The 72,089-nt window shown below is 44.9% G+C and overlaps 2 long non-coding RNA genes and 1 pseudogene across 2 annotated transcripts in view; 1 reads left to right on the forward strand and 2 right to left on the reverse strand.

Annotated features, from left to right (window-relative positions):
• The window catches only part of LOC102157275, a 5,552-nt gene extending 2,468 nt beyond the window's left edge, over window positions 1-3,084 (reverse strand). The window contains exons 1-3 of the long non-coding RNA XR_005364692.1: window positions 2,972-3,084; window positions 1,745-1,883; window positions 1-375 (exon numbers count right to left, since the gene is read on the reverse strand). The exon at window positions 1-375 is cut by the window's left edge and continues 2,468 nt beyond it. This is a non-coding gene — a long non-coding RNA (uncharacterized LOC102157275). The remainder of the gene's footprint in view (window positions 376-1,744; window positions 1,884-2,971) is intronic.
• Window positions 3,085-13,886: 10,802 nt separating this feature from the next.
• LOC119873456 lies at window positions 13,887-13,985 on the forward strand (annotated as a pseudogene).
• Window positions 13,986-25,496: 11,511 nt separating this feature from the next.
• Window positions 25,497-31,774, reverse strand: LOC111097436. Its single transcript, XR_005364693.1, has 3 exons — window positions 31,372-31,774; window positions 29,532-29,734; window positions 25,497-26,459 (listed from the first exon to the last, which is right to left on the reverse strand). It is a non-coding gene; the product is annotated as an uncharacterized LOC111097436 (long non-coding RNA).
• Between the last annotated feature and the right edge of the window lie 40,315 nt (window positions 31,775-72,089).

Below are 72,089 nucleotides of genomic sequence, written 5' to 3' on the forward strand. Positions count from 1 at the left end.
CACGTCTCTGGAAGCTCAGTGCTGGCAAAGGTGATTTCTAGTTGTTATCATTCGCACATTGATGTTTCCCACAAATTAATCCATCCCTGCCATTCTGAGAAGACATACCAAGTCCCTTAGTCCTGTGCTCTGGATCTTATTTTGTTGGTGGCTGTGGTCCTTCTCTCTCATTCAGTTCTCCAGGATTCAGGACCTCAGTATCTCAGCCTGAGAACTCCAAGTCTGATTATCCCAACAGGGTTCTTGGTGGTGGCTGAGATTGTGGGGGAGAGGAAGAGGAGATGGAGAGGAAAATGGAAATGCCTGTGTGCTTCCAAGTCACCTCATCTGTGGATACACGCCATTGTTGATTTCTCTTCTCTCTCTTTCTTCCCCCTGGTTAAATTCAAATTCTTGGTAAGAGGCCAGTGGCTTTAGCTAAAAATGTCTTGCTTGATTTATTCTCTTTAAGACCTAATAATAACAAACCTTGCCCTAACTTGAGCCCTCCTTGGCTATCTGGGAGCTGCATTCATTTACTCCAGATAGGCTGGAGGTGGGGGCTGTGGAGAGAGCCCTGAGCTGAGAGCCAAGGGCCCCTGTGTGACCTTGGGCAACTCACTTACCCTCTCTGAACTTAGTTTTAACATCCGAAACTTGAGAGGTTGATCTTTAAATGTCCTATCTGGCTGTGACATGAGGTTCTAAAATTCAGCAAGGCACTAAGAAGGGAACAGCACTTGAACCCTTGCCTGTGCATTAGTGGCGTTCTCTGCTCAGCCCTGATGATGCAAACATGGGGGTGTAGGAGGCTTGACATCATTACAGGGAATTTAGAATCAAGGCCCCTATGCCCTAGTACGTAGGTGACATCTTGTGGAGACCTTGAACAAAACTGAGGTTCTGTGGTAAGGAATAACTGGAGGTGTGCATTTATAGCAATGCCCCAAATAAGAGAAATAGCAAATATTTTACAGACTATTATGTGATCATTACAAATGACATTTTCGTATACTTTCTAATAACGCAGCGAATTGCTGATGCCACGATGGTAAGTGAAACCGCAGAAAACACATTTGCAGATCTACAGTAAAGGAAGCTAGGTAAAAAGTAAGCATAGCAGAGAAGGCTGGAGTGGAACCATGAGTGATTTTTCTTTCTGGGAAAGTGTTTTTCTCTGCTCACTGCATTTTTTATATTTTCTATAGTGAGCATGTATCACTCTTATAATGGCAAATGAACTATTTTAAAGAATATTCACTCTTGTGCTGTGGGAAGAAGGGGAGGAGCCATGTCCACATTGGGGGACCCCCAGGGGGGTGAATGGGCTGACAGGTGTCTGGGGGAGAGTGTGGGGGTGGTATGGGAGCTGCACAGCTGATGGTGTGGGGAGCAGCTGTCACAGAAGCTGCACAACTTAGACAAATAAGGGTGGGTTCATGATCATGCCCTGAATCGGTCCCAGGGAAAAGGAATTTGACACCTGAGTGGATTCAGAGGACAGAAGCAGCGCTGCTGGGGGAAGCCACAATTTGCAGGGACCAACTTTTGGCTGAATAGAAGAAAGGATAGCCAGCCTGGTAAACTGTCCAAGCTGAGGATAAGCAGCCTGGGGAGGCAGTGAGCCCTCCATCATGGGGATGGTTTGACAGGGACACCGCAGTGAGCTTCCTTGTGGGGCTGCAAGGCTGGAGGAAAGGAGCTCAAAATTTCCCTTCTGATTGTTAAAGGAGAAGGAAAAAGTGGGGAGTAGAGAAGTCATTACCATGGTCAGGAGAGGAGCCTCTCAGCTGGGTTCAAATGCTGAATTCACTATCAGCTGTCCATCCTGGGTAAGTTATGAAACGTCTTGTACCTGAGTTTGCTCATCTGCAAAATGGGCATAACAGCAGGGTGGCTGTGACCTATGATAAATAAAGGGGATAGTATGAAAGGGGCTTATTTGCAGAGCTCAATCAAGGAGATTGGTGGCTATAGGTTATCTTCCAAGGCACCAGAGAGTCTTACTTCCTCGCATATCAGCTGTATCACAAGTGGAATCAGTATCTGTTGGTCAAAAGTCATATTCTGTATTCGGTTGAACTAATCATATTCCTGGTTATTCCCGACAGTCAACTTTCCTCCCTCCCCCTCTGAATCCCCTTGCAGGTATGCATTCTCGGGGCGGCTGCTCCCCTAGCTTGGTCTCCGGGCCTCCCCCCCACACCGGGGCCCAGAACGCAGTCCCCAGCCAGGAGCTGGGTGCCCAGGAATTCCGGCCCCGCCGGCCAGCTCCGTTCGCCAGGGCATCTGTTTCTAATCAGCGCCGTGTGGCGCATTCTTTCTGCTGAGCGTGCAGGCCCGGAGCCTGGGGACGGTGCTAATTGATTGCTAAATGGATCTTGTCATTTCCAAAAGAGGCCTCCAGACCTGCCCTTTGCTCTGTCTTTGCTCCCCAAGGGCTTACGAACTTGAGAATTAACTCGTCTGCTACCTTCGGAGCCAGGAGAACCACAGCCTTGAACCTCAACTGTGGGGATCCATCAGGAGCCCTAAAAAAGCCCCTGCTCTTTGTAAAGACATTTACAGCCTAAAAAGCACTTCTGTGGACCACGGATCCGTCTCATTCTCCTGGCAGCTTTGTGGGGCGCATGGACAGATGAGGAAACCAAGGTTCAGGGGTGTGATCAAGTGGCTCTGGGTCACACAGAGTTCGTCGCAGGGATGGGACTGTCTTGAATGGGACTCATGCTGGGGCCAGGTTGTTCCCCGAAGCAGCGAATGGCCAGGTGCTGCCATTGAGGTTGTTGGGGAGCAAGGAGACCGCGTAGGGGCTGCTGACCTGGGCCATCTGGGGTGTTAGGTGTCTGGTTGCCCTGCATGCGGAGAGCACCAGGATGGGTTGAGGGGTGGCTCCCTGAGTCCCGGACAGCCGCAGCCTTCCCTCCCTGACAGTTAGCCCCTCTCGTCCCAGCATCTTTACTTTAAGGGTCCAGGTGTCCCTGGCTCTTACCGGTCACGAGTCACCAACCGTGCCCTCGTCTGTCTCCCCGGGTTAAAGGCAGAGATTGTTGTCTTTCTGTCTCTAAGGCTCTGCCTGGAAAGGATCTGCTCGTAGTAGGTGGTCAGTGCATGAATGTAGCACCAATGACTCATCCTGGACTTTCCCTCTGATCTCAGTCTTGGTCTCTTGGCAGAGTTGATCAGTGAGAACAAGATTAAAACCTCCTCTCAGCAGAGCTGTTTAGCACTCTGATACTTTGGCTTCTGACAAGAATCCTCAAGCTTCAGGTTTTATATCTGGCAAATGGGGATGATTCCATCCATGTGTATCTCCCCCAAGCTGGTTGGAGGACCAACTGAGATAATGAAAGCTTGAGCACTCTACTCCTGAAAGAGTATATGTATGTGGGGAGAGGAACAGATTCTGGACTCCATTTTCTTCCAGAAGCTTCTTTACTGGCCCACAAGGCCAAAAGGGCTAACAGAATTAGAGTCCAGATGTACCCCAGCCTGTAAAACTATGTGTGGGCACTCAAAGTAATTCTTGGTTCAAACTAAATGGCTCATGTGGGCAGAAACCAGAAGAAAGGGATGTATTCTACTCACTGTGGCCTGGATCTTGGGTCCCTATCACCTTGGCTGGCTCTCCTCTGCCCTACTCCCCTGCATCGATTAAGATTTTGGTTAAGAAATCAAAGAGAACTACATTCAACTCCTGAATCTCATCCTTCCTAGCTGTGAGACTTTGGAGAAATTGTTTAATTTAATTATTTAATTTGATCTTACCATGTCTAAAATGAGTAAATGAGTACAATAGCACATCTGATAAGGATTATTGAGAAGAATTACTGAAATAATGAACAAAAATATGCTCAACAGTGGGTGGCATGTGACAATTGCTCCATAAACATTAGCTACTCCTGTTGGGCAGGAAGGAGCATCCTCTTCAGCCACTCAGACCTCTGGCATCTGATCTCTTACAGACAGGCCCTGCTCTCAGGATGGCCTCCTGACTTCCCAACTGCAGAATCCAAAGGCCTCTCGATCCTAACCCTTTAGGGATGCTCTAGTGTGGGGCTGTCCATTCTAATATTTGTAGGTTCCAGCATTAGGCATCATGACCTATGCTTCCCTAATAGCTCTCCTCTCTTAATTTCTGGGCTTTCTGCTCTTTCACCCAGTGCTAAAACACTGTGTGTTCTTCTCAGTCTGGAATCACCAGAGTTTACAGGTACAGAAAACACAGTCTCTGCCCACAGGAGCTTCTAATCTGACAATGCTCTGCTAACAGACATTGAGAACCCATAGGGGCTTGTGCCGTGCTTAGTGCTTCTATGTATTATCCCACTTGGCATTTGTAGAAGGTGTCAGATGGACCAGGGCTCAAATCCCAGCCCTGCCACATCAGATGCTGGGGTGGTGGCAGCAGATAGTCCCTGGGTCCTCTCACCAGTGGGGAAGGAGCTGATAGGTGGGACCAGGCAGAGGCAGGTAGGCCAGGGCCTGGGGATGGTGTGGGGCTGGGCTGCTCATCAAGACGTAGAGCCCCAAGCTCTGGGGCGGGCACAGAGATAAAGGGCTGCGGATTCAGGGTTGCAAAACTAGCATCTGATCTGCTTCTCCACTTACTTGCTGTGTGACCCTGGGCAAATCACTTTACCTCTCTGAACCTCAGGTTTCAATGAGGCCCAGTATATAAGACTGCTTGGCAAATAGTATGCTTGGCAAATTACTGTCACAACTAAAGCACTTTTAGGGACACTATCCAGTTGGATCCTGACACAGAAGTGATTTGCTGAGGTTTCAGCTGAGCTAGAAATCCCACTGGATCTTCTGACGTCAATGGGAGCACCAGTCACTCAGTCCCCTAAGGTTGAAGCTGTACCTGTTCAAGCCAGACTCTATCTAACTCTTTGCTTTCTGTAGTGATCCTGGTGATGGCACCACCATGTCCATTTTATTAACTAGAAAATCAAGACCTGGAGAGGTGAAGTGATGTGGTCAGGGACCACACAGGCAGTAGCAGGAACCAGGTTCTGTCCCGGAGCTGTGCTCCTCCCACCAGGACACGCCACTTGGTCCTGGCATTCACCAGCTACCAGCTGATCCGTGCTTTGGCTTCCTGAACATACCTGCCTCCCAGGAGCTGTATTAACCGTCTCTGGCCAGGTATTCATCGCCCGTCTTCCACAGTAAATAGCTGTAAACAAATTAGTGTTTCGCGACAACCTGTTTCCCAGAACTTGGTTGTCCCTGGGTTGTCCCTGGGAGAACTGAGAGATACTTTAGAATGAGAGATACTGACCTGTGGGATATCCTTGGGACTTTCTAGAACCCCCAAAGCCCTGCCTGCGAAAATCACATCAGGCACGATTTATTAAGCACATTACCCGCTGTGCTAGGTGACTTCAAATGGATTGTCTCATTTAATGCTGACAATTGGCCTTGGGTGGCAGATGCTGTTTTTACCCTCAAGTTAAATATAAAGAAACTGAGTCTGAGGGTGCATGGCTAGTTAGTGGTGTAGCCAGGATTTGAACTCTGGTTCCACAGCCTGAGCGCTTAAGCCCATAGCACAGGGCAGGAGGATCAGAGGGTCTCAGAGACACCTTACACCTCTGTGATTGGCTGAGACTCCCTTCCCATTCTCTTATTCCAGCTGACCTCCTTCTCTTGTTCTGGAATCTTCCTTCCCTCTCTGCTTGGCGACACTGCTGGAGACGCTGGCAGAGCCCAGGTGGCCACATCTATGCCTGGTCTGTGCCTGAATCTCCCTCAATGCCCCGTGCTCCTCCTTGGCAGTCCAAGGCAGTGTTGGCTGGGAGTTTATGTTAACATTTCAGAGATTTATTCTGCTCTCTGAAACTTCTCTTCCTTTGCCTTGCACTGTTTATTGAAAAAGTTCATAGGATACTGTTAAAGACTAAAACAAAAGTCAATACAAAAATATTTATGAGCACTGTTGGGACTGCTGCCAGGTAATGATGTTTGAAAATGATTCTCTTAGATTCGCAGTGTGCTTCAGAATGCTGGGCGGGGGGAGCAGGGACTCACTCCTTGGCTACGTTCTGTGTTTTTACACCCTGCTTCCCAAGGATTCAATCTGATTATTCTTCCCCCTTCTGGAAAGCTGTTAATTTAGTGAGGCCAGGCCTCTCCTAGGCGAGGTGGCTTGGGGTGGTCCCAAAAGTCCTTCTGTAATTTATTCCTACATGCTCTGTATTTAGCATAAAGTCCTTGTCATTTTTTGCATGTGGATTATTCTTGTCAGCTTCCAACATAGATGTAACCTTTTCCTCTACTAGGCATTTCTGTCATAAGCTGTGAAAAGGGATCACAAGTCTGTCCCTAACAGCTATCTTCCCTCAAACTCTGAGCTTAGTGGCTCAAAGGAGTCGCTCTTCTTTTCTTCTAACATCTGTCCCTGAGAGGCCCCCGGGGGCCAGGAGGGCCTAGCTGGGTGCAGAGCACAAGCTGATAGGCCAGACCTAAAGGTTCCGAGCAGGTTGTGGCAAGGCTGGAGCTGAGGGTCCAAGGGTGGGTCCCAGGGCAAGCAGAAGCGACAGGCAGGAGTATTCAATATGATTATTTAAATAAAGCTGAGACTACTTGTACCTTTTTTTTTTAAGATAGATAGATAGATTCATTCATTCATTCATTCATTCATTCATTCATTCGAGACACACAGAGAGACAGGCAGGGACACAGGCAGAGGGAGAAGCAGGATCCATGCAGGGAGCCTGATGTGGGACTCCATCCCAGGACCCCAGGATCACACCCTGAGCCAAAGGCAGGCGCTAAACCATTGAGCCACCCAGGCGTTCCAACTACTTGTACCTTTTTAAGAATTAAAATTGTTAAATATTTGTATTATGAACTTTCTGCAAACCTGAAGTTTAGCATCTATCTAGCTGACAGTATAAAAAAATTGGCATCGTGGTTTATGCATACTATGTCTGGACCTAGAGATACTCGAATTTCAGATTAATACAAATCATTTATTGCAAAGTTTCTCAGTCACTCTCAGACAACTCTTGGAAATACCATAGTCATTCATGAATAGCTCTCGCACCGCTCACAGGGACACAGAAAGAAGCCAGAAAATACTCAGCGCCCCTCCTAAATGATACATGGAATGCCAGGATGCATTCCTGCCCTCCGTGAAGAAAGATTCCACAAGTTATTTGGTTTGTCTTTTACCCAGGCAGTTCTGCTCCTTCCAGCCTCTCTGCACTGTGTGCAACCTTGCTAGTGGTGGAATCCACAAATCTTTGTGGTACGTGAGGGTGGAACACAGGACAGTAGCAGTGTTCAAGCATTTCTTGGGGGCCTGAGAGGTGTCAGTTTGAGGGCAGATGTTTGGGGCTGAGGCTGTGCCGTGCCAGGGCCAAGGGCCGGATCTCAGGTGTGTGTCAGTGCATTTATTTATTTGTGTGTGTCATATGCAAACCTATGTACTCCCCCCCCCCCCATGTAAATTTGATTCTTGTAGGGGAGCATCTTTCTGGAAATGGCGTGCTGGACTGCAGGACTGGGAATATTTAGCCTCGGGGAAAAAATATCTTTTCCTCTACCTTGTGCTTACCATTTTCTCTCTCTTATCTTCTCTTTCCCCCCGCCCCCTTATTCTCCCCAAAGGAGGGTCATGGAGACACTTACCTCCCATGCTGTTGCAGATAGTTAGAACTTCACCATGAGATGGTCATTACCTGGCAAGGACTCTTGACTCAGTGCAAGTCAGGGATCTGCCTGGTGGTGGAGGTGGGCTCCCTGACCCTGGAGGTGTCTAGTCATGGGTTCATGGTACTAGAGGATTTCTGCATTGGCTAGGGAGTTGAGCTGGAGAAAGATTCTTTAATTCTGACCCTCCCAGGGAATCCTCATTCTGATCTCTGGAATATCATCCCTCCCAGTCTTAATCTGGAAATTTAAGTTATGAGTAGGAGTGGGGTTGATGGATGGATTGAGATTTAGACACTGTCAGGAACAGAACCAAAATAGCCAACTACGGGGTGGCTGGGTAGCTCAGTTGGTTAAGCAACTGCCTTTGGCTTGGGTCACAATCTCAAGGTCCTGTATTGGGCTCCTTGCTCAGTGGGGAGTCTTGCTTCTTCCTTTCCCTATGCCCATCCTTCCATCCCCATTCATGCTTTCTCTCGCTTTCTCTCAAATAAATAAATAAATAAATAAATAATATTTAAAAACAAAGAAACAAACAAAAAAACAAAATAGCCAGCTATAACTCCAGTGTGACCAGCCTTGGAAGGATTGAGATTTCTAGCAAGGTCCTGGGTAGAATTTGCCCTAGCCTCCCATTTCTGCATTATTTCTTGAGAAGCCATTTGCTTTTCCAATCAAACCTGCTTCGGTTATTCATGATCTGAAGCTCATTAATAGGAGACAGTCTGAGGCTGTGGGAAGAGATCCAGCCTCAGAGTCAGAGAGATGGATGCAAACCCCTCTTCTGCCACTTAGCTGTGTGAACTTGAGCAAGGCAATTAAATTCTTTGAGACTCAGTTTCCTCGTCTGCCAGTGGAACTAGTAATAGCCCTATCTGCCATATAAGGTTGCCAGAGGTCTAAAGGGAAGAATGGGTCAGAACATGGTTTGTCCATCAAAGGGTGTCTTTCCCCTTTGCCCCTGGCTACTCAGCATAAGAACAAGTGCCTCTCCTATTTTAGAGGAATCTCAGAATAGATGGGAAGTGGGCACCCTCTCACTAAGAGAACCAAAGGGAAAGATGGTGCCTAGGGAGTGCCAATGACCTAGACTCAACTCTGTGCTCTTTCCTGGGTCCTCGAGTCCCCAGTGAGTGATACAAAAACGCTTTGTCCTGCCAGTGAGATTTAGAGACTTCTAATACAGTGCCACCAGAAGAGGGTTCTGGAGTCCAGTGCTGGTGGGGTCAGGAATGGCATCTGTGAGTGCTAAATCACAGCGGCACCAATGATGGATGGACACACAACATGGCTAGGTACCTTTTCAGTATTCATATCTTCCTCCTTACTTCTTAAAAGAACCATGATTTTAGTTAGCTATCCCTGCCTTCCCCAAGTGGTCCAGGTGCCTTGGGGAAAGTTGATCCCACCCCAGCTTTAGGAGTGGACCTGATTTAAGAAATCTTTTCTCTCTTGCCAGGGATTGGTTCAGAACTCCGGACATAAGCCAGTCAGCTCCAGGCATTCATTGGTCAGGGCTAGGCACATGACTTAGGCTGGATCAATCAGCCTGAACAGAAGGATTTTCATTCCATGTTAGGGAAGAGGCCTATTGGACTTGAACACATGGAATACTGCCAGCACTCCAAGAAACCTGTGTGTATGCCTTCCCCATTGACCATGTCCTCCTTTTCCCAGAAATAACTATCTCCTGACCTTCAAGATGATATTTCTTGCTTTTTATTCGATTTTAACACCTATGTATTAATCCATAGGCAGTATCTATATTTTGCATATTTTTGACATATATATAAATTTTTTAATTAAAGATTTTGTTTATGAGAGACACACAGAGGGAGCCAAAGACATAGGTAGAGGGAGAAGCAGGCTTTCTGCAGGAGCCCCATGTGGGACTCAATCCCTGGGCTGAGATCATGCCCTGAGTCAAAGGTGGATGCTCAATCACTGAGCCACCCAGGTGTCCCAATGTATATATAAATTTTTAAAGAAACTGAGTTACATTAAATGTATCCTTTTGTAGTCATTGCACAACATAATATTTGTAAGCTTCGTCTGTGTTGTGGTTCATCCATTTCCATAGCTGTATAGTACTCCCTTTATTAATATGCTACCATTCCTTTATCCAATCCGCTCTATGGAAATTTGAGCTGTTTCTAATATTCTGGTTTAATAAGAAACCTGCTGTGGATAAAGAATTGTTCATGACTCTTGGTACAGATACACATGAGTTTCTCTAGGTATGTTTTTACTCAACTTCATCAGAAGATGCCAAATTGTTCGCCAAAGTGGTTGCACCAATTTATATGTCTTCTAAGCAGTGCATGAGAGCTCCTGTGACTCACAGCCTCACTAAACACTTGGTAGTCTTGGAATTTGATTGTGCTGATAATATGTATGCAATAATCTCTTTGTGGTTTCAGTGTTCATTTTCCTGATTTATTAATGAAATTGAGCATCTTTTCGTATTTTATTAGCTGCTTGGATTTCTTCTTTTGTGAAATGCCTAGAAAAATATTTGCCAATTTTTGCCAATAGGGCTATTTATATAGCTTTTTTGTTTATTTATATAGCTTTTTAATGGTCATCTTTTTTTTTTCTTGTGTTAAAATGCATGTTGCATAAAATTTACCCTCTTGACCATCTTGAGTTCAGTAATGTTAAGTACAGTTGCACTGATGTGCAGCCAGCACCACCACCCATTCCTGTAATTCTTTCCAGTCTTATAAATCTGAATCTCTATCCCTGTTAAACAATAACTCCCCAATCTCTGCTCTCCCTAGGCCCTGGCAACCAGTTATTTATATAGTTTTGATATCAATTTTTTGGTTTGGTTTTTATGTTGCAAATACCTTCTCTCACTGTGTAAACTTTTTCCTTTTGAAGACATAAATCCTGAATTTTAAAATAGTTGAGATTATTAATATTTTCCTCTAGAATTTGTGCTTTTCATGTGTTTAAATTTTTTTTTTTTTCTCTACACTGACATCTTGAAGATACTCACTTGTGTTATCTTCTACAATTATTGTGTCTGGCGTTTTGGTTTTTCCTCCATCTAGAATTGACCTTTTTGTATGGTGTGAGATAGGGGTCTGGTTTTCACCCTCCCACCTTCATAAAAAATGCCCAGCTGTTCGAGCCATTTATTGCAAAGTCTGCCCCTTTTTCTCCTCTACAGCCCATCTCAAGGGTCCGGATAAACACGAGCCTATTTCTGGGCTCTCTCTCCTGTTCCATTGGTCTGTTCCTGAGCCAATACCATACTATCTTAGTTACTATAGATTTATAATAATCTTTATATTTTATCAACCAAATTCTTTCACATTGTGGGAAAAATGTTAGGAGTGTCTTGATTATTCTTGGCCCTTTGCATTTCCATATAAAGCGTAGAATTAGCTCATCAAATTCCACAAAAGAAAAAAAAAAGCAGCTGGGATATATTTTAATTGGGATTTCATTGAATTTAAACTCAAATTGGGGAGACTGTTGAGTTTGCCAGCCCACCAACATGGTATATTTCTGCTTTTATAAGTCTTTTAAAACAGAGCTTTATTGAAGTATGATTGACAGTGCAATAAACTACACATATTTAAAATGTATAATTAGGTAAGTTTTGACACCTGTATATACCCATGAAACCAACACTACACACAAGATAATGAACAAATCCATGAGCCCCAAGGATTTCTTCCTTGCTATTGCTATCCTTCCTCCCCAGATATCCCACCCTTCCCTCTACGATGCTGAGCTGCTGTTCATGTGCTTATCTTCCATCTGTATATATTCTTTGGTGAGGTGTCTGTTCAAATCTTTTGTTCATTTTAACTGGGTTGTTTCTTATTGAGTTTTGAGAAATCTTTATATCCTGGATACGACTACTTCATCAGAGTTTTGCTTTGCAAATTTCTTTTCCCTCAGGTCATGGTTTGTCTTTTCATTCTCTTAAGAGTATCTTTTGAAGAGCAAAAGTCTTAATGTTGATGAAGTACCATTTATTGATTTGTTCTTTTATGGATTGTGCTTTTGTTGTCATAGCTAAGAGATCTTTGCCTAACCCAAGGTTGCAAAGGCTTTCTCCCCGTAGTTTTAAGATTTACGTTCAGGTCTATGATCCATTTTGAATTAACTTTTTTTTCATGATGCAAGTTATGGGTCAAACAAACATGATGTAATTCTAATTTTATTGAAGTTTTTAAAAAAATGTCTCTCAATGCAGGTTTATAATTATGCCATAAAGAGACTGCATTCCTTTTGTTATTTTCAATAATTTACTGTTTCTTTGATACTCTTGTAGATACTTTTTTTTTTTTAGAGACAGAGCACAAGCATGCAAGCGGGGTGAGGGAGGGGCAAAGGGAGAGGGAGAGAGAGAATCTTAAGCAGGCTCCATGCCCAGTGCAGAGACTGATGTGGGGTTTGATCTTATGACCCTGACATCACAACCTGAGCCAAAATCAAGAGTCAGATGCTTAACCAACTGAGCCACTCAGGTGCCCCATAAATAGTGTATTTTATTGATTGATTGATTGATTTTTAATTTTTTTTAAAATATTTATTTATTTGAGGGAGAGAGAGAGAACCCATGAGAGAGCACAAGTAGGGGGAGCAGCAGATGGAGAGGGAGAAGTAGGCTCCCTGCTGGACAGGGAGCATGAAGCAGGGAGTGATCTTGGGACCCTGGGATCATGACCTGAGGGGAAAGCAGACGCTTAACCATTAACTGACTGAGCCACAGAGGTGCCTCCCTGCATTCTTAACCTATCAAAGTCAAAAGTTAATTAAAAGCTTTCCCTTCCTCCCAAATAATACAAGATTCTTAAGTCACTTTAACTCCATTAACCCCTTCAGTGTAGATGCTATTGTTTCCACATATTTTAATTCTATATTATTTGTGTGTGTGTTTATCTGTTGTAACAGTAAAAGTCTAGCCAGAAAAACAAATTTTTCTAGGTATGTCAAGTAGAAAATTTAATTGAGAGACATCTGGCTGACTCAGTTGATAGAGATGCAACTCTTGATCACGAGGTTATGAGTTCAAGCCCCATGTTTGGTGTAGAGATTACTTAAAAACAAAATCTTAAAGGGGCATTGGGTGGGCTCAGTAGTTAAGTGTTTGACTTGATTTTTGACTCAGGTCACGATCTCGGAGAGATGGAGCCCCGAGTCAGCCCCATGCTGAGTGTAGAGCCTGCTTAAGGTTTCTCTCTCTCTCTCTCTCTTTCTCTCTCCCTCTGCCCTTCACCCCTCACTTGGGCACTCTCTCCCTCCCCCCCCCCCTCTAAGAAACAAACTTAAAAAAATTTTAACTGGGAGATTTGGTCACCAGATTGTGGGAAAGCCTGAAGGAGAGCAAGACTGGAGATAGAAGGAAACATTATCCAGGGTTGGAAATGACAGGAAATTGCTATGTTCACTACAGGGATCAGGATACTGGGTTGTGCCACCTGGTGTTCTAGTTTGCTCTGCCACTACCACCAGAGCCAGAAGGATGGCTTCTACATCTCTGCCATCTCTCCTTTCGTGTGGATGCTTCTCATTGTCGGAAGCCATACTAGAGTCCCTCCGGCATGGGAATCTGAAAGGTGTAGCTGCTAGGCTTCTATCTCTGCAATACGAGGCAAGAATAAAATTAATAACTGGTAATATCCAGCACATTCCCAGACATCTTACTTACTGTAAGATAAGCCAAAAATAAGCCATTACTTTTGGCTCATTGAAGGTATCATTCCACCATCTTCCAGCTTCCACTATGGCCATTGAGAAACCAGCTCTCAGACTATATGTTTTCTCTTTGGCTACTTTTATTTATTTTTATTTGTTTAAGATTTTATTTATTTATTCATGAGAGAGAGAGAGAGGCGCAGAGACACAGGCAGAGGGAGAAGCAGGCTCCATGCAGGGAGCCTGACATGGGACTCGATCCCGGGTCTCCAGGATCACGCCCTGGGCTGAAGGTGGCACTAAACTGCTGAGCCACCCAGGCTGCCCATCTTTGGCTACTTTTAAAATCTTCTTTTTGTCTTTGGTGTTCTCCAGTTTCACTAGTGTGTCTAGGCATGAATTCCCTCTTAACTTCTGTGCTTGGGATTAACTGGGATCACTGGATCTGAGTATTGATGATTTACAACAGTTTAGGAAATGTCTCAGTCATTATTCCTTAGGCTATAACCTCTGCCCCTACCTCAGTTTCCCAAGGCTGCCATCACCAATCACCACAAACTTGGGGGCTTAAAACAACAGAGATTTGTGTTTGATTCGGCAGTACATATGCTAATGTTGGAATGATACAGAGAAGATTAGCATGGCCCCTGCACAAGAATAACAAAAGAGATTTATTCTCTCAGATTTGGAGGCTAGATGTCTGAAATCAGTCAAGGTGTTAGCAGGGCCATGCTCCGAGGACTTTGTGTGTGTGTGTGTGTGTGTGTGTGTGTGTGGCCTCCAAGTTGCTCATTTTCCTGGGAATTTTATCTGTGGTAATACTCTGAGGCCTGAATTAAAATGGTTTGTTCTACACAGAAAGAGGAGATGCTACCAAATTGGGACACTTCAGACAAGTCTCTGCTTGAGGTTGCTTTTGTGTTTTCTTTAATTTCTCAGGTGCATGAGTTCAGACTGCAAGCCTCCATGTGGGCGCGCTCGTGGTTATGAATCTCCAGGGGAATTTCCCCCTGTTACCTCTACCCAGTGCCAAGGTGTCAGACAACAGAGTATTTTTCTTATTCATCCTTTCTGCTGGGCCCCAGATTTATGTGGGGTGATCTAGTAGATCTCCCACCTAGGTGGGCCTGAGTCTTTATCTCCTGTCTCTGATGTTCATGCAGTTGTCAGAGTGGAAGTCACGGTGACCACAGCTCAGCAGAGATGCTCAGCTAGCTTTGATGCTTTGCTTTTCTATTGGGATTCCTGGTGATTTTCTTGTTGGGGTCTACAGGTTCCTTACTGTCATGTTGTAAGTGATGGTCCAAAAACTTAGTTTGTCATTTCTAGACACCAGAAGTCTTAGAGATATTTCTTTTTAAAAAATATTTATTTATTCACCAGAGAGAGAGAGAGAGACAGAGACAGAGACATAAGGTAGAGGGAGAAGCAGGCTCCCTCCAGCGACCCCAGTGCAGGACTTGATCCAAGGACCCTAGGGATCATGACCTGAGCCAAAGGCAGATGCTCAACCACTAAGCCACCCAGGTGTCCCAGGGAGAGAATTTTCTGTCTCTGTCTTGAGCTCCCCCACTGCACCCAGTTTCCTCATCACACAGGGAGTCTGGTCTTGGGTCTCTGCCCCACCTGTTCGCCCATGGACATTGGAATCTAGCCTCTGCTGCTTGTCAGGCCAGCACTCGAGTACCTGTAGTTCTGCCCCTGCCCACTGCTGTGGGTTTCCACTCTTTAACTGGGGAAATGACTCCAAGTGATGGTCTCTCCTGAGAGCTTCTGTCTCTTGCTGAGCTCGAAATGCAAGGTTGCAAAGTAGGATAGCCACCTTGATCCTCTATTCTCTTCTCCCAAGGCCCCCTTCCTCCAAGCTGCTCCTGGGGTATAATACTAACAGGCCAAGCTGGCTTCAGCAGAGAATGGATAAGGCACCCTCTATGTCCTATAATGTAGGAATTCACGGCATAAAGGAACTCAAAGCAGCTCAGTTTGTCCTCCTAGACTCCATTCTTCCCAGGTATGGGAGAAAAGCTAACCAGCCCTCTGTGTACTAGAATCAGATGGGGCCAAGGTGAGTATATTAGTTGAAGGAAGCTTGTTCTCCTCTTATGCCCCCATGAACGATGCACTTGCCGCTTGACCAGTGAACAGGCAAAACCTCAGTGCTCAGGAAGTGCTTGGGAAGAGTGTCCAGCCCTAGTACCAAGGACAGAATGAAGTCAGCTCCTCACATCCATCCCAAGGCTCCTCCCCAACCTCACATGGAAAGTCAACCCCATCTCTTTTCTTTCTTTTTTTAAGTTTTTTTTACTTATTTTTAATATTTAAATTCAATTTGCCAATGTATAATATAACATTCAGTGCTCGTCCCATCAAGTATCTCATCTCTTTTCTGTTTTGGAATACACCTTAGCCAGCAGGACCACACTTGCTTTCTTTTCTAAATTGTTGCTTTGTTAAGTCATTAATTTTAATTACTTAAAACAGGAATACAAATCCTAATATTATAAATAAATTTCCCCTTGAGCACTCCTCTAATTTTACTTTCTTCTCCAGAGATAACAGGGGTTCTATGAGCAGTTTGATATATACCCAAATCCTTTTCTATGACTTTATATACATGAATATGCATATATAAATGCCTTGTCTAGTTTGTTAAATATAAATGATATACTGTACTATTTTTTTGCAGTCTGGTTTTTTTTTTTTTTTAAGATTTTGTTTATTTATTCATGAGAGACACAGAAAGAGGCAGAGACATAGGCAGAGGGAGAAGCAGGCTCCATGCAGGGACCCCAGTGCAAGACTTGATCCCAGGAGCCTGGGATCACGCCCTAAACTGAAGGCAGACACTCAACCACTGAGCCACCCAGGTGTCCCTATTTTTTTATTTTTTTAAGTAGACTCCATGCCCAGCATGGGCCCCAATGCAGGGCTTGAACTCACAACCCTGAGATCAAGACCTGAGCTGATATCAAGAGTCAGACACTTAACCAACTAAGCCACCCAGGCAGGCACCCTTTGCAGTTTGCTTTTTTTTTTTTTTTAAAGACTTTATTTATTTATTCATGAGAGACACAGAGAGTCAGAGACATAGGCAGAGGGAGAAGCAGGCTCCATGTAGGGAGCCTGATGTGGGACTTGATCCCGGGACTCCAGAATCCATGCCCTGAGCCAAAGGCAGATGCTCAATTGCTGAGACACCAGGCGTCCCATGCAGTTTGCTTTAAAAAAAATCAGTGTAGGGATGCCTGGGTAGCTCAGCGGTTTGAGCCCCTTCACCCATTTTCTCCACATACACTGCCCTCCTCTGGCAACCACCAATCTGTTCTCTGTATCTAAGAATGAATTTGTTTTTAGATTTTCCATACAAATAAGATCATATGGTATTTGTCTTTGTCTTTTTTTCACTTAGTGTAAAACCCTCAAGTTCCAACCATGTTGTCACAATTGACAAGATTTCCTTCTTTTTTAGGGCCAAATCATATTCCATTTTATATAGATACCACATTTCCTTTATCCACCGATCCATCAATCCATCCATCCATCCATTGCTGAGCAGTTAGGTTGTTTCAATGTCCTGGCTATTGTAAATAATGCTGCACTGAACATGGTGGCGCAGATAGCTCTTTGGGTTGGTGTTTTTGTTTCCTTCTGATAAATACCCAGAAGTGGAATTGCTGGATCATATGGTAGCTTTTTTTTTTTAAGTTTTTGAGGTTCATAGTGTTCTCATTCTTTTTTAATACTGCAAAAAATTCTATGATATAGGTGAGGGTATTATAGTCCACTTACTGATTCCTTTACTGGTGGGCACATAGGCTGTTTCCAGGGCCACCAGATCACAAGGATGCTGCAGCGAGCATTGCTGGATTCACCTCTTTGAGTTTGTAAGATTGCCTTCTACCTGCACCTTCCTCCCCTTCCTGCACGGGCTGTGAGGCTGGTCAAATTGGCAGCCATATCTGGTGACAAGTGCTTTGGTGCTTCCTTCATAGATAAACGTTCTGGTCGATTCTGGTCTTCAAAATCTCCCACTCTACAAAAGTCAGTAAGTAGTTTTGTAGCCCTCTGTAGGGGACAAGGTCCAGCGCTTTGTTCCTGACCCCTTCTCTGGCTGGATTCCTGAGGGTGTCAGGTCTTTCTTGAGGTCAGGTGGAGGCACCATGAGAGCAGAGCCGGGCTCTGTGATTTAGGCCAGCACAGCCCACCAGGGGACTGGGACTCCTTCCTGATTGTAGTTTACATGATTATCCTCCTACTGAGATTATTCTTTTCTGCTCAGCCTAGTAAATTTCCTTGTCTCACATACAAGTACATTGGAGTTGTCCCTTCCATATTCAGCAGCTGAGGGAAGTTGGCTCAGGGTGTCTGGGGTAAGGGGTATGGGAGGATGAGTCAGAGATAAGACCCAGGATGTTATCTCTCAGCAGTCAAGTGGGGACTGAGAAGGAGACTCATATCCTTTTGGAAAGAACTTTCTACCTGTCAAGTAGTTTGGACTGCCAGGAAGTTACCCAAAGGACAGGAGTGTCTTCCAGGTGCTGTCAGCTGGGGGGCATTCTCTGCAGGGGGACACCCTCCCCTGCCAACACGTCTGATGTCACAGGGTCTCATTCAGTGGGGAAAGCATTGAACTTAGTGTCTGGAGAGGTGGGTCTGACTTTCTTAGCCTCCCCAAGCCTCGGTTTCCACATTGGTAAATGGGTAGATTAACACCTATTTCCAAAAGGTTGCTGGGACGGTCAAATGAGATCACTTATGTTAAAAAATTTTTTTCTTTTTTAAATGTAGCAGAGTGTTTGTGTGTCATATAATGGAACCAGGATCTAAATCATCTGTAACACAGCCAATATGAGGTAATGCTGGAAGGATGGGAGTGCCAGGGACGGGTGAGAAATCCTGAAGAAGGAACAGCTGGGAGGGAGGGACCGGCCCTGGGTCCTGAGCTTGGGTGAAAGCCCTGGGTTTGTCCTGCTCCCTTTGTTCTAATTCACAGCTCACCAGGCAGCCTCTGGTTGCTAATTTGTTTTCCTACTGACCTTGGTCAGGATGGGAGCCACCTCCCCTCCTGCGTAGAAGGCAAATTCACATGTTGGTTGTTTACTGTTCATCTTAACTCTGTGTAGGGGGTCTCATTAATCTCTTCCTGGTGAGAAAACAGGCTCAGAGATGCCAGGGGCTCACTCAGGGCTCAGCTCAGGATTGCTCGGCCGGGAAGCAGGGTATCCAGGGTCTGTCTAACCCCAGCATGCAGCACCCCACACTTCCAGCAGCACATCCTGTGCCCCCACACGAGTATCCTTGACCTTGGACAGGCATGCCTCTATTGCAGGCTTCTGAGTAGGCAGTGGAGTAGTATTAAATTTGGGGACTTGGGATCCCTGGGTGGCGCAGCGGTTTGGCGCCTGCCTTTGGCCCAGGGCACGATCCTGGAGACCCGGGATCGAATCCCACATCGGGCTCCCGGTGCATGGAGCCTGCTTCTCCCTCTGCCTGTGTCTCTGCGCCTCTCTCTCTCTCTCTGTGACTATCATAAATAAATAAAAATTAAAAAAAAAATTTGGGGACCTGTTCCTCCCTTCCTCTTTCCAACCTGAGCCCACCCTCCATCTTCTTAGTGACAAGGAAAACCAAGCTCTTGAATCAGCCCTGCCTGGAACAGGTGTGACTCAGCAGCCACAATTGCAAGGGCCCCTTAGTTCCGTCTGGACCTGCAGACATTGCTTCGCACGGATAGTCTTTCTTAACAGCTCCGAAACCTGCCAGCTGATGGGGTTGGAGGGTGAACAGGAGCCAAGCCCACTGCTGGGGTCTGTGGGGCCAACTTACCACCATCTTCCTAGGAAAGCCCTCCGTTTCAGGAAAATCCGGATGGTTGGTCCTCCTACCTCTAAGTCCAAAGCACAGTCTTTGCACTCTTGGACATGGTGGACAGGCCAAAGCATGCCTCGGTTTGCTCTGTGGGCCCATTCTCTGACTACTTGGTGGGAACGGGCACCTGTCACTCCACTTGCTCCAAGGAGCCATTAATGGGCTCAGGACATGTGGCCATCAAGTGATTCATACTCAGTTCACACCAGTGTGGCAGGGTCTGTGGGGCCAAGGGAGTCACTGTTTTAGGGAAAAGCAGCGCTGGATTTGTTAGTTTTCTTTTCCTTTCCAATGACTATCCACTCTTCCTCCTTGGCCAGTGCTCTGACTGCTTTTGTCTGGCCCTCCTGCCAGTTTTCTTCTTTGCTGCCAAGAGGTTACCTCTTCCCTGGCTCTTATGAGCTGTGTGCCCTGGGCTTGGGGAAATAGCATGATCTTGGCCCTGGCCCTTCAGCCTCTGACACTCGAGAAGTCAATGCACAGGACAGGGAGGGTCAGACTAAGAAATGGCCAGTGGAAGAAGTCGCTCTTCTGGCCTAGAGCCCGGATCTTGAAGGGACCGTGACGAGGGGCTTGATCTCTGGAGATGAACAGCCTAGGAGCTGCTGTCAGGGTCTGACTTAGGAAGTTCTGATGATATACCCAGTCATTGTGGTAGGCAGGGTAACGCCCCCCAAAGGTGTCTACATCCTCTTCTCCAGAACATGTGACTTTGTTACTTGACATGGTAAAATGGATTTTGCAGGTGCTGATAAATGTAAAGGTTTTGACTTGGGACGATTATCCCAGATTATGTGGGTGGGCCCAGTGTATCCACAGGGGTCCTTATAAGGACACGGGAGGGTCAGAAAGAGGATAAGACAATGGGATGGTAGAAACAAAGCTTGGAGTGGCACAGCCACAAGCCCAGGTATGCCAGAAGCCTCTAGAATCTGGGAGAGTTAGGGAATAGATTCTCCCCTGGAGCCTCCGGAAGAAAGGGGCCCTTTCCAACACCTTGAGTTCTTTAAGACTCATTTCATATTCTGACCTCCAGAACCCTAAGAGAATACATTCCTGTTGTAAGCCACTGCGTTTGTGGCGATTGGTTACTGCAGCAGCAGGACTCCCTACAGGATGGTTTTAGTAGCTCGGTCACTGCTGGTCCAGCGCTGAGCAGGCAGGAGCCTCCCTTTGCTCCGTGTGGAGCACAGGGCCTGCACACACAGAGCACTCAGGTCAGGGGCACGCGTGGCCTGCTGCCCATTCTGTTGCAGAGGAACAGGGCGGTAGCCTGAGAGGGAGCCTAGCTGGTTTGTGTGTTCCGTAGCCCTGCGGCTCAGAGTTGGCCCACAGACCCTCAGCTCCAACACCATCTGGGAGATTGAACTGAAGACTCTCCGGCTCCAGACCATACATCAACAAGTCAGAAACCACATTTTCACGAGATCTCCAGGTGAGGTGCATGCACAGGAACGCTTAAAGAACACAGGACTCCAAGGCCCTTCTGGATTCTCCAAACGTTGTCATGAGGCAGGTAGGTTATGGCCACAACTGCCGGTAGGCAGAGAAACAGGGGTGGAGGCACACACAGCTAGTGAGTGGCGGAACCAGGCCTCAAACACTGTCACGTCTGACTCCAGAACTGGTGTCTTTACCAATATCCAGCAAGACATGAGGCAGAAATCATCCAGAAGTTTCGCCTGTGAGACCCCTTGCCTCCTGCCCCTTCCTGCCTGCCCATCCCTGATCATACCCATGTTCATCCTCCCACTGCTTCCTCTACTCACTTTTCCTCTTTCCCTCCCTCCTTCCATAGTCACTCAGCACTCTTCTGAGCTGGGCCCTGGTATATAGCAGAAAACTCTTCTTTCAAAGTTCACACCCCAGCAAGCCCCCTACTCCTGACTGAGCATTACAACCAACTTAAACTTCTGATACCTGGCCCCATCCTAGACTCCCTGAGTCAAATTCTCATAGGATGGGGGTGGGTTGGGCCTGAATATTTTGAGATCACTTCTGAGGTGATCCTGATGCAGCAGATCCACAAAAGAGGGCTGAGAGCCACATCTGTCTTGCAGGAAGTATTAGGCACACTGGTGTACAAAGAAAGAGGGGGGTAATCAACCTTGGTGAATGGGGCAAGGAGGGTCTGCTTCTAAGAAACAGGACTTCACAGAGGAAATGTCTGAAATGGGCTTTGAGGGATGTGTAGGAGTTTTCCAGGAGGACAGTGAAACAGTTTTTGCAAAGACATTGAGGTAAAACAGTGATATATTCAGGAGACTGTGAATAATTTAGCGTGGCTGAAGGGTCAAGCAGCGGTAGGACTAGAGAAGTGCCAGAGCAAGGTCACCATGTCAGAAGGACGGTCTCGTTTTGATCCTGTAGAGGTGAGTTCTCCAGACTGAGATATTCTCTCCAGGGGGCACATCCTTCTTCTCTGGGCCAGTACGGCTTACCTGCTGTATGAGCTCTGCTACTTTTCTAAGCCTGTTGTTATGCTTCCTTTCCTCTGGCTCCCACCCTCTGCTGGTAGCACTAGTTTCTCCACCTGGGATAAACCCCAGCTGTCCACCCCTCTTATGAACAGAGCGTCACATGGATGTTAAAGTCTGTCTTCATTGCCACTCTTGACTCTCACAATCATGGAGCTGGTGTACCCACTTGACAGAGGGAGAGACTGAGGCTCAGAAAGGGAAAGTGACTCAATAGGCTCCCACAGAAAACCTGGGGCGAAGCCCAGGCTGCTTATTGTTGGCTGATAATGACCTTGTATACTTGGCAGTTTGTTTTTTTTAGATGTTATTTGTTCATGAGAGACACAGAGAAGGGCAGAGATACAGGCAGAGGGAGAAGCAGGCTCCATGCAAGAAGCCTGATGTGGGACTTGATCCCAGGACTCCAGGATCACTCCTTGGGCTGAAGGCAGGCGCTCAACCACTGAGCCACCCAGGTGCCCCTATACTTGGTGTTTTAACACTGGCTTTCTATGTCTCTACCAAAGGAATAAATCGGGAAGCATCCTCAGGCATTTGAGAGGTGGCACAGGTGGGGGTTTTTACCTGAACTACTGAGCAGGGCCTAGCAGGAGGAGTCCTCTCTTATGTGAGCAAACCTGTGAAGGTGAGAGTCTGGAAGCTACTTGGGGCCACTTTCCTCTCCTACATGGTACGAATCAGGTCCACAAACAGAAGCAGAGAGAGATCCCCTGTATACTGGGAGTCCTGGTTCCCGTCAAACATGAGGCAAGCTCTCCCCTGCTTTCTCACCCTTTGCAATTGATAGCTCTTTTTCTGGAAACTTTCCAAAATTATCTCACCCTTTTGCCTGATTTAGTTCAAATTGTGGCTTTTGTCTCTAATCAGGTTTGTGTTATCGGCCCGATTTCAAGCGAAGAAACTGAGGTGTAGAGAAACTCGGAGAAACTGAGGCTTGCCCCCAGTCACTCAGGGAGTAAGTAGAGCTGGAGTTTGGACTTAGGCCCATCATGGCCCCAAGCCCATGTCCTTCCCTCTGTCCCACACTGTCTCCTGTGAACCATAGCAGGCTCCTGGGAGAAGCACCTCTGTTTCTTTCCATAGCAGCAGGAGCCTGCCAGGAAAACAGAAATCATGCAGAAGTTCAGCAGAGGAAATTTATTTATTCATTTTTTTTAAGGATTTATTTATTTTGAGAGAGAGTAAGTGAGTGGGGGGGGGGGTAGAGGGAGAGAATCTCAAGCAGATGCCCCACTGAGTGCAGAGCCTGATGCAGGGCCCAATCTCATGATCTGAGCCAAAATTAAGTCAGATGCTTAACCAACTGAGCCACCCAGGCGCCCCAACAGAGGAAATTGAAGGAATTGGTTACACACAACAAAAGAAGCAAGGGGACACTGAGGAAAATCCAGAGAAAATAACTGTAGAAGGCAGCTCTCACCTCTAGGGTGGTGGGGACAACAGGGGAAGAAGATGGCATGGCAGGATCTAGATGCTCAGAGGGGCACCCAGAGCTCAGACACTGAGGAGCAGGGTGCCTCCCAGCCCTGTAAGCGCTGGTGAGCAGCAGACACGTGGGGCTGGTTCTGGGGTGTTGGGTCCGGAGTCCAGGTTTTATGGCTTTATCTAGGTACCCCGCATGAATGGAAGGAGGGGACAGGTTTCCCAGGCTCTAGGAGGCAGACTCTGCAGTGCTGGAGGGACACCCTTGGCCTGCCCCCATTCCCCCCACGAAAATTCTGACCTGCTTTGTCCCAGCTCTTCTGCAGAGGCCTCGGTGAGCCTGGATAGCTGGAAAGGTGATGTCCAGGGAGAATTAGCCACTTCCTGGCCAGGGCGTCGGGTCAGGATTCACTGTGGCAGTGGACACCTTCCTAACCTCTTGGAGGTCACCTCTTCACAGGTGCATCTGCTCACACGCAAGAACTGACTTCAAGCCTTGATGAGAGTCTGGTGCTTTGCTCTGGCGTCGCTCTGAGGCCCCATCCCTGCCCTGGCACATATGGCCCGGTTATCCACTGGGTCAGACTCCAGGGCCTGGGAATCCTCCGGGTGTAGCAGCTGTTGAACCCTGAGGCTACTTGAGGCTGTCACACTCTATCCTATGTTGCTTCCTCCTCCTTACCCACTCAGTGGGTCTGATGTAGAAGAAACAGGTTGGGATTTGGACATGAGTCATCCTTTGCTCTGCTACCTCCTGACTGCAGGACAGTGGCAAGCTACCTGTGTTCTCCTAAAATATAAAAACCTTGCAACTTGATGGGTCCATTAGCCACGACCTCCCCATTCTTTATATATATACTTTTTAATTTTTATTTATTTATGATAGTCACAGAGAGAGAAAGAGAAAGAGGCAGAGACACAGGCAGAGGGAGAAGCAGGCTCCATGCACCGGGAGCCCGACGTGGGATTCGATCCTGGCTCAAAGGCAGGCGCCAAACCGCTGTGCCACCCAGGGATCCCCGACCTCCCCATTCTTTATGTGACATGTAATTGTTGTATACATATCACCCCTACAGACACTACAAACCCTACAATTTACAATTGTTGCTTTAAATAGTCACATGCACTTTAAAAAGAGGGAAAGTGGTCTTTTATATTCAACCATAATTTTGCCATTTCTCACATTCTTTGTTTCTTCCTCATAATCTGGTTTGGTGGAATGTCTCCTCCATCTGAAGAACTGCCTTTAGAATTTCTCTTGGGCAGGTCTACTGGTGAGGAATTTTCTTGGTTTTCATTTGCCTGAACATGTTTTGGTTTCATTTTCAATTTTGAAAGTTATTTTTCATGGATACAAAATTCTGAGTTGACAGGTTTTTTCCACCCAGTACTTTACAGATATCATCCTTGGGATACCTGGGTGGCTCAGTCAGTTTAGCATCTGCCTTTGGCTCAGGTCATGTTCTCAGAATCCTGGGATCCAGCCCCACATTGAGCTCCCTGCTCAGTGAGGAGTCTGCTTCTCCTTTCCCTCTGCACCCCCGCCCCCGTCCCCTTGCTTGTGCTCTGTCTCTCTCTCTCAAATAAAAAATAAATAAAGATGTGTCCCACTATCTTCTGGCTTTCTTTCTTTCTTTCTTTCTTTCTTTCTTTCTTTCTTTTAGATTTTGTTTATTTATTCATGAGAGACAGAGAGGCAGAGGCACAGGCAGAGGGAGAAGCAGGCTCCACGCAGGGAGCCCGATGATCCCAATGTGGGACTTGATCCCGGATCTCCAGGATCACGTCCTGGGCTGGAGATGGCATGAAACCACTGAGCCACCCAGGCTGCCCGCCTCCATTCTTTCTGATGAGAAGTCAGTGATATTTATATTTCTTCCTCTGTATGAGATTATTTTTTTCTCTGGTTGTTTTCAAATTTTTCTCTTTGTGTTTGTTTTTTGATAGTTTAATTATATGTCTAGGTGTGTGTTGTGTACTTATTCTGCTTGGGATTCATAAAGATGTTTGGGTTTAGAAGTTTATGTCTTTCACCAAAATGGGGAAATTTCAGCTACTAATTCCTCAAATCTTTTTTTTTTTTTTTCCCCCGCTTCTATTCTCTCTCTCTTTTCCTTCTTGGACTAAAATTACACAAATGGTAGACCTTTTACGATTGTCCCTACAAGTCCCTGAGGCTTTATTCTCTTTTCCTAGGTCTATTTTATTCTTCGCATTGGATCTTTTCTATTGATCTATTTCTGGGGTCTCTGATTTGCTTCTGTCATCTCCAGTCTACTGGTAAAAGTAGACTCCTGGTTTTTGCGTGCTTCTGATTATTTTCCAGTGTTTTGTTTTAAATCTTTGTCCAGAGTTCATAGTTATTTGTGGTCTAGTGGGAGCTTCTCTGCCATTACTAGAAACAGAACTCTAAGAATTACTCATGAGGGTCACTTTCTTCATCTAGAAATTTATAGTGATGAAACTGACCTCATGGGTTATATCTGTGAAATGTCTAGCATTGTATTCAGGACACAGTAGGTCCATTACCCAACCCACTTCTATTCCTGGTCAGCTGAGCCTGGATTCTATTCCCACCTTTCCCCTCCCACCAGAGAAAGCAGAGGCATAGCCTCTGGGGGGACGATAATTGGCCGATCCAAGGCTCTTCAAATCAAGGCAACAAAGAAGTATCTAAGGCTTGTCTGGGGATCATGTTCCAGGTTAAGTTGTGACTCCTTTATCATCAAGCCCTGGAAATATACTCTGGATGGTTTGTGGGAGGTCTGGTCCAGGTCCAGGCCCTTTTCTACTCTCTGTGTCTCCTGAGGGCAGAAGCAGGGAAGGGAAACTCGTGCTGATATGCAGGCCGGGGTGCCCTACCAAGGAAGGAGAAGAGAAGGCACTGGGAGATAAAGGGAGGAAATAGTAGGTAGCCTTGCTTATTGAGGGTTACCCTGTGCTGAAGATCACAGCGTCTACCGGAGCCTCTCCCCTAAGGCCGGGTCCAGGGTAAATTCTGTGTCATAGGAAAATGGACCAGAGATGCTGGACTGTGCCAATAGCCATGAGATGATCTTGGGTGAGGAAGGTAGTCTCAGGCTTATTTCCTTATGTAAAAGGAAGAACCCTTTATTTTAAGAATCAAAAGATGGTCATAAAAGTACTTTGCGACAGTAAAACTCCCAGAGTTTGGGATATATTTATTCATGTTTTCCCTGGGTGACTGTCACTTTGTTTGTAATTAGCAGTATTTTCCTGGTTTTCATGCAAAATTGCAGGACCTCCAGTCTGTCTTTCTTTTTTGGAGTCTCAGTGGCATCCCTCAAGGTGTTCATCAATATCGGTGTCAGACACTTGAGGCCTTCATGGCTCAAGGATGGAGAGGCCTAGGATCCATTGCTAAGCCACCTGCTAGGGCAGAAGCACACTGAGTTCTACATAGAAATGACAATGCATTGTTCCATATTTTGTAGAACATTTTAAGATACAGATCTAAGAAGAGTGGCTTTTTGGACTAGTGTCATTCAGAGGTTTCAGATAGCTCTTTCAGTGTTTATTTGCAGTCCTGTCTCTGCCTGGGATTCAAGCAAGACTCAGAGTCACCCCTCCCCTCTGACCCCTGAGGTTTGATGCCTAAGCAGACTTGGATGGGCTTGCCTCTTTTTCTGTTTTGTTGAATTCTCTACTTGGGTAGAGTCCTGGGTGGGTCTGTCCCATCCATATATCAGACACCAGGCAGGTCTACACTGCAGCAGGAACATAGCCCAGGCTGAAGCTGGGACCACCCCAGCCCCCTCCACTAGAATGAGGAGAGGACTTAGACTGACATAGCTCTTGAGCCCAACACTCAGTAGTGAGCCTTGTCCATATGAGAGCCATGAACATGAAAGAAGCCCCCAAAACCTAGAGATGTAGGTGAGCCATTATAAAATAATACTGCCATGGATATCTTCGTGTTCACAAATTTCTGAAGTGCAGGATTAATGGGTCAAAAACTATGAACAGTTTTAGGCTCTTTGTAGACATCACAAAAGCATGGGTGGCACATCTTACCACCTTGTCACCACTAGTAAGCATTATAGCTTTTTTCAGTGTGTCACTTCGATAGATGAAAATGGTATCTCATTCTCTTGCTAGATGATCCTACCAAGTCTTCACCTTCCCCTGATTGGCCTTGTACCCCCCTTACCCTTTTTGGTGTATGACTACAAATTGAAATGACTCTAGTAACAACCAGAGAGATTCTCCAGGGGAGGTCTGTGTCTGGCCAGGTGGGTAGGTTGGTGGGGGGGGGGGGGGCACAGTTTTTTCTTTGGCTTCCCACAGTGGTGTTGAAAAGGATGCAATGGGCTGTTAAGGAAGGGAAAGGCATTGCACAGCTCACATAATTTTATTTTATTTTATTTTTTAAGTTTCTTTTTTCCTTCTCTGTTCCAGCTTGAGTTTTCTATCTGCACTATGGGTACAAGTCAGTAAAGAGAACTATCTAACTTGGTGAGGCTCAGATGAAACTTTGAAAGGAACTTTCAGGCAATCTTGATAAAGGTCCTAAAGTCCTAAAACATAATGCAGGAGTACTCTTGATGAATAAGCAGTTACTTAAGTGATTTTAAGGGAAAAGATTCTATCAATCATTCAACCCCAGTATGTCACCTGTTCATTCTGAATGTCTTGAAATGACACACTTTTCATTATTGTAAACAGCAGATCCTATTTTGTGGTGTTTTAAGAAAACTTAGCATTATTACCATATAAGGACATGATAACAGCAATAATAGAATAGCATCTAAAACTCATACTCACATACATCTCAGGTCAATCCTGGGCAGAGGGTGATTCAGATCTCATTACCCTGAATATACTGATAGGGAAGCTGAGAGCCCCACCTAGGAAGGGTTAGAGTTGGGCTTGGGCTCTGGTTTTCTCTTTTGCTTTCTAAGTTCAGCGTTTTTTTTGGAAGCTACTAAACTGAGATGCTTTCACCTTGTCTGGTTAGGCTTTGATCTGGCAATTTGTAAGAAGATGGATGGTGGGAACATAGTCCCCTTTGGAGCCAGAGGAGGGACTGGGTGACCTCTGAGAGATAACTGGGAAGAAGTCAAGCTGGATCCCTGTAGAGTCTTGAATCTTTGATCACAAGGATATCTCTCCTTGGTTGGCTCACTCAAAGCAGGCAGAGGGTCCTCTTCTCTATGCCTCCCTCTGCTTCTATCTGGTTCTTCTTCTACAGTACAATCTTTAGCATCACTACTTAGGTTCATCATTCAAGAAATATTTGAGTGCTGAATGCCAGGTCTTCTTTAAGACACTGGAGATATGAAGAAGAATAAGGCAGAAGCCTCAAGTCTAGGAGCTCAGAGCAGAGGAGGCAAACTAAGTCAAGGTTCTTTGCATTGTGAATGACTGAAACTCCAATTCACATTAGATTAAAAGAAGGGGAATTTGCAAGTGTCATGCTAGCTTCAGGTACAGTGTGATCAAGGGCTCAAATTCTCTCTCCATCTTCACTCTTATACTCTGTAAAGGATCCATTTTCAGGTAGTAGGTAGAAGAGGGAGGGAAGAGTATTCTAGATTAGAGAACTGTAAGGATGCCAGTGTGGCTGGAGTGCAGAGAATGGTGTAGTGAGAGGCAAGAGAGGTAGAAAGAGAGTCAGGGGCAGATCATGTGGGGCCTGTGCCCTCTCTGGTGGGAGAGTGATATCAAATTTGCATGTTTAAAAGATTGATGGCTATACAGGGAATATAGAGTGGAAAGATTCCAGGGAATGTGGGGAGGCCATTGCAGAGCTCCAGGCAAGTGATGATGCTGTCCTGTCTAGGGGAGTACTAGGAGTGAGGGAGAGAAGCAAGGCTTGAGAGATATTAAGGAAGTAAAAACAAGATGCAATGATTGATTGAATGTTGTGAATGAGAAGGAGGTGACAGCAGTGACTCCAACATTTCTGGTTTGCTTAATTGGATGGGTGGTGGTGCCTTTCACTGAGCTATTGACGGTGGGAAGAGAAACAGACTGTTGGAGGAAGTTTGGTTCTTCGCATAATGGTTTTATGGCTCCTGTGAAACATCCAATTGGAGGTGTTGGATTTTTCCCTTTCCTCCTTCCTTCCCTGCCTGCCTTCTCCTTTCCCTCACCTCCTGTTTGCTCAGAATGGCCTAACATGACCACTCCAGCCCTTTCCAATTCCAGGACCCAAAAATGAATGACTGACTCTCTAAATTCAAATTTTCAAGAGATTGAATCGATTGGTCATTGGCCAGCCAATAGATTGGTTCCTCTTGGGTCAGGTGACTAGTTCTCATCCAAACAGAGATGGCCAGGAAAGAACGATGAATCACCTGATACAAACATGGCTGCCTTGGGCTGCCCTTTTCAGCAGAAGCTAAGGAACAGGAGTTGCAGACAGAGAGGCAGTCCCAAATGTACTGACCACATCTTTAAAATAAGGAGTAAACTAAGTGGTCTGTAAGGTACCTTTACCTCTAAAGGGTTTGTGTGCCCACTTCTGGTGAACAAAAAGACTGAGGTTCAGAAAGCTGCCCTGCTGTATGGAGCTCCATCTGGATTCCAGAAATACCTCCCTCCTCACTTCCCCATGAGCCTGGCACAGTGCAGGTTTTCTGGCCTTGATAGGTGAGTAACCCCAGTTGTCAGCTGCTAGCAGGATTCACAGGCTTCCACCCCTGGGAAGACAACAAAGGGAAGCTTATTCCTGGGCAGCAGAGCTAACTTGTGGCTTTCCCCAGTGACTGAGCCTAGGAGTAGCACCAACCCAGTCTGTGCTCAGCACAACTGTGTCTTATCATTTCTGGTTCCCTCCCCACCCACTGCTCCTGACTTGGAGAGACTTGAAGTCATGGGCTGCCAAGCTCCTCAGTGCTTCCCACCTGCATCCTCAGCCCAGTGAGGGGGATTTCCAGGGCTCATCCTTCTTGGGGCTGGAGAGCTCCCAGCATGCTCAGCCTGGCTGCCAGACCCCTGTGTCCCAGCATCTGCCTTCTTCCTGGGATTGAGCCCCTGGGCACTCCAGCTGTCATGCCTGGACAGCTGTCCTTGGCCCATTCTTAGGCTGATCCCTGCTCCTTTATTGACTTCTGAGTAAGGACAGCCACCCAACTTCGCATGCTAACATTGGCTGTGTTTCTGCCTTTTCCTCCTGCCATATTGTGATTTATAACATATATTTGGTCTTTGCCTTCATTTCTGGCACAGTGCTCTTAAAACACTTGGAATTTCCTAAGTGATGACAGTGGTGAAGGTGTCTTTTGTTATGTTAATGAGATGGCTTTTGGACCTACTCTAAGGATGGGGGCTGGTTGCCAGGAGAACCAATCATGTGATTAGAGAGTTGGAACTTTCTGTCCCATCCCCCTGACCTCCGGGGAAGCGAAAGGGGCTGGAGGCTGAATCAATCTCCAATGGGCAATGATCTCATCAATCATGCCTATGCAATGAAACCTCCATGAAAACCTCAAAAGACAGGGTTCAGAGAGCTTCTGGGTTGGTGAGTACATGGAGGTTTGAGGGAGAATAGCATGGGCTCAAAGAGGAAGTCCCAAGACCTTCCCCAGATCTTGCCTCATGCATCCATTCCACAAGGCTGTGCCTGAGTTACATCCTTGCATAATAAACTGGTAATCTCTAGTTCGTAAATAGTTCTCTGAGTCCTGTGAGCCACGCTAGCAAATTAATCAAACTCAAGGAAGGAGTTGTTGGAACCTCCAATCCGCAGTCGGTCGGTGTAGAGGTAAGGTGGGCAGCCTTCTATGACTGAGCACGTTACCTGTGGAATCTGACTCTATCTCCAGGTAGATAGTGTCAGAACTGAGTTGAATTGTAGGATATGTAGCTGGTGTTGGAGAATTGCTTGATGGTGTGGGGAAACACTCCCCCCTCACCATCCTACCCTCCCCCCACACACTGAAACTGGTACTAGAATTACCTCACCTTTCTCTACAGTCTGTCTTCCTGCCAATCAACTATAGATTCATAGGGTCCTTATCCGTAAAATGAGCGTAAGGATAATAATCCCTCCTACACAGAGACAGTGGATTCAAAAGTCCTAAGCTAACAGTCCTCAAAGTTTGGTCCCTGGACCAGCAGCATCTGTATCACCTGGGTTAGACATTCACATTCTTGGCTCCACCTGAGTCAGAAACTCAAGGTGGGGTCTGGCAATCAATGCTTTTAATTGGGCTTCCAGGTGATTCTGATACATGTTCCAGTTTAGGAAGCACTGTGCTAAACTACCTGTCCTGGGATGCAAGACATGAATTGAGTCTGGTATTTAGGGAACAGCCTCCCCTTCTCACCCCCATACCTCACCAAATCAGTGCCTGTTTTCTTTTGACTGGTTGTGTAGACTTTCCAGTTTCATCACACCAAAGGTCCTATGGACTTTTATCCTTTCTCAGTTTCCAGAAGACCATTGGATGTCTTTGTCTTCCTTAGCAGCTCAGAATACCCCAGATTCCTGCATGTTGACTGGGGAAATGATTTGGGATGGTTGGTTTTCAAAGCCAGATGAGACCTCCAGGAAACACTAATCTGTCCCAAGCAAAGCTTCCCAGCAGAAGGTAATAGCACCTTAGAAAAAAATTCTTTTCACCTCTCCAATTTACAGAAATTAGGTCTCAGAGAGCCAAGGGTATCTTTCCCAAAGTCACACAGCAGAGTACAAAGCTGACCCCAGGGCCAGGTCTGCTGGCTTCTAAGCTGGTATTCTTAGCACTATAGCAGGGCTTCTGGAATTTTAACATGCACATAAATCCCTGTGGAGCTTTGATAACATTCAGATTCTAATTCGTGGGTTCTGAGATGGGGCCCAGGACTATTCTAACAAGCTCCCAGGTGATACAACACTGCTAGTCCAAGACAATGCTTTGCATTGTGAGGTTCCTTTTTTTTTTTTTTTTTTTTAAGATTTTATTTATTTATTCACGAGAGACACACACAGAGAGGCAGAGACATAGGCAGAGGAAGAAGCAGGCTCCCTATTGGGAGCCTGATTCAAGACTCGATCCCAGGACCCCAGGATCACAACCTGAGCCAAAGGCAATTGCTCAACCACTGAGCCACCCAGGTGCCCCTGCATCGTGAGGTTCTACTCCACACTGCTCACCACTCATCTCTCCTCCTAGATTGATTTTTGATAACCTTCCAGCCTAAGAGAGCCAGCTTTTGCAGAAAAGAAATGATCCGTACTTGTGGTCAAGTAACAGAGAACTAAAGTCATGAATAGAAAGCAATAGAGTTGGTGAGGTTGGATGAACTGCAAAATCCCCAAGTTCTACTTTTAGCCAGGGCTGCTAGAAAATCTGTTGATTCTGGGCCTCTTCCTGAGTTGGAATCTGCTGACACCCCTCCCCTGCTCCCAACAGCCCCCCACCCCGAAGCCGCCGCTGCTGTCTCAGAGGCTGGTCTCCGGGGCTCAGCACCTCAGGAAGCTCTCACCATGGCAACAGACAGTCCCTGCGCCAAACACATTCATTACAAGAGCTGGAAAGAAAACAGCCAAACTCTTCCTGACCTGACCTTTCCTGGGGGAACTCAGTCGGTCGACTGGGAAAGTCTTCCCACCCCAAACCCAAAGCAAAGAGCCTTGTGACTCTCACAGAATCTTAGCAAGATTCTTAGCAAGAGAAAGAATTTTGAGGCTTAATCTGAGCTGCTCGTTTTCTAGATAATTCCAGAGAGGGCACAGGACTCACCCAAAGCCACACAGCCAGTTTCTGGAAGGAGGGCCTGGTCTCTGGGCAGCCAGCATAAGCTCTGTTCTCCTGAAGGAAGCTCCCCGAAGGGCAGTGGCTCTCTTATATTTTGAAGCACTAACCTCCCAGTGTGATTGTATCTGGAGATGGGGTCCTTAGGAGGCAATTAAGGTTAAGTCAGGTCAGAAGGTTGGGACCCTGAGCTGTCAGGACTATGACCCTATAACATGAGAAAGAGAGATTGAGATCTAGTTCTCTCCCTACCATGTGAGGCCACAGTGAGAAGGCCACCGTCTATAGGCCAGCAAGAGAGCCCTCACCAGAACCCGGCCATGCTGGCACCTTGGTCTTGAGCCTCCAGACCATGAGGAAATACATTTCTGTTGCTTCAGCCATCCAGTCTGTGATATGTTGCCATGGCCGCCTGAGCTGACTAAGCCCACCTTCAAGCCAGTCACATGCTCATTCAGTGTCCCTAGAAGAACCTGGATGTCTTCACATGGTGCTGAGAACTCTTATAAACAATACCTTTTCCCTGGACTGCTGGGAAGCCATTTGGCTTTCTCCGCCCTCAAGAATGCATCTGTTTGGTTGATTCCTTGTGGGCATATGTGTGTGTGTGTGTGTCTGGTTGGCCTGAGAGGTGAAAACATGTTGTGCTGGGTGTGGATGAGAGTATGCCTCCAGGGTCTGAGGGGACCACAGAGAGAGGACCAGAGCCTCATTCCTGCCTCTCCTCCAGCACCTATAGCTGGCCCTCCTCACTGCCCCACTTCCAATGTCACCTTCCACAGACCCGATGCTCCAGCCTCGCTGAAAGCCTTAGGGTGTCCCAAATGTGCCGTGCTGTTCATTTCCCCCTCATACCTTCACACGTGCAGTCCACACTGCTTGGAACACTTTTCCCTTCTTTGTTCCCCTGGCAAGCCCTCAAGATCCGCCTAGTGATCTCTTCTTCCATGAAGCCTCCCTCACCAACACTCCTTGATTCCCATTCACTCATTCACTTGTAAACAAGCAAACACACAATAGCTCAATATATATGGGCATGTACATACACAAACACACACGATTCTTGGTTGCAAACAATAGAAACTAACTATGGCTAATTTAAACAGAAAGGGACTTTATTAAAAGGATATTGGGTCATCTCCAGATGACCCAGAATGGGAAACTAGGCTCCAGGCTCTGCAGCCGCTAACAGTGCCCTGTGGCATTCTCAGAGCCAGGTGCAGGATGCTATGGGCACAGTGGCTTGCAATGGCTTGCATTGCCAACCCTACTAGCACTGGCCCCTCCACAATGCCCCTGGAACTGCTGCCATCTCCACCAATGGGAATGCTTTGGATTATTTCTCAATCTTCTCCCTTCCTTGTGGCACTAGCTCTGATTCAGAGTCTGGGTCAGTGAACCCAGTTGGCAGAGCCTAGGTCGCATGTCATACCCTGGTTCTGAAGTGGAGGGTAGGCTCCTTGCTTTGGCAAGAACTATATGGAGGAATTCCCCAAATTATAGAAGGGGATTCAAATGCTAGGTGGCCAAAATCATGACAAATGCCTCCTAAATGTAGAATATATATTTTGGGTGTTTAAAAAAATTCTCATTATTCATGGTAGCTATGTTCTATAAAGTCACTATAAATACTAAATTAATGAATACAGAGCCATTGCTCCTATGGGATATTCAAGATTAAGTTCCAATAAGCCTCCAATCACATTTTTGTAAAGAGATCAATATGTATGTATGTATGTATGTATATATGTAAGACACTTTATTAAATATATATTGTTGATTCACTAACATTGAAATCACAGCCAGTAGCACCAATTATGGGTCATCTAGCACCATTATGGTGCTTATCTAACACACATAGTTTCTCCGTAAGGCACATCCAACCTTCTTACACTTAGGAGTGCTAGACAGCACTTGAACACCATCCTTAGGGACCACCTTATATAGTGCAATCACCCCAGAAAACACAAAAATTCAAAAAGCATGTCAAAAAGCATGTCACTAAATAGAACATAAAAAGGACACTTGTTTACAGTGTAAGAGTTGAGAGCACAAGGCAGAGCATAGCCTTGTTTAACTTCACCTGGGAGTGTGGGCATTGAGGCGCTTTTGACGTGTCTCTTTTGCCTCTTTTGATGTGTCTGTGAATAACTCATAGCGAACATTGATTTGGGGCTTCTAAAGAAATGTTAGCTAGTAGGCAAATTTGAAAATATAGGACCTGTGAATAATAAGGACTGCTTTTATATATACATATATATAAAAAATGCACAATTTTTTTAATATATCAAATTTTTCCATATGTATTTCCACAACTGTACGTCTTGTTGTGATAAGGTGTATCACCCATTTAGGATGTCCCTGTCTTGGGAGAGTGGATATCTGCTAGAACAACAGTCACTGTGCAACATTGTCTAGTTAGATTTTTACTTGAACCTATAACAAGACAATAAGCTTAAAAGAAGATATTGCAGAGAGCAAGTTTTTCTCAATTCCTCTGGCAGAGACTCCAGGATCACTGCTGTGGGGCAGAGGGCAGACTGCAGAGGAAGGAACAAGTCTGAATATTTTACCCCTTCTAGTCCCAACGGATTTTGTTAAGAATGCAGGGTCCCTTGTTTGGGATAAGAATGAGCAAGTAGATGGAGCCTGAGAACATCAAGGTATAGTGGCCATGTGTCCAGTGTTTAAGTCTGTAGGATGGACTATCTTTCCCTGGTAAGTTGGAGCTGGCCTGCCTCCCTAGACAGTTCCTAAGAAATGCACATCAGTTATAGAGAAAGAAGTGACATTTTCTTCACAAATATGAGTGTAGTATGAATATGTGTCCAATCCTGCTGCACATCAGTCCCACAAACACTGAAATGTTTGGATACCTACTCTGTGCCAAGCACTGTGCTAGGTGCTGGAGATGCATTGTCATGCAGTGAAGTGGTGGAGGGGAGATGTGAACCTTGTCTTAGAGGAACCTCATGCCCTGGCACAGCCGGAAGGTGGTGGCAAAGTAGAAGAGAAGGGAGATAAAACCTGACTCTTAGATCATTCACTCTGGGGACAGCTCTTGACTTGCATTGTTGGGTCTACAGCAAAGAGCAGGACTATCTATCTTGTAGGAGCTCACGGGTCTAGGAGGGCAGCGCAGATGAGAAAGAGCCCAGGTAAATATTTGGAAGCATAGAAAGTCTGTAGACAACAGAGCATGGGATCGTAGGATTTCAGAGGACAAAGTGCCCACCAGCACCTGAGGGTCAAGCAGGGTGTGGGTGAGACAGACTTCCTAGAAGAAGAGATCTTGGGATGGCCTTTGGAGTTCAGCTCCTGGGGAGTAGTGAATGATCAGGACAGGTACAGAAGGGTGAAACCATAGCAGTTAAAGCTGTCCTGATTTTGGGGGAGCCTGAGAGGCTCAGTACATTAAGTCTGATTCTTGGTTTTGGCTCAGATAATGATCTCAGGGTCCCGAGATAGAGCCCCATGTGGGGTTCAGGGCTCAGCGCATAGTCTGCTTGTCTCTCCCTTGGCTTCCCATCCTCTGCTCTGTGTGCATGTGCACATGTGTGCTCTCTTTCTCTTACTCTCTTATAAATAAATAGAATCTTAAAAAAAAAAAAAAAAGCATTTATTAAAAAATGCTGTCCTGGTTTTGGGCACAGCCTTTCTCTCAGAGGACAGGAGGCAAAAATACTTCTGGTTTTAAATCCCCCTTGGAGGGAGTGGCTTTTATCTGGGGAGTCCCCACCCATAGCCCCTGGGCAAGAAGGAACTCAAAGATTGGCAGGACCTTTGGGCTACCAGTTCAGCAGGGCTATTCTGTTACCCGATTGGCTTAGGGATTTGTTCCTAATTAAGTGAATTGGAAAAAGAAAATCTTCTTTCCTGGTGGTAGAGGTATGGACCCTCCCTTACCAATGACATTTGTTCCTATCAGGCCAAGGTCTCCAGCTCTGCTTGCCAGGGGCCTGTACTGTGGACCAAAGCAACCCATTTGTACAGCACTGTGCCCTGCCTAGAATCCTTGCTGAGCAAGAAGTGAGGTTGGTGGGGTTGGGAGCGGGGGAGATGAAGTACCCAAGACAAATTCTTGCTGTGCCAAGGGGTCTCCTACCCACAGGAACAGAAAACACATACAATAAAAGGGAGAAAAATGCCCAAAATGACAAAGTGAAAGGAAAAAAAAAATCTGAATTTGTGCTTGACTGAGGAAAAAAAAGCATCTTGTTGAAAGAAATTAGATTATTGAATACATGTGCAATTGCAAACTCCCTGAGAGTCCCTGGAAGCCAGTGAGCTGTCTCCCCAGAGGGACTAGGAATGGACTGGAAGGCATTGCTCACCTCCTGGACCATCATCTTAGGCTTCTGGGCCAGAGGGGTGCGGTGCACATAGAGGGGAGGGTGTGCTGGCTTGGGAGTTTGCAAAAATATTTCCAGCCATTAGCTCATTTGATTGTCACAACAGCTCCTGGGAGATCGGAAGGTCAGCAGTAGTTATTCTGTTTATTTGGTAATTAAATGTATGTACAAAAAGGTGAAACAACCCACCCAGAGTCCCGTGGCTAGAAAATAGTGCAGCCAGGACTGCGAGTCAGTATTTTTTTATGCACCTGCTGGCTGTTCGTAACAGGAGCGGAGAGTGAACACAGAGATGCAGCGCCTCTGGATACTAAGCGATTTCAGCCTGATGGGAGGTGATTGCTATTCATAGCTGAGGAAACAGGCTCAGGGGTGTGAGGTGAGGCCCTCCTCCCTCCCCCAGGGGCCTGTGCTAAGTGTATTCCTAGAAGCTGGCATGTCCCTACGGAGGTCACAGGGTAGACGTGACCATCGTTCATCTCTGGGCAGAGCCAAGGAGCCCAGGGTACGTGGGCCAAGCAACAGGGGAGGACAGGATATTTGGGCCTGGTGACAGGACTGTTTGAATGCAAGTGTCCTGTCCCTCTGCCCTGAAGCTTCTGTGGTATCACCCTGGGTTGTGACACCCCCTTCTTGACACCTCAGCCTGCCACAGGGCTCTGTTGGCCAACTCCTTCTGAGCTAAGCTCCAGAACTTATAAGGTGGTGGCAGAGTGTGATCTATCCCAGGCTGCTGCCATGCCTGGGCCTGTCTCTTTGGCCCTCAGCCTGGCAGCCACCTGGGCGAGGCTCATGGGTACCATACTATGAGTGCTACCCTAATCACATAGCTGCCCCCAGAGGTGATTTTTTTTTAAATTTTAAAGATTTCATCTATCTATTCATGAGAGACACACAGAGAGAGGCAGAGACATAAGCAGAGGGAGAAGCAGGCTCCCAGTAGGGAGCCAAAGGTGGGACTTGATTCTAGGACCCTGAGATCACACGCTGAGCTGAAGGCAGATGCTCAACCACTGAGCCACCCAGGAACCCCAATTTTTTCTTAAATTAAAAAGAAAAGTCCATGAAAGTAGCAGAGTCATACTGAACCCCTATCGGCCACCTGGCTTTGGTCTTTGCCTTCAAGGAGTACAGTGTCCTCGTACTGGAATGCTGGCTTAGGTGACACTTTGAAATGCCTGGGGCATCTGGGTTGTCCCAGTGACTGGGCACTCTAAGGAACTGGGGCCAGGGATGGTCAATATCCCATAGCACACAGGCTAGGCCTTCGCAACAAGGACATAACCTGCCCTAACCGCCCACAGTGTTCTGAGAAACACTAGTGGGAGGTAGATCTGAGCCTCCAGTTCCTCGTTGGGAAGGTTGACACTTCCCACCATTTTGTCCATCTGGACCCTGAGCCTCAGGGAGGTTAAGTCACTAGAAGTGAATCTGGTCAAACCAGACTACAGAGTCTACATCCTTTCTATGGCCTTCAAGGTTACCTCTCCCAAGCCTCTGGGTAAAATGGGGCAATGACTGTGCTGATCTGGAAGCAAACATAGCCAAAGGCTGCGAAGAACTTGGGAAGATTCTGGGCTGACTGCCTGGGAGGGGCAGGACGTGCTGGGTATAGCCATGGCCAAGGGTAGAGGAAGGGAAGATGGGAAATAGGCCTCTTTGGACATTTCCTATGTTTCTTAATGCAGCTCCCACAGTCTTGATGGAGGAGGCTCAGTGGGGCACATGAAAGTGCCAGTGGCCCACCCATCCCATCTCTGAAAGACTGATAGGAAGGATCAGAATTTCTTCCTCCTTGGACCCCTCCCCTAGTAGGCCTTGGACCATCACAGCCTACTAGTCCTGGTTCCTGGATGTTAGGTGATCAGGAGGGTGTGCAAGGAAGTGGGGGGGAGGGGAAGCCCACCACCCCCAGCGCCCCCACACAGCCCCTGCTCCACTGAGCTGCCCTGTCCTGGGAGGATACTCTTTGGTATCCTTCAGATATTAGTTCCTCCTTGGATGTCCTGGTTACCCCAGGGGGCTAAGTGAGAACAGTCTGTAAAAGTCCTCAGGTTTAAGACCTCGAACCTAATCATTTGTCTTTGCTTTCCAGGAACTGATCATCTAGTATAGGAAACACATTTTTTTTTTTTAAGATTTCATTTATTTATTCATGACAGACCCAGAGAGAGAGGCAGAGACATAGGCAGAGGGAGAAGCAGACTCCCTATAAGGAGCCCAATGCGGGACTTGATCCCAGGACCCTGGGATCATGCCCAGAGCCTAAGGCCGACACTCAACCACTGAGCCACCCAGGGATCCCTAGGCAACAAATTTTAAATAATAATAACGGAAAGCAAAAAAGCAGTAATGATGTAAAATAGTGAGAACTTGAAGAGATGTCTGAATTATTGGGCAGACAGGGCCTCTGTACTATCTCAGGAACTCCTAAGGGCAAAATTAATAACAATCAATATGGTACTAATAATTATTGTTTTAATGATTGAGCTACTGACCCTTGGGGGAAAACATCTTACAGGTTTTCTATACATCTTTTTTTTTCTTTTAATTTATTTATGATAGTCACACACAGAGAGAGAGAGAGAGAGAGAGAGAGGCAGAGACACAGGCAGAGGGAGAAGCAGGCTCCATGCACCGGGAGCCCGACGTGGGATTCGATCCCGGGTCTCCAGGATTGCGCCCTGGGCCAAAGGCAGGCGCCAAACCGCTGCGCCACCCAGGGATCCCTCTATACATCTTTAAGCAAGATTTGGGTCAACATGTTAGAACCGGTTCTCTTTACTTCCTGATATCATGGTCTTTCTTCATCATGATAGTACATTTTGATCTACAACACCATTTGGAGTGGCTGGAGGTCCTCTACTGTATAGACATGTAAGAATTTGTTTTATAGACCACCTATTGTTAGGTACTTCAGTTTCTGTATCATTGATTATGGCTCAGAAAAATTTGGAAGACATGGAAAAACCTATCAGTATGCTTCTTTGCATTTACTTTCTTTGATATCAAGCTTAGAAAGCCTTTCCCTGTCCAGTGATGTATTAAGTTAACAAATATGTATAAAGTGCCAATGAAGTGCCAGGTTCCATTCCATTCCATTCCATTCCATTCCATTCCATTCCATTCCATTCCACTCCATTCCATTCCATTCCATTCCATTCCATTCATTGATCCATCAATGAAGAAAACAGATAAAATTCCCAGTTCTCCTGGAGCTTATAGTTGTGGGGGCAGGGGGATGGGTAATAAACAATAAACCTAGTAAGTGAATTATGTGTTAGAAAGTGGTGAATGATAATGAAAAAAAAAAAGGTAGAGCAGGGTAAGGAGCATGGGCAGGGCTAGGAGGGAGAAATGGTGGAGGGGGTCGGGGGAAAGGGCATGATCAGGGAATCATGTCTTTTAGGCTTTTTAAACCAGAGGGTAAGGCGAAGGCACATGTAGAATGGGCCCTATAACCACTGGACATATTGTTTCTTATTTAGGACAACAGTCAGGACTTCTTCTATTACAGGAGGGGATCAGGGTTTCGGTTTCCTTGGTTGAGTTCTGGAGGAAGTGGTTGGCCAGCATTGAGGCCACACTGTGAGAATATATCTGTCTTTAAATGTAGGGATCATGGGGGGATGGGTAAAATAGGGGAAGAGGGAGATACAGGCTTCCTGTTGTGGAATGAATAAGTGATGGACATGAAAAGCATAGTATAGGGGATAAAGTCAATGGTGCTGTAGTAGCATTGTGTGGTGACAGATGGCAGCCACACTTGTGTGCCTAGCACAATGTGTTGAGTTGTTGAATCACTATGTTGTACACCTAAAATGAGTGTAATGTGTGTCAACTGTCCCTCAATTGAAAAAAATTTTTTTTTAATGTAGGAGTCACACTCAGCTCAACAAGATGCCAGTCACTTGGGGTCTGAGAGCAGCCAAAGACCCAGACAGCTGTCCCTAATCTTCAGTCCCTGGCTCCAGTGGTTCACCGAGTGGAGGAGGAATCCAAAACCCTTCACATTGCTTAAAATGGTCTCCATACATATTTCTTCTTCTAGATCTTTATTCATGTTTCACATGTAACTCAATCTGTTAGGAATTCATTTCGGAATGTGACACTGTGGCAAGGCTAACTTAACTTTTTCCCCCAAAATGTTAACAAAATTGAGTATTTTTTTTCTCTCCCTATTGATCTGAAGCATCACCTTATTCATGTTCTGAATTGAATACTTAAGGGCACACCACCAAATACCTGCTTCAAAGGGTGACACTAGTTCCTTCATCATGGGACGTGACACCAATTCCTGAATCTCTCCTCTCTGCAGATGTTCCACCTCCCTTCACTTCATACAGTTTTACTATTAGGAATCTCACATTTTCTGTTTGCCTACAAAGATACTCTAATTGACTTGCAGACTCTTCTTGAAATTATTGTTCTGTATTGTAATACTATTGGACTATATTTGTAATAATAAAAACAATGTGTAATATTTATTGGATGCAGGGCACCTGGTGGCTCAGCATCTGCCTTTGGCTCAGATTGTGATCCCAGTGTCCTGGGATCGAGTCCCGCATTGAGCTCTCCAGAGGGAGCCTGTTTCTCCCTCTGCTTGTGTCTCTGCCTCTCTCTCTCTCATGAATAAATTAAAAAAAAAAAAATTCCTGGGTGCTTTCTCCAGACCAAGCTGCATTCTAAATCCTTTATATTTAATGTAATTTAAATCTCAACACAAGTCTCTGAAATATTATTTTACAGTTAGGGACACTGAAGCCAGGAAAGCCACATAGCTAACTCGAGGTCCCACAAGGTGACACTGGGTTTGGATTTGAACCCCAGCAGCCTGTGCTGTTAATCCACAATGTGTGGTTTCACTATAGGAGTGGAAGTCTGGGGGAATAGGGAGACAAAGTGGTCATAACTAGAAAATGCTCATATTCATATATTCACCATACTTGGCTAGTACTTTTTACCTCCACTATCTTTACTGGACCTTGACTTTAAAAAGCCAGCAATAAAGTTTATTGGCCTCTCTAACCAGAAGGGCTCTGTGAAAGCAGGAGCTTCCTGGCATGCCAGCCAGAGGACAACCAGGGGTGAACTTGCTCGCACTAATTTATACACAAAGTGCGTCATCAGTAGCTCCGGGGGAAATGCCAGTGCCACCTTGGCTGTGAATGCATTTCGTTGGCTACAGTCCTTGATATGAGCCACTTCTCTGGGTGCTGGTCTGTCAGGCTTCTCACTATTGCACCAGATTCATCCTGAACACCCTTGCCTGTCCAGGGGGCAGCTACAGATATCACCAAGAGTCCCCCTGTCTGCCTAGCGCTGCGTCACCACCTTACGACTGCTTTTTATTTCTTCCTTCCCAGTCTGTATACTTTCCATTTCCTTTTCTTGTCTGATTGCATTAGCAAGGCTTTCCTGTTCAATGATGATAAGGAGTGGGGAGAGGGGACATCCTTGCCTTGTACCCGATCTCAGAGGGAAGGTTTAGAGTTGTCACCATTAACTATGATGTAAGCTGCAGGCTTTTGTAGGTATTCTTTATCAGGCTGAGGAAGTTCCCCTCTATTCCTAGTGTATGGACAGTTTTTATCTCGAAGGGTGTTGGGTTTTGTCACAACTTTTGAAAGATATGTCATGATGTATTTGTTGTCAATAAATGCTCATTTATAATGCCATTTGGAAAAGTGGTAAAATTCCATTCATATGATTATACTGGCAAATATTTCAATACCCTTCTACTTTTGAATTTTTAGGTAGTTTTTGCTTATGGTGTCTTTTGAGGTATAGAGGCTAATTAAGGCAAGACTAAGTAAAGACAGCGATGCATCATTTCAGAACCTTACATCCAAGAGGGCTGGGAGAGAGAAGAACTGGAAGTGAAGAGAAGCAGGGGCACTGGGGACAAGGGGGCACAGGCATGAAGGGAGAGCGGAATCAGGAAATACTGCCTTCATCTGGTATCTGGTTCCCTCACACTTCATGCCCAGCCAGGGCTAGTCTGGTTCATGCTCTGACTTACTCCTACTCCTGGAACCACAATCAGGAGAGGAGGGGAAACCGTAGGCCTTCATGTGCCAAGGCCTGGATCCCTACCCAGCTGCCGGTACTCCTTCTTGCCCTCCTTGCTTGGATCAGTTCACATTGCCACACGAGAGGGCTGAAGACCGTCTACAGAGATCAGGAGTGCTCCTCCCCAGGTATTCCAGGCGCTTCATCTTTCCAGCACACAGGAAACTTGTCCCACTTTGAGATTTGCACCGCCTCTCCAGGGTGATAGCCTTCAGAGCCAAAACACAGCTCTCTCCTTCTGCTGCAATGATCAGCAATGCTCCAGGTCTGGCTGCCCCCTCAGCCTGGGTCCCAGAAGAGGAGGAGGCAGGGCAGAGGGTCCTGCTGATATGCTGTGGATTTACGGCATGGATGAGAAATGAGCCTCGTTGCTGAAGCCACTGAGATTTGGGGTTATCTTGTTATTGCAGCACAACCTAGCCTGTCTTCACTGATACTGTGTCTTCCCAGTCAAAATTTAAAAACCCAAATTAGGGTAACTTCCCACTTGCAATAGGTTCCCCATTCTTCTAGAGAATTCTGAACCATATAAGATTTATAAAAATCCCAATCTGCAACCCACACAAACTATGTCTGGTATGTTCAATCTGATGTTGTGAATGTATGAAACGAAACCATCTGGTGGGACTTGTTCGTGCTGATTCACGGGAAGCTCCAAGTGAGCACCTCTGCCTTTAGAAAGGTCCACAAACAACCTGTTTATACCTTGCTCTGGATTTGGGGCAGGAAAATGTATTGACTAGATCCTTCGTGGTTGAAACCACAAGATTATATTTCTTTGTTATCTGCCCTCTGCCTCCTCTCCAGTCCTCTGATTACCCACAAGCTATGTTGACTAATCTGTGATCACATTTTGGTTTCTTCATTCATCTTGGGCTTTGTGGTGTCTGTTCTTTCTTTTCCAGTTTGAAGATTATTCTCCTGGATGAAGACAGAAGCAAAATAAAAACTGAGTGGCTCTGATTTTTCTTCATCATCTGTTTACATGACATCAAAGCCCCCAAGCCCTGGACTCGCCTTGGCTTTCTTTTTGTCATTTCTCTGAGTAGATCTTTAAAAATCCCTTTGTGTGTTCTTCAGCACATTTCCTAAATCTCAGATTATTCTGGATTAATTTATCTTTCCTAATACTACCTGTTCCCAAATATTCATTTAGAAGTTACTTTATTAAATTATAAATTATTTTAATGCTAAAATAACAACAGATATCCAAGATTAAAATTGCTCAAATTTTGTAACCTAATCAAACCAAGGATTTTCCCCATGTTTTCTAATTCTTTATGCATATTTTATTTTAAAATGTTACCGCAATATTATCTATCAGAATCTCTTAAAATTTTCTGAAATGTAGGAACGCCTGGATGGCTTAGTCAGTAAGGCATCTGCCTTCTGCTCAGGTCATGATATCAGGGTTCTGGGGTTAAGCCTCACAACAGGCTTCCTGCTCAGCAGAAAGCCTGCTTCTCTCTTTCTGCCTGCCCCTCCCCCTGCTTGTGCTCTCTCCCTCTCTCTCAAATAAATACAATCTTTAAAAAATAATAAAATTTTCTGAAGTGTAACATAGATACATAAAGTGGAAAAAACAAAGGTATCTCAGTGGACTGTCCTAGAGCAAACGCCAGTACACCTCAGGTCAAGAAAAGAAATAGATCATTCTAGCACCCCAGAAGCCTGGTTCCTACCTCTTGGATTACTACCTTTCCCTTTCCATATAATTAACATAATCTTGATATTAACGTCTTTCTTGCTTCTCTTTATGGCTTTGCCCACTGTCCTTGTAATCTTCAGCTCTAATTCAGTTGTGCCTATTTTTTGAACTTTATATAAATCGAACTATACATGCTCCTTTGCTGGCTTATTTTATTCAATATTACATTTGTGGGATTCACCCCAATGTACTATATGGCAACTATATGAACTATATGAACTATAGTTCATTCACTGTCTAAACATACCAAATGTATTTCTCTATTTCATGTTTGATGGCCTTTTGGATTGCTTTTGATTTTTGGGTTTTGTGAATGATGCCACTATGAGCATTCTAATTGTATTTCTTGGTGACACATGCAAACATTTCTATTGGGATGAGCTTGGGTCCGATGCTATGTGGTGTACTGCTTTAGTAGATAATGCCAAATGGTTTTCCAAAGTGATTGTATTAATTTGTACTCCAATCAGCAGTGTGTGAGAGGGGCCATTGCTCTAAATCCTTGCCAACACTTGTTATTATCGCTGCTTAATTTTAGACATTCTTGTGGGTGTTTAGTGGTATCAGGTCATGTTTTATTTTGCATTTCCCTGATTAATAATCAGGTTGAGTGCCTTTTCATTTGTTTATTAGCCATTGGCGATCTCTTTTGTAAAGTGCTTTTTCAAATCCCTGGCCCAGTTTTCTTTTTGGTTGATTTGAAAGAATTTTAAAAATATATTATCACTGTGAGTTTTTTGTGGTTATTTGTGTTGCAAATATCTTCTCCCACCTTGTGGCTTGTTCTTTCATTCTCTGAATGTCTTTTGATGATCAAAAGTTCTTAAAGTAGTCAAATTTAGCAATTATTTCCTTTATGACAGTTCTTGAAAATCTTTACCTCTGTTATCTAGAAGGATTCCTTCCTTCTTTCCTACCTTTTGCTTTTCATATGTATCTGTTTTTCACTTCCTGTGGAATTATACAATGTATTCTTGCCTCAAAAGGACATATAATTATATTGTCCAACACCAGTTATTGAAAAGACTGTCATTTCCCTACTGTTCTTCAGGGCTGCCTTTGTCATAAATCTCATGTGTGTATATATACCACTCGGTTTGTTTCTGAGCTTTTATTCTGTTCCATTGACAAATTTGTCTTTATACTACACTATTAAATGCTGTATTTTTTATAATAATTCTTTTTTTAAAGATTTTATTTATTTATTCATGAGAGATATATATAGAGAGACACAGAGACACAGGCAGAGGGAGAAGCAGGCTCCATGTAGGGACCCCGATGAGGGACTCCATCCAGGGTCTCCAGGATCATGCCCCAAGCCGAAGGTGGTGCTAAACCACTGAGCCACCCAGGCTGCCCTTTATAATAATTCTTGATGTGAAATAGAAAAAGTCCTCCCATCTTGTTCTTCTCATTTAAGAATGATATGGCTGTTCTTAACCCTTTGTTCTTTCATATGCAGTTTTGAATCAGCTTGTCAAGCTCTGCAAAAAAAGTTGGGATTTTGGTTGAGATTACATTAAATTTATATAATAATTTGGGTGCAGTAGACATCTTTACAATATTGAATCTTCAATTCATGAACATGGTATAGTCCTCCATTTTGATCTTTGCTATTTCTCATACTGTTTGGAGTTTTACTTTGTAACATATTTTATTAGATTTATTCTTAGGTTTATTTTTATGCTATTGAAAATGGTATATTTTTGTTTCATTGTATTTGGTTTTTCCTGATACATAGAAATACAATTCTACTATATTGACCTTGTTTCGAATGCATTACTAAATTTATTCATTAATTTTCAAAATGTATCTGTAACTCCTTTAGATTTTCCACACATCATATATTATATACAAATTATGACTGTTGTAGTTCTTTCAATCCTTTCTTGTCTTACTGCAGTAGACTAATACAATGATAACATTAGTGATAACAAACATCCTTATTTTGTTCTTGATTTCAAAGGGAAATATTTCATCATTTCACTATTATGTATGAAGATTACAATAGGTGTTTTCAAGATGGCACTTCTCATGTTTAGGAATTTCCTTCCATTCTAAGTTTGCTAAGAATCATGAATTGATGTTAAATTTTATCAAAATATTTTTCTGCATTTATTGAGATAGTTTTTGTCCTTTATTCTGTCAATATTGACTGACTTTCTCCTTTATTCTGTCAATATTGACTGACTTTCAAATGTTGATCCAACTTTGCATTTATGTAGAATAAACCCAACTTGATCTATTCATAAATAGGCTGAGAAATATTTTGTTTAGAATTTTTACATTTATGTTCGGGCATGAGACTGGCTTGTAATTTTTTTTCCTCTAAATGTTCTGGATCGATTCTGTTGTCAGTCTTACAAAATCTTCACAAAATAAGTAGGGGATTAATATATTTTATTCCCTAGAAGAGTTTGCAAGTTTGAAATTATTTATTCCTTATGTATTTGGCAGAATTTCCCAGTAAAGCTATCCAGAACTACAGTTTTCTTTGTGGGAATATTTTAAATTATTGATTGACTATGTCTTAAGAATATTCCATTTTTCTGTTTTCTTGTGTCATTTTCTGTAAGTCACATTTTACAAGAAATTTGTCTATTTCATCTGATGTTTAGAATGTATTGGTGCATAGTTCTTCACCATATTTTCTTCTTGTCCTTTCAATATCTGCGGAATCTATAAGATTCCCCTTTTCACTGCTGACATTCATTACGTATGCCTTTCTGTCTCTTTTTCATGTCAGTCTTGCTTGGGGTTTACCAGTTGCATTCATTTTTCCGACACAACTATTCATGTTGTTCAATACTCTTTAGTGTGCATTTCCTAAATTTCATTTAATTTCTGCCCTTGAATATTTTCTTCCTTCTATTTTCTTTGAGTTTGATTTGTTAGTCTTTGGTTAAAATTTTGAAGTGAAAGCTTAACCTGTTGGCTTTTAGGTCTTTCTTCTTTTCTAATACATGTGGTTAGAGTTCTATAAGCATATCTTTAGGTATATCCCGCAACTGTCGATACATAGTACCTTGCATTATTCAGCTCAAAATATTTTAAAATTTCTGTTATGATTTCATTTCTAACTCATAGGTTATTTAGAAGTATATTTCCTAATTTCCAAACATTATCTCTTTATGGTGATTTCAGTGTAATTACATTATGATCATAGAATAAATAGCCCCTGTATAATTTCAGCTTTTCAAAGGTTTTAAAATTTGCTTTCTGGCCCAGCATATATATAATTTTGTAAATGTTTAAGGTATACTTACAAAGAGTGTATTTTTGGCAGTCATTGGGTGCAGTGTTTTATATATTTCCATTACGTCAATTTTACTGATTATAGTATTCAAATCTTTATCTGATTAAAAAAATCAGTATCTGGGAGTTGTGTTCTAAAATTTTCTTCTTTGTGGAATTTTCTATTTCTTCTGAATGTTTGCTTTTCACATACTTAAAGCTGTACTATTAGGTGAATACAAAATTGGAATTGTTCTATCTTCTTAGTGAATTGAATGTTTTATAGTCACAAAATTCCCTACTTATCTCTAGCAATTCTTTTTGCCTTAAAATCTACATCAAAAGATACTAATAATAGCACCACTAACTTCCTTTTGGTTAATCTATCATGGAATTGCTTTTCCCTATATTTTACTTTCAACCTTTCTGTATCTTGGTTTCTTAGATGTGCTTCCTGTAAACAACAGAGAGTTGTGTTTTCTATTCTAACAGTTATTGGAGCATTTACTATATATTTTTTGAAATTACTGATATATTTGCTTTTAAGCTATCATTTTACTGTTTTCTGTCTGTTCCTCCTGTTCCATGTTTCTTACCTCTCCTTCACTGACCACTTTTGGATTAACAATTTTCCTGTTATCCATCCCTCATTTGCTCAGAAGTTATTTACCCCTTTACACTTATTTTATAGATTATGCTAAAGATAAACGATATGCATCCTTGATATATCAAAATCAATGATTAACTAGCACTTGTTCTTGCTTCCCAAACAACACAAGGACTTTAGAACACTTTTGCTCAATTTCTTCTGGTCTGTTTTATATGCTAGTGTTGTCGTAATCTTCATTTTCTCCATAAATACATAGCCCACCTCAAATAACTAATATTAATGGTCTGCTATGGATCCTTCTTCATCTTTCTCCATGCTCATATAGACATGTACACATGTATATGGGGATTTCATCTGATGTGGTACTTGATCCCGGGACTCCAGGATCTCACCCTGAGCCAAAGGCAGACATTAAACCACTGAGCCATCCAGGGATCCCCTGAAACTTGCTTTATTCACATAAATACAATTACCGTTTTTTAAAGTTAGTCATTAAATGAAGATCTAATTCAGCTTTTATATAGCTACATATTATTCCATATTGTGGATCTGCCATAATTTATTTTTATCCAATAAATAAAAAATTCTTTTTAATCTTTGTCATTATAAGCATTAGTATAACAAATAACTTTAAACACATGTCTTTATATGTTGGTGGTTTTATTTCTGTAGGATAGATACCTAGATAAGAGATTGTTGGGTCCTAGGTTAAGTGTATATCTTTTCTTTTTCTTAAAAAGTTATATTAGAAAGAAAAGACCCCTTTTAAAATAACAACAAAATAAAATGCCTGGGACTAAACTTGACCCATATGAGGAAGTTTTTAAATTTTAAAACACTATGAAGGACAATAGATTATAGTGACACAGCATATTCTTTTTTTTTTTTCAAAGTTGAAGCATATCTGACATACGATATTAGATTAGGTTTAGGTGTACAACATTGTGATTCAACAATTATGTACTTTACAAAATGCTCGCTACAGTAAGTGTAGTTACCATCTGTCACCACACAAAGTGATTACAATATTATTGACTCGATTCACTATGCTGTATGCTCCATGCTTGTGACTTCTTTATCTTACAACTGGAAGTTTATACTTTTCTTTCCCCTTCCCATATATTGCCTATCTCTCTGCTTCCCTCCCTTCTGGAGCCACTAGTTTATATTTATGAGCCTATTTCTTCTTTTGCTGTTTGTTTTGTTTTTTAGATTCCACGATAAATGAAATCATATGGTATTTGTCTTTTTCTGTCTGACTTGTTTCACTTAGCATAATACCCTCTTCCATGTAACAAATGGCAAAACTTTATTAATTTTTATGGCCAAGCAATATTCCTTTGTGTGTGTGCATGTGTATGTGTTCTTTATCATTCATCTACCAATGGATGCTTAGGTTGCTTCCATATCTTGGCTATTATAAATAATGCTGCAATATACACAGTTACATGTATCCCTTTTAATTAGTGTTTTCATCTTCCTTGGGTAAATACCCAGAAGGGAGTTACTGGATCATATGGTACTTCTATTTTTAGTTTTTTGAGGAGCCTCCATACTGTTTTCCACAGTGGCCATAGCAATTAACATTCCCACCAACAGTGCATATGTGTTCCCTTTTCTCCACATCCTTGACAACACTTGTTATTTTTTGTCTTTTTGATACTAGCCATTCTGACTGGTATAAGGCGATATACCTCATTATCGTTTTCATTTGCATTTTCCTGATGATGAGTGATGTTGAGCGTCTTTTCATACGTCCATTGGCCATCTGCATATTTTCTTTGGAAAAACATCTATTCAGGTTCTCTGCCCATTTTTAATTGGGTTATTTGTGTGTGGGGGGGTTGGTGTTGAGTTGTGTAAGTTCTTTATATATTTTGGATATTAACCCCTTATAGGATATATCATTTGCAAATATCTTCTTCCACTCAGGTTACCTTTTTGTTTTGTTGATGGTTTCCTTCATTGTGCAAAAAGCTCTTTATCTTGATTCAGTCCCGATTGTTTACTTTTGCTTTCGTTTCCCTTGCCTGGGGAGGCATATCCAGAAAAAACGCTGCTAAGGGTGATGTCCACGAGAGTATTGCTTATGTCTTCTTTTAGGAGTTTATAATTTCAAGTCTTACATTTAGGTCTTTAATTCATTTTGAGTTTATTTTTGTACATGGTGTAAGAAAGTGGTCCAGTTTTTTTCTTTTGCATGTAGCTGTCCAGCTTTCTCGGCACCATTTATTGAAGAAACTTTTACCATTGTATATTTTTGCCTCCTTTGTTGAAGGTTAATTGACCATATAAGAAGTGTGGGTTTAATTCTAGGCTCTCAATTCTATTCCATTGATCTATGTGTCTGTTTTTGTACCAGTGCCATACCATTTTGATTACTATAGCTTTGTAGCAAGTCCTGAAATCTGGGATTCTGATACCTTCAGCTTTATCCTTCTTCTGCAAGAGTGCTTTGGCTATTGGGGTCTTTTAAGGGGTTTTTGTTTTGGTTCTGTGAAAAATACTGTTGGTATTTTATTTTTTATTTATTTTTATTTTTTATTTATGATAGTCACAGAGAGAGAGAGAGAGGCAGAGACACAGACAGGAGAAGCAGGCTCCATGCACTGGGAGCCCGACGTGGGATTCAATCCCGGGTCTTCAGGATCACGCCCTGGGTCAAAGGCAGGTGCCAAACCGCTGCACCACCCAGGGATCCCCACTGTTGGTATTTTGATAAGGATTGCATTGGATTTGTAAATTCCTTTGGGTAGTATGGACATTTTAATAATTTTAATTCTTCCAATCCATGAGCATGGTATATCTTTCCATTTATTTGTATCATCTTCAATTTCTTTCACTAGTGTGTTAACAGTTTTCAGAATATAGTTTTGTCACTTCTTTGGTTAAATTTATTCCTAAGTATTGTATTCTTTTTGTTGCAATTATAAATGGGGTGTTTTCTTAATTTCCCTTTCTGTTGTTTTGTTAGTAGTGTATAGAAATGCAAGGGATTTCTGTACATTGACTTTGAATTCAGCAAATTTTACCGAATTCATTTATTAGTTCTAATAATTTTTGGTCCCCCCCCCCTTCTTTTAATAAGATTTACCAAAAGTGAATATATCATTTCCCTTTACTTCTGATGTCAGGATATGGTCACATGACTCTATCTAGCTGTAAGGGTAGCTAGAAATTAGTCTTTTATTCCAGGTAACAGTATGTTCAGCTCAGCTGAAAATAGAGCTTCTAGGTGACTAAGGAGGAAGGAGTGAAAGCATGATGATGTGGACACCTGGTAGGCTCTGCTGCAGTGGTAGCTGAGAGCTTAGGGCTCCGAACTCTTCTCTATTTTAACCAGAGAAGCTTACATTTTTAATCTGCTTAAAAAGTTGCGTTCACTGTAAGATTTGAATACAAGAACTCTGTATTTTAAAAGTAATAAGAATAATTCAAAACCACCAGGCCAAATCAAGTGTCCCTTGCTTATAGAGCAAGGGATCATTAATAATGTAGAGTTGCCAGTATGCCTTCCGACTGCTTTGTGGACCTGGGGCTATGTCCAAGGAAGAGCAGGGCCCAGACTTCTGGCTTCCATATCCTTGAGGACATATGGTAAGAAAAGGACTAGAGGTTGGTTCTCTGTGAGGTGAATCCAGACCTTTCAAGCCTGGAGGGAAAGGCCAAGCCAAGACTTAGAAGAGAAATAGCAGAATTGTGTATTGTGTAGGGTGGACTCAGCTGCAGAAAAAAGAGATGCAAGGCATTTAGTCAATCACTTAATCAAGAGAGCTTACTGCTTCTAACATAAAAGGCTGAGATAAGACTGTGTATGTAGGTGATGGTTCTGAACCATGCTTTGGAGTCCATTGGTTAGCGTGAGATCAGGGGAACAAGCATTTAAAAAACATATTGTATCATGGAAGATTCCCAACATACACAAAAATAGAGGGAATGATATTCTCTTTTAGAGAAGTCTAGACTCTTTGCCCTTCCTCCTCCTCTCCTTATAGGTAATCATTCAAGAAACTTATTGGTTATCCTCCCAATCTAAAAAACTGTGTGTGTGTGTGTGTGTGTGTGTGTGTGTGTGTTGCATTCCTGCTGGAGATATGTGAGCACACTGGGAACAAACATTACACACAAGATTTACTACAAAGCTATAGTAATAAAAACAGTATAGTGCTAGCACAAAAATAGATACATAGGGATCCCTGGATGGCTCAGTGGTTTGGCGCCTGCCTTTGGCCCAGGGCGCGATCCTGGAGTCCCGGGATCGAGTCCCACGTTGGGCTCCCGGCATGGAGCCTGCTTCTCCCTCTGCCTGTCTCTCTCTCTCTCTCTCTCTCTCTGTCTATCATAAATGAATAAATAAAAAATCTTAAAAAAGAATAGATACATAAATCAATGGAATTAGAACTGAGAACCCAGAAACAAACCCATGCTTATATGTCAATTAATCTGCAAGAAAGGAGGCAAAAATATACTGTGAAGAGAAAACAGTTTCTTCAATAAATGGTCTTAGGAAAACTGGACAGCTACATGCAAAAGAATGAAACTAAACCACTTTCTTACACCAGATACACACATTCTCCCTCCTTTCTTGGATAAATGGCTATGCTAACTTTTCTCTTTTTTTTCACTTAACATTGTACCTGGGAGATCACTCCCAAAGCAATATATCTAAGTATTCCTCATTCCTTTTAGCAGCTGCATAGAACTCCATTGTATGGATAGACCATAATTTATTCAACCAGTGCTGAAATGATGAACATTTGCATTGTTTCTAGTCTCTTATTACTATAAATTGTGCCACAACAAATAGGTTTGGGCATATATCTTTTGAATTTTTGCCATTGTGGTTTTGGAATAGAGTCCTTAAAAAATGGAACTGCTGGGTCCAAGTATAGTTGCTTATGTAATTTTACCAGATACTACCAAATTCCCCTCAATAAGAGTTATACTTTTTTGCATTCCTTTCAGCGATACATGAGTACATTAGGAAGAACGTTACTCTACCAATTTTACCTTTTACAGATGAAAGAATGGAAGTACAGGTGCATTGAATAGGCTTGCCCAGGCTATACAGCTATTAAGTAGCAGAGGTGAGACTTGGGCCCAGCCAAGAAATGTTTCTCTACTAGATAAGATATATGGCAGTGGCTTGGGAGGATCTCTCTATCTCACCTTTTGGGAGCTTAACATGTCCCTAATCAGTATCCTGGCCTCCTGTGATGCCTCAGACTCCAGTAGTTCTATTCCAGTTTTCCACCCTTGGGGCTATAGTCTCAGGACCTCTGAGGATGGGTCATCTTATCAGGGTGACCCCTGTTAGAAGCAGCCTTTCCTCCCTATTCCACATGAGTCATCACTTAGCGACCACCAGACTGGATGCTTCTTTCTTCCCTAATTAGAGCATCTATTTTCATGCTAAAATGTGGTAGATGCATGAAAAGGAGGAACATGTATCTGGTTATCAATTTTTTCTCTGGAGTCAGAATATTTGAGGGGGCACTTAAAATGTTTGGTTTTATGATAAAATGACTCAGCATTCTTCACAATGTTTTGAGAGAGAGGGTCTTATACCACCAAATGGAAGGCAAAAGGAAGAGATAGATAGTGTCACCTGCCATGGCCTGACACATTCTTCACACCCATAACCTTCATAGAGCCCCCTTTTTTTCTTAAAGATTTTACTTATTTATTCATGAGAGACACAGAGAGAGGCAGAGACATAGGCAGAGGGAGAAGCAGGTTCCCTGCAGGGAGCCTGATGCGGAACTCGATCCCAGGACCCCAGGATCACGTCCTGGGCTGAGGGCAGCGGCTCAACCACTCAACCGCTGAGCCACTCTGTTGTCCCCATCCCCATAGAGCCCTTTAATGTGGATATTGTTACCTCCTTCTCACAGGGGTCGGAATGGAGGCTCAGAGGGTAAGTGAATTGTCCAGACTTACACAGACGGCAAATGGCAGAGGTTGCTTAAATCTAGCTTCTGTGGCACAGGGGCTGTGGTTTTGTTTTTTGTTTTAGTGCATTTACTTCCTCTCTAATAAAACAGATCTAGATAATACACAGGAAAACTTCCAGGATTACTGCATTCAGGGATCACTTCCTTCTTTGGAAAAGTTTCAGTAGCCTACCTCTGGGTCCATCCACGTCCTAGTTTACCTACATTCTCCCCCACACATTCCCCAGATGGCATCTAGTCCCATGGCCATTATCAGTTGGGTTATGTTCAGCTGCAAGTAACAGAGACCTCAACCCAATTTGGCTTAGATAATTGGGCACATTTCTTGTCTCATAAATCTCTGAGATAGGATGGGCTCCAGTGACTTGATGTCAGAAGATTTACATTTCCTTTTTCCTATGTCCGTATGCTCTGCTTTCCATTGTATCAACCTTACAGTAATCCTGGCTCCCCTTCATGGTTGCAAGATGGCTGCCAATGACTTCCAGATTCTTCATATTCAGGAGGAAGAGGGGGTTTCTTCTAGAGTGCTCTAGAAAGAGCTAGAAAACTAACACTTGTCTGCAGCCTCAGATGGACTCAAATGCCCACTCCTGAGCCAGTTACATGACCAGAGGATAGGATGTATCATTGGCTTGGACTTGAGCTCTACTTGTCATTCCTAGTGCAGATGTGGTGCTATTGTCTCAAGTACATAGGAGATGTGGACACAGCAACATAAATTAGGGTAGCTGGCATGAAAAATGGGTATGGATATTGAATAAGCAACCCCCATGTCTACCACAATTCCCAAATTCATACCTCCATTTTGACCTCTGTGTTCCAAAGTCCAGCCGTCCACTCAATACTTCTGATATGCACCTCAAGGGTAACATGGTCCAAATAGATCTCTTGATTCACTTCCCTGCCCATCTGTTCCTCCCTCAGTCTTCTCCGTCCCAATAAATGGCATCAACCATTCATCCAGTTGCTTAAGCCAAAAGTTCACTTATCTCTTACCACTCTCCCCTTCACACACTGAGCTCTAGCCACACGGGCATTCTTTTGATTTCTAGAATTGTTCAGAAACAATTATCTCAGGACCTTTGCACTTGCTGTCCTGACTGTCTGATATGCTCTAGATTTCACATGGCAAACTGCTCCTTGTCATTCAGGCCTTTATTGAAATATCACTTTTCCTGGCCACTATATCCAAATTAGGCACCCAGTCTGTCCCATACCTGTCACTGTCTATCACATCACCCTGTTTGGGTTTCTTCATAGAACTTATCATTCTGCGACATGATCTTGTTCATTAATTTTGTTTTCTTCTTTATTGTCTGTCCTCCCTCTAGAATGAAAAATCCATGCCAGCAAAGACCTTGTCTGTCTTGTTTGTCTCCAAATGGATCTATGCAAATATCTATCTGTGTGATGTCTATGTGAACACCTATGTGAATGCTGCTCCCTGGACTTTTGCAACATAGCAGCCCCAACTGTATCCCAGAATCTAGAACATATCTGCTACATGGTAAATTCTCAATGAATGTAGGTCCATAAATGGACTGATGCACAAGTGGATGAGTAGAGAGATGGGTGGATGAATAGATGGGTAGATGGGGTGGCTGGGGACCTTAAATATAACCCTTCCTGAAAGTAGAAAGACTATATGGTCAGTAGGCTCTAGTTGGGGCAGAGCTACTCTTTGGAATCCAGAACCCCCTTTCTTGTCTTCCCTCTACCATTTCACTTCTCAGGTTGAAAAAAAGAAGAGTTCTAGCTCTGAAACCCCTGATAAGCTCAATTATCCATTACTGTAATCCCATCTGGTTCCCAGTTCAAGAGTGCATTCTGACCCAGACACGCCACCTCACCCTGCTTTGGCCCGGGCAGGCTACTTGCTGCTCACAACCTGCCTTAAAAAGTGTCAAAGAAATAACATCCTCGAACTAAAGTAATAACTATTCTATAATAACTAACATCTGTACGGCACTATACAGGTTGCAAGGTGTTTTTTGTATAGATTATCTCGATTCTTTATCATAACAAATCTGGTGCCATTATCAATTATGCCACTGAAGCTTAGAGGGGACCTAGTCCAGGATAGAAAGCACCAGTGCAGAGGCCAATGCCCTCTGTCTGCATCCATGGCAGATGTCACTAATCAGTTAAGGCACTTTCCTGTTTAGCCCGGGCCCAACCCCAGAATCTTCTACATTGGGACCCAGTCACTTCCAGTCAGTCAGACTGACACATGGCAGAAAGCATTTTCCCACTGGGCTAGCCCTAGTCCCTCATTTTGCAGATGTGGTCACTATAGACTAGGGATGCCACCCAATGAGTTAGTGGTGAAACCAGTGCTAGAACCCAGGACTCTCGGCTCACATGTAGTCAGAAGTCTTCCCCCGGTCCCTATACACAGTTCTCAAGATGACTGGGATTCTGATTTAACTGGGTGTCATGCTTTTAAAGGTCCCCAGGAGATGTAATTTGCAGCCTAGGTTGAAAACCACGAATATTTTCTCCCTCTCTAATAGTGTGCTGATTATTTTTTATGGTGTTAAGAATTACCCGGGGCCATTTGTTAAATGTATAATGTACGTTTGTAAATATGCAGGTCTCTTCCCTGGAGAATCTGACTCAAGAGATCTGTCCTGGGGCCAAGGAATCTGCATTTTCATAAGCTTGTCAGGTGATTATGGTCATCTGGGAAGTTGGGCCAGACAGCTCTGAACAGACTCAGCTAGGACTGTCTTTAGAAAGCCCAAGAAGGAGGCCAGGCCACTATTGAGCGTCAGGAGGCAAAGGGTGATCTGGGCTTTGTCTCTTTAAATAGTTGCAAAGGCTTTTGTCCATTTACCAAGCATTTGCCTTTCTTTTGAAGTTTCCAGTCTAGATTATTATGTAATTCATCTCAAGAATTTATAAGAATAATATCGCCCTCGTGCCTGGTTTATGTAGAAAGAAGGACAGCAAAGACAGATAAAGTAGAACACGGAGGTAAGGATGAAATGAAAATTATTTGTCTATTTTAGACAAGTAATTTTCTCTAATGTTCTGTTCTCTCATGTGGTTGTCCTTCTGAGAGCTCAAGGGCTTTTTAAGGTAGAGCAAATCTGGAGTTTGCTCTTGAGGGAGGCTGGCTGGAAATATGGATTGGGATCGCCAGGAGCAGGGCCTATGAGGATCCAAGTGTCCAGTGCCAACATGTGGGCCAAGAGACCCCACTGAATTCCACCTGGGGCCCAAGACGGGTAGGACAAAATCACAATGGTGTGGGTTCACCATGTGTCAGACACCAATCAGGATTCCTTTCTCTCCCACCATGAAAATTCTGCAAAGTACAGTTAATATCTCCACTTTACAGATGAGTAAATTGAGGTTCAGAGAAATCACACTGTCTTTGGCCTAACTAGGAATTTCTCAGTCTAGAAGGGAAAAGTACCATTTAATCCAATGCTCATTATTACTAGGAAGACCCAAACATCCCAGAACATCAGGATGCTTTAATATCAGGATGCATTAAAATGCCAAGCATTTGGAAACCAGACTCCATCCCCCGCCCCCCCCCCCCCCCCCCCCCCCCCCCCGCCCTGATCATACATATTAATTGAGAGATGCAGCCTGGAGAATTACAAAGAACAGATTTACCTTACTTGTCCTCGAGCTAATGCTAAACTGGGTGGCAAATCCAGAGCAGGAAAGAAATGAGTCTGGAATTAAGAGCAGGCCACAAATATGCACCAAAAACCTTAAAAATGCGCACACCCTCTGACCCAGCAGTTTCACCTCTAGGAATTTATCCTCCCAAAATAGCTGAAAAAGTAGGCCAAGAAGTATTTACAAGGCAACATTGTTTACAGCTTTGGAAAAGTGGAAACGTAACTGTCCAACAGTAGACTTCACATAATGTAGCACATTCACTTAGGCAAAAACCATATGCCCGTGAAAAATAGTGATGTAGATGTGTGTCTGTTGACCCAGAAAGCAGTTTATCATACATTTGCTGAGTGAGAAAAAAGCCTGTGTTGGAGTGGCATGATTGTGATAATTATATATATATATCAGATATACACCAAAATGTCAGCAATGGATTATTGGATTGTTATCTTTATATAGTCAGATTAGAGATCATTTTTATTTGCTTCTTTTTTTTCCCCATTTACCCAAATGTGCTGAATATATATTGCTCTATTTTTTCCAGGTTTATTGAGATAGAATTGACATATAGCACTGTAGAAGTTGAAAGTGTACAGCGACATGACTTGACTTGCATATATCGTGATGACCACAGTAAATTTAGGTTTAGTTAACATCCCTCATCTCATGATACAAAAAGAAAAAAGAAAAAAATGTTTTTTTTCTGCATGATGAGAACCCTTAGGATTTATTTTCTTCCCTTTGAAATATACCATGAACCAGTGTTGGCTGGAGTCACCATGTTGTATATTACTCCCCCAATACCTAGTCATCTCAGAACTGAAAGTCAGTGCCTTTTGACCACCTTCATCCAACCACTCCCCTCACCCCTGTTTCTGGCCACCACAAATCTGATCTCTTTTTCTATGAGTTTGTTTTTTTGTGTTTGCAGGTTTTGTTTTGTTTCTGTTTTTTTTTTTTTTTTTTTTTTTTTTTTAAGATTCCACGTGTAAGTGACAGCATACAGTATTTGCCTTTGTCAAAAATTTACTTAGCATAATATCCTCAAGGTCCATTTGTTCATGCTGTTGCAAATGGCAGGATTTCCTTCTTTTTTATGGTCAAATAATATTCCTTTGTGTATATCTCTTTATCCATTCATTATCCACACTCATTGCTGGACACTTAAGACTGTTCTGTCCTTTTGTTTTTTGCTTAACCGTTTTCTTCAGGGAACACCTGTCATTTGCCTAACTAAATGAAACTTGTAAAAGTCTTTGAAAGAAAAGTGCTCTCAAGATCCTGCATAATTGACCTTTGTCAGTGGTTGCTTCAAAAAAAAAAAAAAATGCTGCTGAACTGGGTCATGGGGATGGAGATAATTAATGCCACCAGTGAGAAGGAGGTAGGGAAGGGCCCTGGAGGCAGGAAGGGGCTGGGGGTCATCAATATTGGTCCAGACCCCAAGCAAGGAGGTAAGGAGGGACTCATAAGCAACGGTGAACCCAGTTCACAGATAGATCCAACTTATAAGCTATATGGACAGGTTGTGTCATGCCCTTGAACCTGGTCTCTGGTCGGTTCATGACATATGGGGTTTGGCACCTGCTATACCTCCTGTCTCCTACTATGTATCTATGTGGGTCAGCTGCTTTCTGGGCGGTGGGTGGGGAAGAAACACATGAACCTTGAAACACATACACATCTGGAAGCATTCATATAGAAAATGACTATCTTGGAGGTGATGGGCTGGGTGGAGAATGGAGGGTCTTGAGAAGAATTCATTAATGAGTGAGGGACCTCCAGTACAGGGAGCTCCACTTAGAGATCGACTGAAGTATGATTGGTGAGGATGGTCCCGTTGGTCATGTGGCAGTTACATCAACCTGGGGTGGGTCTGTCTGGGTAGAGGGAGCAGTTGTGACCTGTGCGAGCCAGGAGAGGAGCAAACCAGTGCTGTTCCCTGAAGATTGCCGATGATTGCTGTCGGGGTAAACAGCAGAGGGAAGCCCACATGGAAACTGTTGCCAGCAGGGGTGGCTGTCTCGGAGCCACCAAGGATGTGGCAGTGGCCCAGTCAAAGAGGCAGAGAAGGACAGGCAGGGTGGTCTAGGAGGAATGTGAGCAGCCATCTGTCCCCAGGAGTTTGGTCCCACATGTCAGTTTCCTGTTGCTGCTGTAACAAGCTACAAACCTAGTAGCTTACAATGATATGAATTCTTCTGTCTCATGCTGGAGGTCAGAAGTCCTAAAATCAAGTTTTGGGCACGGCTGCATTTCTTCTGGTGGTTCTGAGGAGGATCCATTTACTTGCCTTCTCCAGCTTCTAGAGGCCGCCGGCACCTCTGGGCCCACGGCCCCTCCCTTGAATGACTCCTGCCTTGGCCTTTTCTCCTCTGCTTCTGTCACTGCTTCATCTTCTCTGACTCTGACGCTTCTGCCCCCCCTCCGACAGGGGCCCCTGTGACTGCATTGGGCCCACTTGGATAATCTCCCTATCTCAGGACCTCTAATCTAATCACACCTGCAAAATCTCTTTTGCCATGTAAGGTAACATTCCCAAGTTCTAGGAATAGGGTGTGGCCCCCATAACCCCAGAGGACAGGCAAGGAGGCCCCCTTGGGGGTCCCCGGAAAGCACTGCTGGGAGAAGGGGGGGGCTTGGATTTAGTAGCTTTGGGCATTAATATTAAGTAGTTATTCAAACTCACAAGTCAGTGAAGTTTAGGGACAGTTAGGGTTCAATTCAGATGAGGAAGCTGGAGCCCAGGGAAACTAGGAACCTGTCCAAAGTCACACGGCTAGTTCTCCAGCTTTTCTCCATGCTGTTTGTTTTACTCAACTGACCTTAGAAAAAGGAAGTGTTGCTGTAGTTTGTTGCTGTTGTTTAAGGCAGGGAATAAAGTCTACCAGACTTTTGCAGGGAGTGGGTGGGTGTGGTGTGCTTTGCAAGGGAAAGCCCAGAGCCCCCAGAGGGTGGGCAGCCTCAGAGGCTTGCTGTGCCTCGGCCCTCCTTGGGAAATTGTCCCCTCACTGGGGCTTTCCATCAAGGGAGGGTGGAGAGGGGCCAGGTGCTCCCACCACCGCGTCAGCAACTGTGGCTCACGGGCCATTCCCCTGAGGCTGCCTGGCCACCGTTGGTCATCCTTTGGCTCTTTCCGCCAGGAGGAAGCTCTTCCTCCCACTGGATTGGATTAGATTGGATTGTGGGGTAGGTTCCAGGGACAAAGGGAAAGCACTTGGGACCCATCCAGCAAGAAGGCATTTCTTTGACCCTCTGGAAAGCCCACATGTGTGCATGCCTGGGTGATGAGTGTTAAGGGGGAGGCCAGACTATATGCTTTGTTGTTTTTCTTTCTTTCTTTCTATTCTTAAATTGGCTGGTTCTTAGTGGATTTGTCAGAAAGAAGCACAGCCATCAGAACACCTGAGTTGTAGTCTTACCCTTGTTTCTCTCCCAGTATATGACTCTAGATGCATTGTTTGACTTTCCTGAGCCTCAGTTTACCCATCTGTAGAATCAAGGGTCAGACTGGATGATCTCCAAGGTGCCTTCAGGATTGTCTAGCTTATGCTGGAACGCTTACAACAACCTCCCCACTTGGTCTCCCCACTTCCTTCCTGTACTCTTGAGGTCTCAAGCCCACCTGGTTGCTAAAATCAAATCCCCCTACCCCACCACATTTGCTTTTGCTCTCCACCATACCCCAGTGGCTAGCCTGGTGCCTGGGCCTCAGCAGGTCCTGAGCTCCAGGCACACGTAGGAAAGGACTCAAAGGAAGAGGCCCAGGCAAAGGGGCCAGTGTCACGCTCACTGTGCACGGGGAGTGGAAGCCCCTTCCGTCTGGCTCCCCACCGCCTGAGGACTGCAGAATCCCAGGAAACCGGTTGTTAAGGAGCCAGCCGCCAGCTACCAAGTTAGATAATGAGGGCTTGGGTTTTTCTGCCCCTGTTTACCTTGTGTTAAGTACATGAAAATGATGTCATTTCTGCACCCATCCAGCTGGCGCTGGTGACAGGGTCTCTTTGGGGTTCCTGGGGGCTCATCCTCCCCTAGCTCTGGTCACCCCAAACTTCATCAGTGTGGGCTGGGCCTTAGTGAGGCCGGTCAACACCACGTCATAGCTCTTTCTCAGTATTCCCCTCCCGCCCACCCCATGTTTTCTAACCCCTCCGGAGTTCATCTCTCACCATGAAGGCCACAATGGTGCCTAACTGGTCCTCCTGGCACCAGCTTGTCCCCTCCAGCCCCATTACCCCCACAGCCAGAAGTTTTCTTTCTTTCTTATTCTTTCTTTCTTTTTTTTTTTTTTTAAAGATTTTATTTATCCATTCATAAGAGATAAAGAGAGAGAAGCAGAGACATAGGCAGGCAGGCTCCCTATGGGAAGCCTGACATGGGGCTCAATCCCAGGACTCTGGGATCTGTGACCTGAGCCAAAACCGAGAGTCAGACGCTTAACCAATGGAGCCATCCAGGGCCCCTATTCTTCTGTCCACATTCTTGAGGGTTTACCTCCCTTCCCCAAGATCCTTACCCCTTAGGGCCCCTTTTCCCTTTATATGAACTCCTCCTAAGCTTAGGGAGCCTCAGAACTAACCCTCTCTCCTCCACCCCCAACTCTATTCCCTCCTATGCATGCTCATCGTGTCCTGTGGGGGATAGAAGAGGCAGTGACATTCAGATACTGTCAGGCTGCAAAGTTTGCAAGACTCAGAAAAGACTCTGAGGTTTGCTGATCATTTAGAAGGCCATGTGCATGGGGTGGAAGGAACGGTGAGGAGCCTCCACTGGAAGGGCCTCCTGTTCAAGAAATTGATTCCCCAAGAGAGTCTGGAGCTTGCAGCCTGGTTCCAAGTCCCACAGCCAGCCCCTCTGGAAGCAGTGGCCCTTCTGGCGTTTTCAGTATCTGCCCCAAGTCACAGATCCTGTGTAGCAGAGCACCCAGCAGGGCTGCTCCAGCAGAAGCAGAGTCTGAGGGTGGGGGAGCCTCTGAAGGTCCTTGAGGTGGGGACGGCCAAAGAGCAACTGCTCAGTTCCAGTCTCTAGGCTGGGGGCCGCAGTTATAGGGGGAACAAGACTCTTTGCTCACCTTGCTCAGTGTGGGAGACAGACAAACCCATGACATACGGATATTCCAATGTGATCGGAGATGCAAGCTCAGCCAAGGACAATGTAAGCCAGGTAGATGGGTGCTCTATAAAGAGATGGTGACCAATAATAGGCAGTGTGATCTCATTTACTCTCCCAACACCCTGTGACCGGGTAATGGAGCTTCTATTTGCACACTTGTGCACATGGTGCACATTTGTGCACAAGCACCTGCCCCAAACCAAGCAACTACTTAACCATGCTGAACCTCAGTCTTGACTTCTGTTAAATGGGCTTATTGATACCTACATTATAAGGCTTTGGGAGACTGAACCAGGGAATATATGTGGCAGGGCCTGGCTCAGAGTAGGTATCACAACCTCAGAGTTTTTTAAAAATAAGGAGCCATCTTGGCCATAAGGCCATGGTAGGTGGGATCAGCAATCTTTGACAGATGAAGCAAGTTAGGACCCCAATATGGGACATGTAGGGTGAATTCTTTGGGGCCAAACTTCAGGATGCCTTGCCTCTGGGTGCTACCTTTCCCTGGAGCCCACCCTTCCGGGGCTGTGACAGGCCATGCCACTCAGGTGTTTGTCACCTCAGCCTCGCTCACTTCATGGGTCACACAGGCTATGTGTTCCCTGTCCTGGGCTGCCCCAGCCTTGACTATTCTGGAATGGGAGAGCTGGTCCAGTTCACTCCTAGTCTGGAGCCCCCTGTTGCAGGCAGAGGGGGTGGGGAGAGCTTGGCTTCATCCTCACCCCAGGCTCACTGCTCCCATTCCCCTGACACCCGTGCTGCAGAGGCCGCTTCTTCCCCACCAGCCTGGGCCAGCAGTTGCACTGCCTATAAATAGAAGAGTGAGATTCCTCGTGGCCCAGTGAATGGCGCTGACATCCTGCCTCTGCCTGGCTGGGCTCTGAGTCACAGGCCCCCACCGGAGGCCCGCCCAGGCAACCAGGCCTGCACCACTGACACGGCCTCAGAGGAAGCGTTGAAGCAGAGGAAAGTCTCTGGGGAGGCTGAGAGAGGCTTAAAGCAATGCAGCTGGCATTTCCTCCCCACAAGCCCTGCTGAGGCACAGGAGTGAGTGTGCACAAGTGTGTGCCAGGTAGAGGTGCCGGCTCCAGGAAGCACCGTGGCCTCTGCGCCCCCTTCCCACAGCGTTGACAGGAGTGGGGATTCCCAGGGAATCTCATCTGTGAGCCTCCTCTGTTTCCCTTGCATTCTTGTTCTGGCTCTGCTCCTTCCAAAGCCAAAAACCAAATCCACAGATATGGACACACCCATGCGAGCTCAGAAAAATGGGCTCAAAGGCTGGAAACCAGGCCCTGGGGAACGGGCAAGGACCAAGACCACTCCAGAGGGCCAAGTGGCTGGAAGGGCAGGAGGTGGCTGGGGTCTCCAACCCTCTGCCCTCTACCTGGGTCAGAAGGAGGTTCTCACTGGCTGCACTGGGGTCCCGTGTCTACCCTGTGGCTAGAGGAGGGTGGAGGGAACTTGGTAGGCTCTGTTTGGTGGGGAAGAGGTAATTCCCCCACGGACTGCTAGGAAGGAGAGTACTTTGGATGGCTTGAGCTCAGCAAACATCCACTGTAGATTCTCTGCTTGAATGCCACCTGCTCTGAGAGGTCTGCCCAGCCAGCCCACCCAAAGGGGCCCCCACTTGGCTCATCTCCTACAGAGCCGGGTCACAATCAAATTTGTGGAACGTGTTTGGTTTGGTTTTCTCTTTATTCCTCTCCCCTGCACTAGATCCACTAGATTCCATGCTCCATGAGGGCAAGGGCCAGGTCAGCGTTGCTCACCGCTGGGCACCTGGCACGTACTTGTTAGACGAAGGAATGAGCAGCCTGTGTGGACCCTCGGGGGTCCACACACACATGCTTACATACTTGTTCACTTACTCGTACACATCTACCCACACACGCATTCACACACTTACACTCTTGCTCATACATGCAGGAGTCTTCAATTATTTGAGCAGCCCCTCCTTCGGTGTCACCTCCCAATCTACACCCTGCCCCCAGCCACCAGGGGTCATTAGGGCAAGAGATCCCAGCTGGGGACCTGCACTCTCTGCTGTTCTGACCCCCAGGGTTCTTCCCAGAAAGACAGACATTCTCCTGGTTTGGGCATAGGTGTCGGTGATGTCTCAGTCCAGAGGGACTGTCATGGGAAAACCCACTCCTGCCCCATTTGAACATCCTTGCTGGTTCCCTGTGGTTCACAGTTAATGTCCTACCTCTATTGCCTGGATTTCCAGCACAGGCCAAAGCTTGGCGCCACAGGGAAATTCTGCTCTTTCATACCTCCAGGCCCCGCACAGGCTGATCTTTCCACCAAGAAGCCTGAATTCCCTTCACCCAGTCCCCACACCTTCGTGCTCCTCTTGTAAACTCTCAGTGAACTTCAAGACCCATCCAAATAGCATCTCCCTGTAAGTCCATGAGTCGCGTTAACAGTTTCTGCCCCTCTCTTTCTCAATTTGTCCTGAATTCTCCGGAAACATTGATGCACAGAACTATGGGCTTGGCAAGGTCCTCAGAGACCCATAGTAGGTTGCAACCCAGGAGTGGATGGAAATGTGGGAGGGAGTTTTTGGTGGCCAGAGTGACCGGGACTGCTTATGGCATTTAATGGGCAGGGGACTGGGAATGCTCACTAAGAAGGACTGTCCATCCTAAAGATCACTAGCAGCCTACTGGGAAATGCTGAGCCACCTTCAGTGATGGGGAAGCCAAGGCCTAGGGAGGGGAAGCAGCTTGTCAGGGTTACACAGGCACACTGGGCCCCAAGGTGGTCAGCACCCACTCCCTTGGGGGCACACTCCTGGGTGGTGGGCCAGAGAATGGCCTTCTGACCCTCTCGGTCCTCAGTGCCCAGCCCTGGCCACACCACCAGCACCACGGGTATTGTGGGAAATATGTCTGGGAATGCCCCAAAGCTCCCACCAGCTGCTGCACCTTCTCCTGCCCTGTGCTGACAGCCAGATGGTTTGATGTGGCTGAGGATGTGCCTGGAATATGGAGCCACTGTCCCCCAGGGAGTGGGGAGCTGGGTTTGTGGGCTGAGGCCAGAGTTCTACAATTACAGCGTCCAGCTCCATGAGCTCATCTAAACACCAGGAAAGCCACGCTTTAGACTAGAGTCTGGGCATAGTGACCATGACACTCCAGGGCCCAGCCTGGCCATGGGTGTCAGGAAGGGAGATGCAAGAACCAGTGTTCCCTAAATCAGCCCCTCAGCCTTACTCAGAAAAGGAGTGGCTATTCTTCTCTCCCATCTCCCACTCTCAGCCTGGGCTGCCTTGGATTCTCCCTAGGGGCTGAAGGAACTTCTTAAAAACTAAAAAGAAACTTTTTTCAAAAATGAAAAGAAGGGTGCCTAGGTGGGTCAGTTGGTAAAGTGTCTGCCTTCAGCTCAGGTCATGATCCAAGGGTCCTGGGACTGAGTTCTGCGTTGGGCTCCCTGCTCAGAGGAGAGCCTGCTTCTCCCTCTCCCTCTGCCTCGGCCCCTTCTCCCTCTCCCATTCATTCTCTCTCTCTTTCTCTCTTTTGCTCTCTCTAAATCTTTTTAAAAAATGAAAAGAAACTTAAAAAAAGCTATAATTGGTTATACGTAAAGCCAGAGATAATAATATAACCCATCTTCATATCCCTATCACTCAGTTCTGACAATCATCGACCTACAGCCCATCCTTCCTCATCCTGACCCTCCCTGCAATCCACACCCCTCCTCCTGTATTATTTTGAAGCAGGATGCCAACCATGACATCATTTCATCCATAAATATGTCAGCGTGTATCCCTAAAAGGACTCTTCCTTACAAACTAAACCATAATCACAATACCATTATTACACCAAAAATTTAAGTCCTAATATTATCAAAGACCCAGCCAGTGCTCAAATTTCCCATTGTTGCATAATTGTCTTCTTTAGAGTGTAAATTTCTAACCAAATCAGGTCTACACATTATAATTGGTTGGTAAATCAATTATGAGTTTCTTTGGGTCTAGGGCTTTGTTTTGTTTTTATAGATTCATGGGAAGAAACTAGCTGTTCATCTTGTGGAATTTTGCTTATTGCTGCCTTGTGGTGTCATAGAATATGTCTCTCTGTCCTCTGTCCTGGAACTTGGTAGTTAGAAGCAGAGGCTTGATCAGATTCAAGTTTGATTTTTTGGGGGGCGGGGGGCAAGACTACCTCATTAGATGGTGTTGAGGTCTTCTATCAAGAGGCACATGGTGTCTTATTCTCTTTTTTTGTGACGTTAGCAACCATTCAAGCAATTAATTTATTAGAGACTACAAAATGGTTTTACGTTTCATTCCTTCTGCATTTATTAGCTGGAACTGTCTATAGAAGAAACATACTCTTTTCTATTACTGGGCATGTAGTTATTCTGTTTGAATGAGACTTTTAAAGTTTATCTACTCCCTCCAGTGGACTCTGGGTTGAGTGGTCCAGAGAGGGCAAGCCCCACACTAAAGGATGCCAGCAAATTAGGATCAGTCCTGGAAATCAAATCCAGGTGCTGCATCATATGCAGAACTGTTGTGGAGGCAGATGGTGGAGCAGTAAAGGTTGGGGTCAGGAATCAGGTCAGGATTTGATTCTGGGACCTGCCATTTATAAGCATGGGACCTTGGGCTGACCATTTAGCCTTGATGCTCTCTGTAATGTGTGGATAATCCCACATCCCTCATGCAGCCCAAGTTTGCCAATCTTTCAGCCCTTTGTAAGAAGGACCTTGGAGAAGACCATCCGGATATCACAAGGTAGACTACATTCAGCAGCCGTGCTCAGATCCATGGCGTCCCACTTTAGTTTCCTGTGGCTGCTTCAGGACCCTGCCTAAGGACCCTGCCTATCCTTCCTGCCTGAGGAGAGTTTCTCAGGAGGCCCAGGCTTCTATCAGCAAGGCGATGAGCTCAGGATTGGCTGTATAATTGTGAGGACTTTTGTTCAAAAATGATCATGAATTTCAAGACAGAGCAAAACATCAAACCAAGTGCAAAGCCCTTCTAGGCACAGGCCCTTGGTGCTGCGCAGGTCGCAAGCCCTGGAAGAGCTCTGTCTCAGTGGCATGTGGATGGATCTGATCCAATCCCATCCGAATTTGAGTTAGGACCTAACCAAAACAAACTCCAATCCAGTGAGCTCCGGCTAAGAGGGAGTGTTTATAGTAAACAGTATTTAACAATTATAGTCACATAAATGCAGTTTCACGGGTTTAATCTTTTGGATCAACTGTGAACAAAGCAGTAAAATCTTGATTGTGGGGCGGAAGAAAATACGAATGCCACAGACAATGTAAAAAAAACGTATTGCTGACCAAGGTGGCACGTGGATAGGCAGAGGAGTGGTAGGAACAGCCATATTTATTCTTATTCTGAAAAGGGCTGGCAAGATAGGGTAAACTACCTAAAGTTGAAAAAAGAAATAGACATTTGGATATAGGCAATCAGTGGACACCGACTAGAGGTATTATACATTCAGTTAAGAGTGCAAGTGAGCTAAGTTCTCACAAACCGTATGGAGACAGCAGTGGATTTGGTCTAAAGTTCTAAGCCAAGAAATGGGTCTAGTAGGAGTGTATTCTCTTGAGTTTTGAAGGTAAACATCAGAAAAAATACAAAAGGAAACGTGTCAAACAGTTTGTCTCTGGAGCGAAGCGGGAAGAACAGGGCGGAGCCCGCGGCTTTCCTTTAGGAGCTCTTTTGTGCTGTTTGCCACCATGTGCACATATTACGGGGCGCGTGGGACTGCTCGGGGCCCCGCTCTCCCCGCCTCCCCCCCCCCCCCCCCCGGCCCCCGCGGCGCTGCGGTCGGAGGCTCGGAGCTCCGGAGCCCGGGGGCAATGCGGCCTGTGCCAGGGAAGGACTCTGATTGGCTACCCGCTCACCCGTTGGGCCAATCCACGGCGTGCTGCGCTCTGATTGGCCTCACGGGGTCACGTGACACGCACGCCCCCGCTTCCGGGAGGATTGAAATCTCCCAGGCCCCCCAGAGAGCCGCAGAGGAGCGGGTTCTCCCCGGAAGGACGAGGGCGTCCCGGGAAGAAAGGGAGAAAGGATGGCGAGGACCAACCCCACAGATACCCCCGCGACACTGAGCCTACCACGGGCCAGAGGCTGGTAGAGGGTCAGGATGTGGAAGACGTGGGGGGAACTACAGCCTGCAACGCCTACGGGGGGGCGGGCGGGAGATGGAGACGGGGAAACCAGTAGTTGTTACTCGGGCCGGAATGTGGAAGAGCCAGTGTTCCCACGGGGTTCCAAGGGAGCCGGCGAGCGGCCTGTGCTGCCCGCTGGCATCCGGAACTCAGTCCCTAGGGCCACCCAGGTACTCCCAGTACAGCACAGCGACTTGGGGCCAGATCCCATTTCTGCTCAGGGACATATTTTACCTCTCTGAGCTTGTTTCTTCATCAAACAGAACGGGACAATTATTCCAGTTTAGCTATTAGATTGATTTTGGGAGGCTGAGTACAGAGCTTCACACCCACGAGGCACTTCTCTACCCCCCTACCCGCATCACCAAGTTTTCTTAGATAAACTGATTAGTTCCAGCTTAGCTTAAAACCAAAAGATGCTCTTTAGAGTTGTTTCATGATCTATCTGGTCTATAGAAGAATACCAGATAATTATCCAAATGCCAAATATTACATAATTGTACCAAAATTGTCAGCTTGGATACCCCCCACTAACACAGAAGCTCCCTGAAGGCAGGCACAGCATTATTCATTTCTGCATCTCTTCCTGGTACCCAGCCTAATGGACACTTCTCCCACACCCCCTTCTTACGGAGAGATAATTAGCACAAAGCACTATGAAGGTTGAAGGTGTATAGCATACTGACTTTAACTCCCATACATTGTGATATGATCGCCAAAATAATCTTAGTTTACATGCATCCTCTCTATGGATACAAAAAGAAAGGAAAAAGAAGAAAACTTTTTTTTTTCTTGTGATGACAAGAATTCTTTGGCTCTATGCTCTTAACTTTCAGATACACCATACAGGCAGTGTTAACTATTGTCATCATGCTATACATTACATCCCTGAAACTTAATTATCTTATCACCAGAAGTTTATACCTTTTGAGCACCTTCAGCCAATCCCCCATCTCCTCCCCTGTCTCTAGTAACCACAAATCTGATCTCTTTTTCTTTGAGTTTTGTTTTTTAGATTCTATGTCTAAGTGAGATCATACAGTATTTGTCTTTCTCTGACTTATTTCACTTAGCATCCGTGTTGTCACAGATGGCACGATTTCCTTCTTTTTATGGCCGAATGATAATCCAGCATGTGCGTGTGTGCACACACGCATGCACCCATGTGTGTATAACATTTTCTTTATCCATTCATCAGTTAATGGACACCTAGGTCATGTCCATGTCTTGGTTATTTTAAATAATCCTGCTATGAACATGGGGCTGCAGATGTGTCTTTGACATAATGTTTTCTTTTCTTTTTAAAAAAGATTTTATTTATTTATTCGTGAGAGACACACAGAGAGACCGAGAGAGGTAGAGAGGCAGAGACATAGGCAGAGAGAAGCAGGCTCCATGCAGGGAGCCTGACATAGGACTCGATCCTGGGTCTCCATTCTTCACACCCTGGGCTGAAGGCAGCGCTAAACCACTGAGCCACCAAGGCTGCCTGACATAGTGTTTTCATTCCTTTTGATATATTCCTGGAAATGGAATTGCTGGATCATAGGGCCATTCTATTTGAAAGTTTTAAAAATGTATTATGATTGATTATTATCAAAGTATAGTTGACACACAATGTTATATGAGTTTCAGGTGTACAACATAGTGATTTAACAATTCTGTACATTACTCAGAGCTCACCATGATAGGTGTAGTCACCGCTTGTCACCGTGCAACGCTATTACAATATTATTGACTACGTTCCCTGTGCCGTACTTTTCATCTCCATGATTTATTTTATTTTATTCTTTAAGATTTTATTTATTCATTCATGAGAGACACAGAGAGAGAACAGAGACAGACGGAGAAGCAGGCTCCTCGCAGGGAGCCCGATACGGAACTTGATCCTCAAACCCTGGGATCACACCTTGAGCCAAAGGCAGAGGCTCATCCGCTGAGCCACCTGGGTGTCCTGGTTTATTTTATAACTAGAAGTTTGTACCTCTTAATCCCATTCACCTATTTTACCTGGCCCCCCCCCACCTCCCCTTGGCAACCACCAGCTTGTTTTTTTTGTATTTAAGAGTCTGGGTTTTTTGGTGTGTTTGTTCATTTGTTTTGTGTTTAGATTTGACCTATGACTGAAATCATATGGCATTTGTCTTTTCCTGTCTGACTTACTTCACTTTGCATAATATCCTGTAGGTCCATCCATGTTGTCACAAATGGCAAGATTTCATTCTTTTTGACGGCTGAGTAATATTCCAATTTTATATACACCACATCTTCTTTATCCCTTCATCTGTTAATGGATCCTTGGGTGCTTCCGTATCTTGGCTATTGTAAGTAATGCAGGAATGAACATAGGGGTGCATGTATCTTTTCAAATTAGTGTTTTTGTCTTCTTTGGGTAAATGCCCAGGAGTGGAATGACCGGATCCTATGGTGTTCCTCTTTCTCGTACTTGGAGGAGCCCCCATCCTTTTCCCCACAGCGGCTGCATAGGTTACAATCC

Source organism: Canis lupus, chromosome 9 (genome assembly GCF_011100685.1).
Source record: "Canis lupus familiaris isolate Mischka breed German Shepherd chromosome 9, alternate assembly UU_Cfam_GSD_1.0, whole genome shotgun sequence".
NCBI lineage: Eukaryota > Metazoa > Chordata > Mammalia > Carnivora > Canidae > Canis > Canis lupus.